Genomic DNA, 72,089 nt, shown 5'->3' with positions numbered 1-72,089 from the left:
AAACACTCTTAAGTTAGCTCATGAAACTATCTTCGAAGATCATCGAGAACTTTTAAGAGCTCATGAGAAATTACGCTTTGAAAAGCTCAATCTTGAGCAAGAGCATGAGTTCTTAAAAGCAATCAATGATGATCTCCGCAAGAAAAGTTCTTCTTACATTTCCAAGCGCTTACTCTTATCCACTTACATGCCTCAAGTCAAGTCTAGTAACAAGAACAAGAAAGATTCTTCCTCTAGCAGTAACAATGATCATGCTAAATCCAATATTGTTGCTTCTAGTAGTTCTCTTGATTCCACTAATGATTCTCTTAGCCAAGTTACACTTGAGCAAGAAAATAGCTTATTGAAGGGAATTGTAGAGAAGGGAGTGTACAAAAGCCTTGCCGGGAGTAAGCAATTCGAGGAAATTGTGCGCAAGCAAGGAATGCACCGGAAGAATCAAGGTGTTGGTTTTGAACGAAAGTTCAATGCCAATGGAGTTGAGTGGGAAGAAGATCAATACCCCAAGACAAAGTTTGTTCCTCAACAAGAGAAGTATGATACTTCTTTCAAGGGGACACAAGCTCAAGATGATCTTCCACCACAAGACTACAAGCAAAAAGGCAAGGACAAGCTTCAAGAGGAAATTGATGCATTTGAAGAAGCTCCTAAGACCTTAGTCAAGTGGATTCCCAAGACTACTTCAAGTTCCACTTCATCAAGTACGACTACAACTCCAAGGATTCCCATCAAGATGGTGTGGATCCAAAAGAAGAAGAACTAAAGAGTTCTTGAGGGTGACTCCGCCAACATACTTCACTCTTATCATTTTGGCAAGAACAAGTGCAATCAACTTCCACATCTTGCACTAGTTCAAGGAGTCACAAACCCTCTTGTTGGTAAGACAAGGGACAAGGTAACCTAAAAGTTTTCATGGACATCATCTTGTGTGTGCATCACTCTATGTCTATGGATATCCTTGTTTGTTCCTTGTGGGACTAACCCATGTAGGTATTGAAAGTGCAATTCACTCAAATGGATAGCTCCAAGTGATCTACATCAACATTGAGCATCCACATCTTCAACATCTACATGAAGTCATCATCGACAAAACCCGAGGTTAGTTCATCCCTCTAAGGGGGGATATCACATCTAGGGGGGGCTTTACTCTAAGACTTGAGCTAAAGCAACTCTAAAGATGTGAACACAACAATGCTTTAGGTAAAAGTGGTAACCCCACTTGAGCTTAAACGATGAGTATGACCTATGATCAAGTGTTCTCACTTGACTCCTAAGTCAATATACTCATATATAGATGACCTTGTCATCGCAAATTGCTTGATAGATGCTAGAATTGGTTGTGCATGCCTTGTCACATATTTCATTTGCCATCTTATTGTCTGAGCATGCTGGTTGCATATTTTACTCATTCGAGGACATCCACTTGTTGTTTTGATTGTTTGGTTTTATTTACTTTTGCCAAGTGGATGGACAAGAATGCCTAAGAACCTCCTCTAGCTATCTATGCTTTTCTCGTCTCAAACTCTATTCATGCTACATCACAAAATTTGATCAAGTCAGATTCGAACCACTCTGTGTGAGGAGCGCTCGGAGTCCCCGATTCGTCATAGACTTAAACTTCCAAAACCTCTTTATGATTCTCGGTCTGACCGATACCCCACTTTCGGTCCTACCGAGATCATTAAGTTGATCTAAGTTTTCGATCTCGGTGCAACCGATTTGAACCATTCGGTCACACCGAGTTGCAACAACTGTATATAGTTTTGCATCTCGGTGCCACCGAGTTGTTCCACTCGGTCACACCGACAGGGTCGGGCTATATATAGTCACGGGCAAAAATTTGGAAATTTCTCCGAACCCCTTCGCCCGCGCGATAGCCTGCTCTGCCAACTTGGTCTCCGGATCATCTCCTCGCCGCCAGCCGCCTCCAGTCGCTGGTCTCCGTCGCCGTCAATGGAAATTCAACCCCACCGTTGCCGTCGTAGCGAGTCTCCGCCGAACTAGGGTATGGACTCGATCTTTGTGCTGTTCCCCAATCCGATTCTTAGCACATTGTGATCATCATGATTCTTGCCATGTTTGTTAAACTTCTATCCAATCAATGAACTCGTAGATTAGGTTTAATTCGAAAATTTTAGGGTTAGGTTTCCGCCGAAACCATCTCAGACCCACCGAGTTGAAAAACTCGGTCCCACCGATTTGGCTTATGCCATAGCACAAGTGAGACTCGGTCTGACCGAGAATTACTTATCGGTGTGACCGATTTTGGAACTCTGTGAAACCCTAGCAGTCTCGGTGCCACCGAACTGTGACTCGGTCTGACCGAGTTCACTAGTTTAGGTGCCAAAACTGCTTCGGTATCACCGAGTTTAGAAATCGGTAGATCCGAGATGCTTTCAGTGGGAAACTAAAACTAAGTTTTTGAATTATTCTTTTGCAAAAATCTCTACATTTTGTGATGCTTATCCACTCTATCTCATCTATAACCTATTCACAGGGTCAGCAGTCAGAGTTTGCATCATGTCAGACCAAAGTGATAGCCAGAACTTGTCAGAGCAGCAAGTGCAGATGAGTGAGGGCACTAGTCCCTCAAGTTCCTCAGATGATGGCAGCAGGAGCACCCCTAGCAATCTGCCTAAAGCTGCCACAAGACAGAGAAAGAAGAGAACCTCAGACTCAGAAGATGAGGATTATGTGGCAGAAGAGGAAGCAACTTCCAAGAGAGTTGAGCCAGCACAGGGCATAAAACCAGGGATGAAGATTAAAAGGCCAGCAGGCAGGCAGCCTATGTCAAAGGCCAAAGCTTCAACTGAGAAGCCCACTCCCATTGAGCCAGTTGCTGCTGAAGGCAAGAAGAGGAAAGAAAGGGTGAAGAAAACTGTAGCCAGAGTGCTTGGCAAGGCTTCCATCATGGAAGATGAGGAGGAAGAAGAAGAGGTAGCTGCACCAGCACCTAAGGCACCCAAGCTGATGGGTGATGCCATAAGAACAGGGGCAGCTGCTTCCAAGGCCAAGCCAGCTCCAAAGCCAAAGCCAAAGAGGAACACAAGAAGCATCCCAGCTACTGAGAAGAACAAGGCCCCAGTGCCTGAAGCTGCAGAAGAAGAAGAAGAAGAAGAGAATGTTCTTAGAAAGCTCAAGCCCAAGATCCCAGACCACAACGATGCTCATCCTGTGGCTGAGGATATGAAACTCAGGAGAGATTCAGGGCTCCGGAAGTGGAGAGAAGCAGACCCATATGCTTCAAGGAGAAGAACTGCAGTTGACTACAGGTTTCACACCAAGGAGCAGCAAGACTTTTATGAGATAGTGCTGCTAGACAAGAAGCCAATTGTCTATGATATGAGATGGGTTGATTGGCAATACATCAAGGACAACGAAGAGTACTACCCTAGAGTGCAGGACAGCTTCAAGGCATGTGGAGTAGAGGACTTTGTTGGGCAGAAGCTCACAAAGTGGAACGAGGAACTCATCATGCAGTTCTACTCCACAGCCCATTTCTATCCAGATGGCAGGATTGTATGGATGTCAGAGGGTACGAGGTACCAGTCTACAGTTGCTGAATGGGCTCAGCTGATTAATTCCCCAGAAGAGCATGACGATGACTTGGACATTTATGCCAAGAATAAGATGGACCACAACTCAATGTCAAACATGTACAAGGAGATTCCAAATGAAGCACTTGATACGTTCAAGTTTGGCTCAGTACACTATCTTCTGTCAGGGCTGCCAACCATCAACTGGATTCTTAGGCACACCCTATTGCCCAAGTCTGGAGATCACAAGATGATCAGGGGCCACGCGATCAACTTGCTTCATATCTTTGACGTGCCACAGAAATTCAAAGTCATGAGCCTTATGATTTAAACAATCAAGAGGACAGCAGCAGACCAAAAGAGGAGTTGTGGATATGCCCCACAGATTCAGGAGCTCATCAACTCTAAGATGTGCACGGGCATATACTTATTGGACAAGGAACACCTGCCCATCCGTCCAGACTTTGAAGATAATCAAGTGGTCATGACTGAGAATGAGCCATCATCTGCCCAAGCACAAGCCAAGAAGGAGAAGGCGAGGAAGGAGAAAGCTGCCAAGATGCCTACTCAAGAGGAGGCATCTGAATATTTCCTGAAAACCAAACAAGAGCAGCTTGGTTACTTGATTGCATCCACCCTGCGGATTGAGCAAGGACTGGCCACCCTAACTCAGAACTAGGCAAGCTTAGAGAGGATCATGGAACAAAAGTTCTATGACTTGGATGTCAAAGTGATAGAGATTCAGACTGCAGTGGAGCAGCTCCAGGATGACATGCAGGAGAGGAGAGGCAAGACTACAACTGATGCCTTTGCCAGAGTGCCACGAGGTCCGAGGTCGTCTGCAGTGCCAGTTGCTGACCCCAGAGCCACCACGTCTGCACCAGCTACAGCCTCAGTTCCACCAGCTCCAGCGTCCACTTCAGCCTCGACTCCGACCACGTCTACAGAAGGCTTCGTCCTTGGAGTGCTCCGGACTCCACCACCACCTGAAGATCAAGCCTGAGTGTCGACTTAGCACTATGCATTTTCTAGGAACTTTTTGGTAACTTGTTGCCAAAGGGGGAGAAAACGTATAGATCATAGGCTTCAAGAGAGAGTGTTGCTTTTAGTGTTGCTTTTATTCTCTCTTGTTTTATTTGGTGGTTTTTTGAACTTTGTTTGCTTTTGTGTGAGATACTATGTCATTGCTCGTGAGACATTGATGATCATGTGTTTGATCATAAGCTACACTTAATGTTTGCTTAATATTATCATCTTATCTATCTTATGTGATCATTCACTATTCTTGGTGATGAGTGCATGTATTTCATTCTTATCATTTTAAGCGCTCCACCAAGATGTATGTGACATGGAAGAGTAACCCATGACTCTAACTCTTTGTGCATTTGCAGTCCAAAGCAAATTTTTAAATATGCACAAATTTAGGGGGAGCTCTTACTTGTCACATACTTCTCAAAGCGACGATATATTTCATGCTTATTATCATTTGTCGAAGCTTTGATCTATATGTTGTCATCAATTACCAAAAAGGGGGAGATTGAAAGTGCAACTATCCCTAGGTGGTTTTGGTAATTCATAACAACATATAGCTCATTGAGCTAATGCTATTCCAAGATGACTATTTCAGGAAAGCTCAATGATTGGCATGGCATGGATGTGAAAGTGGAACCCTCAAAATGCTAAGGACAAAGGATTGGCTCAAGCTCAAAAGCTCAAGACTCTTCATTTTACATTTTAGTGATCCAAGATCACATTGAGTCCATAGGAAAAGCCAATACTATCAAGGAGGGATGAGGTGTTGCTTAATGAGCCTCTTGCTTCATGTGCTTAGTGATATGCTCCAAAACCCTCAACTACTTTCCCATATCCACATATGACCTAAACCCTAAGCCAAACTCGGTCCTACCGATTCTTTCTATCCGGCGCCACCGAGTTTCACTTGTCATAAGCCACTGCCAAACCCTAGCAATTCGGTTCTACTGATAGGGATCTCGGTCTCACCGAGATGGGGTTGCAAACTCTCTGTTTCCCTTTCGTAACTTTTTGGTCTCATCGAAAGAGCGAATCGGTCCCACCGAGATGTAAACTCTTTGTTTCCCTTTTGTAACTTCTCGGTCTCACCAAAAGAGAAAATCGGTCCCACCGAGTTTGCCTGACCAACTCTCTGGTTAGCTTATTACCAAACTCGGTATCACCGAGTTTGTGTAATCGGTCTCACCGAGATTACGTTATGCCCAAACCCTAACCATATCGGTCCTACCGAGTTGCATGTCAGTCCCACCGAAAATCTCTAACGGTCACTAGGTTTACCTTTTCGGTTCGACCGAGTTTGTTGATTCGGTCCCACCGAGATTGGAAAACTGTGTGTAACGGTTGGATTTTGTGTGGAGGCTACATATACCCCTCCACCTCCTCTTCATTCGTGGAGAGAGCCATCAGAACACATACACAATTCCAACTCATATGTTCTGAGAGAGAACCACCTACTCATGTGTTGAGACCAAGATATTCCATTCCTACCATATGAATCTTGATCTCTAGCCTTCCCTAAGTTGCTTTCCACTCAAATCTTCTTTCCACAAAATCCAAATCCTATGAGAGAGAGTTGACTGTTGGGGAGACTATCATTTGAAGCACAAGAGCAAGGAGTTCATCATCAACACACCATTTGTTACTTCTTGGATAGTGGTGTCTCCTAGATTGGCTAGGTGTTACTTGGGAGCCTCCGACAAGATTGTGGAGTTGAACCAAGGAGTTTGTAAGGGCAAGGAGATCGCCTACTTCGTGAAGATCTACCGCTAGTGAGGCAAGTCCTTCGTGGGCGATGGCCATGGTGGGATAGACAAGGTTGCTTCTTCGTGGACCCTTCGTGGGTGGTTGCTTCTTCGTGGACCCTTCGTGGGTGGAGCCCTCCGTGGACTCGCGCAACCATTACCCTTCGTGGGTGGAGCCCTCCGTGGACTCGCGCAACCGTTACCCTTCGTGGGTTGAAGTCTCCATCAACGTGGATGTAGGATAGCACCACCTATCCGAACCACGGGAAAAACATCTGTGTCTCCAATTGCGTTTGAATTCTCCAAACCCTTCCCTTTACATTCTTGCAAGTTGCATGCTTTACTTTCCGCTGCCAATATACTCTTTGCATGCTTGCTTGAATTGTGTGATGATTGCTTGACTTGTCCTACAATAGCTAAAATCTGCCAAGAACTAAAATTGGGAAAAGGTTAAGTTTTTATTTGGTCAAGTAGTCTAATCACCCCCCCTCTAGACATACTTTCAATCCTACATATATACATGATCATACCTAGATATTCTCATAACTATGCTCAATTCTGTCAATTGCTCAACAGTAATTTGTTCACCCACCATAGAATACTTATGCTCTCGAGAGAAGCCACTAGTGAAACCTATGGCCCCGGGTCTATCTTTATCATATTAATCTCCTAGTACTTAGTTATTTACTTTGCTATTTACTTTGCCTTTATTTTACTTTGCATCTTTATCATAAAAATACCAAATATATTATCTTATCATATCTCACTCTCGTAAATGGCCCTATAGGGATTGACAACCCCTATTTGCGTTGGTTGCGAGGATTTATTTGTTTTGTGCAGGTGCGAGGGACTCGCGCGTAGCCTCCTACCGGATTGATACCTTGGTTCTCAAAAACAGAGGAAATACTTACGCTACTTTGCTGCATCATCCCTTCCTCTTCGGGGAAAACCAACGCAGTGCTAAAAGAGGTAGCAATTCTCCTACTTTAAACTCATGCTTTTGGATTCACTTATCATGCCATCTTTTGACTTTTTATTTAAACAACTTGGCATTTTCATAAGCTTGGGTTCTCAATTCATCTAATGAGCTAATATCAAACAACCTCTTTTCACCGTTAAGTTTGAAATCATAGTTGAGTCCTTTAATTTCCCAATATGCTTTATGTTCTAATTCAAGAGGCAAATGACAAGCTTTTCCATAAACCATTTTATAAGGAGACATACCCATGGGATTTTTGTTTGTTGTTTTATAAGCCCAAAGTGCATCATCTAATTTCTTAGACCAATTCTTTCGGGACCTATTGACAGTCTTTGCAAGATTAATTTTATTTCTCTATTGTTAAGTCCAACTTGACCACTAGACTGAGGATGATAAGGTGATGCAATTCTATGGTTAACATCATACTTGGCAAGCATTTTATGGAAAGCACCATGAATAAAGTGTGAACCACCATCAGTCATTAAGTATCTAGGGACTCAAAACCTTGGGAAAATAACTTCCTTAAGCATTTTAATAGAGGTGTTGTGATCAGCACTACTGGTTGGAATAGCTTCTACCCATTTAATAACATAATAAACAACCAAAATATGTGTATACCCATTAGAGGAAGGAAAAGTTCCCATGTAATCAAATCCCCAAACATCAAATGGTTCAACAGCAAGTGAATAATTCATAGGCATTTCTTGACGCTTACCGATATTACCTATTCTTTGGCATTCATCACAAGATAATACGAACTTACGGGCATCCTTGAAGAGAGTAGGCCAATAAAATCCAGATTGCAATACCTTGTGAGCAGTTCTATCTCTAGCATGATGCTCTCCATAAGCTTGGGAGTGACATTTCCGTAGGATTTGTCCCTGTTCATGCTCAGGTACACAATGTCTAATAACACCATCTACTCCTTGTTTATAAAGATGTGGGTCATCCCAAAAGTAGTGTCTTAAATCATAGAAGAATTTTTATTTTGTTGATATGTAAAACTATATGGTAAATATTTAGCAACAATGAATTAGCATAGTCAGCATACCAAGGAGCGTTGTGAGCAACATTTATTGCAGCTAACTGCTCATCAGGAAAACTATCATCAATCGGTAGTGGGTCATCGGGCACATTTTCAAGCCCAGACAAGTTATCAACTACGGGGTTCTGATACGTCTCCAACGTATCTATAATTTTTTATTGTTCCATGCTGTTTTATTATCAATCTTGGATGTTTTATAATCATTTTATAGTCATTTTATATCATTTTTGGTACTAACCTATTGACATAGTGCCCAGTGCCAGTTCTTGTTTTTTTTCATGTTTTTTACATTGCAGGAAATCAATATCAAACGAAGTCCAAATGTCACGTAACTTTACGATGTTTTTTTATGGGCCAGAAGAAAGGCAATGGGCCCTGTTTGCACCTGGGGGTGCCTCGAGGGGGCACAACCCACCAGGGCACGACAGGAGGCCCTGGCGTGCCCAGGTGGGTTGTGCCCACCTCGACTGCTCCCCGGACCACCTCTTTGCTCTATAAATACCCAAATATTCCCAAAACCCTAGGGGAGTCGACGAAATATTCATCCAGCCACCACAGAGTCCAGAAACACCAGATCCAATCTAAACACCATCACGGAGGGGTTCACCACTTCCATTGGTGTCTCTCCGATGATGCATGAGTAGTTCCTTGTAGACCTTCGGGTCCGTAGTTAGTAGCTAGATGGCTTCATCTCTCTCTCTTGATTCTCAATACAATGGTCTCTCGGAGATCCATATGATGTAACTCTTTTGCAGTGTGTTTGTTGGGATCGATGAACTTTGAGTTTATGATCAGATCTATGTTTTTATATCCATGAAAGTATTTGAGTTTCTTTGATCTCTTTTATGCATGATCTCTTATAGGCTCGTATTACTTCTCTGATATTCAGGTCTTGTCTGGCCAACTCGATCTATTTATCTTGTAATGGGAAGAGGTGCCCAGTAGTGGGTTCGATCTTACGGTGCTTGATCCCAGTGACAGAAAGGGAACGAACACGTATGTATCGTTGCCACTAAGGATAAAAAGTCGAGATCTATATCTACTGCCATATAGATAAACGGATCTTGTCTACATCATGTCATCGTTCTTATTGCATTACTCCGTTTTTCCATGAACTTAATACAGTAGATGCATGCTGGATAGCGGTCGATGTGTGGAGTAATAGTAGTAGATGCATGCAGGAGTCGGTCTACTAATATTGGATGTGATGCCTATGTAATGATCATTGCCTGGATATTGTCATAATTATTTTATGTTCTATCAATTGCCCAATAGTAATTTGTTTACCCACCATTTGCTATTTTTCTCGAGAGAAGCCACTAGTGAAACATACGGCCCCGGGTCTTATTTCTCATATATTTGCCTTTGCGATCTACTTTTTCCTTGCTTTTATTTTCAGATCTATTAAACCAAAATTCCAAAAATACCTTGCTGCAATTTATTTTATTTGGCGTTCGATCTATCAATATTTACAACTTTCTCCCATCACACACCAATTTCTGGCGCCGTTACCCAAAAGGGATTGACAACCCCTTTAACTGGTCAGGTTGCTAGGTGTTGTTCTTTGTGTGCAGGGGCCGTTTACATTGTGTTGCTAGGTTCTCCTACTGGTTCGATACCTTGGTTTCATAACTGAGGGAAATACTCTACTGTCGTTGTGCTACATCATCCCTCCCTCTCCGGGGAAATACCGACGTAGTTCCAGCTGCCATCAGGTTCTCGGCTCCTTTTCTATCAGTGATATGTAAATCAAATTCTTGTAGCAAGAGAAACCATCGAATAAGTCTAGGTTTAGCATCTTTCTTTTCCATAAGATATTTAATAGCAGCATGATCAGTGTGAACAATTACTTTTGAATCAACAATGTAAGGTCTAAATTTATCACAAGCAAATACCATTGCTAAGAATTCTTTTTCAGTAGTAGAATAATTTCGTTGAGCACTGTCTAGAGTTTTACTAGCATAATGAATAACATTAAGTTTCTTATCAACTCTGTGTCCTATAACAGCACCAACAACATAATCACTAGCATCACGCATAATTTAAAAAGGCAAGTTCCAATCAGGTGGTTGAACAATAGGTGCAGAAATTAAGGCTTTCTTGAGTATTTCAAAGGCTTCTAAACAATCATCATAAAAAACAACAGGAACATCCTTTTGCAAAAGGTTTGTAAGAGGCCTAGAAATTTTAGAAAAGTCTTTGATAAATCTCCTATAGAAACCAACATGACCTTGGAAACTACGAATACCTTTGATATCTTTAGGACATGGCATTTTCTCAATTGCATCAACCTTAGCTTTGTCCACTTCAATACCTCTTTCAGAAATTTTATGTCCCAAGACAATGCCTTCATTAACCATAAAGTGGCTCTTCTCCCAATTCAAGACAAGATTTGTTTGTTCACATCTTTGCAAAACTCGATCAAGATTGCTTAAACAATCATCAAAAGACTTCCCATAAAAAGAGAAATCATCCATGAAAACCACAACAATCTTTTCACAAAAGTTAGAGAATATAGCATTCATACATCTTTGAAAGGTAGCAGGTGCATTGCATAAGCCAAAAGGCATACGTCTATAAGCATAAGTTCCAAAGGGACAAGTAAAAGTGGTCTTTTCTTTACCAGGTTGAGAAACAGGTATTTGTGAAAAACCAGAATATCCATCAAGGAAGCAAAAATGTGTGTGCTTAGATAATCTTTCTAGCATTTGATTAATAAAAGGCAGAGGGTAATGATCTTTTCTAGTTGCTTTGTTTAATTTTCTAAAATCAATTACCATTCTATAATCTGTAACAATTCTTTGTCGAATAAGTTCATTATTATCATTAGGAACACTGTAATACCTCCTTTTTTAGGGACACAATGAACATGACTTACCCATCTACTACCAGCTATAGGATAAATTAATTATACTTGCTTCCAGAAGTTTTAAGATTTCCGTTCTTACCACTTTCTTCATTTTTGGATTTAACCGACGTAGGTTATCAACAACGGGTTTAGCATCAGGTTCCATATTAATCTTGTGCTGACATAGAGTGGGACTAGTGCCCTTTAAATCATCAAGAGTATATCCAATAGCAGCTCGGTGCTTCCTTAGAACTTTCAATAATCTTTCTTCTTCATGTTCTGAAAGGTTAGCACTAATAATAACAGGATATATCTTCTTTTCATCAAGATAAGCATATTTCAAAGTGTCCGGCAATTGTTTTAATTCAAACACAGGATCACCTTTAGGTGGAGGAGGACCTCCTAGAGTTTCAATAGGCAAATTGTGTTTAAGCAAAGGACATTGTTCAAAGAAAATCTTATCTATTTCATTTCTTTCATGCATATGTAAATCATTTTCATGGTCAAGCAAATATTGTTCTAGTGGGTCAGTAGGAGGTACAACAATAAAAGCAAGACCAATTAATTCATCTTACTAGGCAATTCTTTTTCATGAAGTTTTCTACTAAACTTGGAAAAATTAAACTCATGACTCATCACCAAAACTAACACCGACAGTTTGTTTCTCACAGTCTATTCTAGCATTAACGGTGTTCAAGAAAGGTCTGCCAAAGATAATGGGACAAAAGTCATCTTGTGGGGAACCAAGAACAAGAAAATCAGTAGGGTATTTTATTGTCCCACACAAGTCTTCAACATCTCTAACAATCCCAATTGGTGATATAGTGTCTCTATTAGCAAGTTTGATAGTAACATCTATGTCTTCTATCTTTGCGGGTGCTATGTCATTCATAATTTCTTGTTATAAGGAATAAGGAATAGCACTCACGCTAGCACCTATGTCACATAAACCATGATAACAATGATCTCCTATTTTAACTGAGACAACGGGCATGCCAACAACAGGTCTATGTTTATCCTTTTTATCATGTTTGGCAATTCTAGCAGCTTCTTCACAGAAGTAAATAACATGCCCATCTACATTTTCTTCCAAGAGATCCTTGACCATAGCAATACTAGGTTCTACTTTAATTTGTTCATCGGGTTTAGGTGTTCTAAAATAGCTTTTGTTGACCACAGTTGAGACTTTAGCATGTTCCTTTATCATAACAGGGAAAGGTTGTTTCTCAATATAAGTAGTAGGAACAACTGGATCAATATTATAAATTATAGTTTCTTCTTTAACTAGTACCGGTTCTTTAATTTCTTCTTTAATACGTGGGTGATATTTAAACCACTTCTGTTTAGGGAGATCAACATGAGTAGCAAAAAGATTCACAAAAGGAAGCTACTATCTGAGAGTCAAGTCCATATTTAGTGCTAAACTTTTGAAAAGCATCGGTATTCATAAAAGGTTTAACACAATCATACTTAAGTTTAATACCTGACTCTTTACCTTCATCGAGTTCCCAATCTTCAGAGTTGCGTTTAATTCTTTCCAAAAGATCCCACTGGAATTCAATAGTCTTCTTCATAAAACAACCAGCACAAGAAGTATCAAGCATGGTTTGATCAATATGAGAAAGCTGAGCATAAAAATTCAGGATAATAATTTCTCTTGAGAGCTCATGATAGGGTCATGAGTTTAACATTGACTTCAGCCTCCCCCAAGCTAGAGCGATACTTTCTCCTTCACGAGGCCAAAATATATATATATAATTCCGATCACGATGAACTAGATGCATAGGATAAATTTTTCGATGGAACTCCAATCGATTCCAATTCCAGGATCCAATATCATCGCATAGCCTATACTATGCCAATGCTTTCCCCTTCAAAGATAAAGGGAAAACCTTCTTCATAACTTCATCTCCGGGTAAACCTGCAAGCTTGAACAATTCACAAATTTGTTCTACATGTATCAAGTGCATATCAGGATGTTCGGTTATGTCTCCTGCATAAGGATTAGCTAGCAGTTGTTCTATCATACCCGAAGGAATTTCATACTCAATATTTTCAGTAGGTGCAGTAGGTTGAGGGGTAACTAATTGTGGTTCCGGTCGAGGTGAAGATACCCTGAACAAACCCCTCAAAGGAGTGTTTTCCATAGTAACAAGTGACAATAAATTTCAGCACACTATATAAATGTTTCCTTAGCAAATTCCACTTACCAAAGGAGCTTCACTCCCCGGCAACGGCGCCAGAAAATAGCCTTGATGTGAAGGAAATATGCCCTAGAGGCAATAATAAAGTTATTATTCATTTCCTTATATCATGGTAAATGTTTATTATTCATGCTAGAATTGTATTAACCGGAAACATAATACATGTGTGAATACATAGACAAACAGAGTGTCACTAGTATGCCTCTACTTGACTAGCTCATTGATCAAAGATGGTTATGTTTCCTAACCATAGACATGAGTTGTCATTTGATTAACGAGATCACATCATTAGGAGAATGATGTGATTGACTTGACCCATTCCGTTAGCTTAGCACTCGATTGTTTAGTATGTTGCTATTGCTTTCTTCATGACTTATACATGTTCCTATGACTATGAGATTATGCAACTCCCGTTTACCGGAGGAACACTTTGTGTGCTACCAAACGTCACAACGTAACTGGGTGATTATAAAGGTGCTCTATAGGTATCTCCGAAGGTACTTGTTGGGTTGGCGTATTTTGAGATTAGGATTTGTCACTCCGATTGTCGGAGAGGTATCTCTGGGCCCACTCAGTAATACACATCACTTAAACCTTGCAAGCATTGCAACTAATGAGTTAGTTGCGGGATGAGGTATTACGGAACGAGTAAAGAGACTTGCCGGTAACGAGATTGAACTAGGTATTGAGATACCGACGATCGAATCTCGGGAAAGTAACATACCGATGACAAAGGAAACAACGTATGTTGTTATGCGGTTTGACCGATAAAGATCTTCGTAGAATATGTGGGAGCCAATATGAGCATCCAGGTTCCGCTATTGGTTAGTGACCGGAGACGTGTCTCGGTCATGTCTACATAGTTCTCGAACCCGTAGGGTCCGCACGCTTAAAGTTCAATGACGGTTATATTATGAGTTTATGTGTTTTGATATACCGAAGGAGTTCGGAGTCTCGGATGAGATCGGGGACATGACGAGGAGTCTCGAAATGGTCGAGATGTAAAGATCGATATATTGGACGACTATATTCGGACTTCGGAAAGGTTCCGAGTGATTCGGGTATTTTTCGGAGTACCGGAGAGTTATGGGAATTCGCCGGGGAGTATATGGGCCTTATTGGGCCATATGGGAATAGAGGAGAGAGGCCAAAAGGAAGGAGGCATGCGCCCCCCTCTGGTCCGAATTGGACAAGGGGTGCAGCCCCCTTTTCCTTCTCCCTCTCCTCCTCTTTCCTTCTCTCCTACTCCAATAAGGAAAGGAGGAGTCCTACTCCCGGTAGGAGTAGGACTCCCCCCTTGGCGCGCCCTCCTCCTAGGCCGGCCGCCTCCCCCCTTGCTCCTTTATATACAGGGGCAGGGGGGCACCTCTAGACACACAAGTTGATCAAGTTGATTGTCTCTTAGCCGTGTGCGGTGCCCCCCTCCACCATAGTCCACCTCGATAATACTGTACCGGTGCTTAGACGAAGCCCTGCGTCGGTAGAAAATCAACATCGTCACCACGCCGTCGTGCTGATGAAACTCTCCCTCAACACTCGGCTGGATCGGAGTTCGAGGGACGTCATCGAGTTGAACGTGTGCAGAACTCAGAGGTGCCGTGTGTTCGGTACTTGATCGGTCGGATCGTGAAGACGTACGACTACATCAACCGCATTGTGCTAACGCTTCCGCTTTTGGTCTACGAGGGTACGTGGACAACACTCTCCCCTCTCGTTGCTATGCATCACCATGATCTTGCGTGTGCGTAGGAAAATTTTGAAATTACTACGTTCCCCAACAGTGGCATCCGAGCCTGGTTTTATGCGTAGATGTCATATGCACGAGTAGAACACAAGTGAGTTGTGGGCGATACAAGTCATACTGCTTACCAGCATGTCATACTTTGGTTCGGCGGTATTGTTGGATGAAGCGGCCTGGACCGACATTACGCGTACGCTTACGTGAGACTGGTTCTACCGACGTGCTTTGCACACAGGTGGCTGGCGGGTGTCAGTTTCTCCAACTTTAGTTGAACCGAGTGTGGCTACGCCCGGTCCTTGCGAAGGTTAAAACAGCACCAACTTGACAAACTATCGTTGTGGTTTTGATGCGTAGGTAAGAACGGTTCTTGCTAAGCCCGTAGCAGCCACGTAAAACTTGCAACAACAAAGTAGAGGATGTCTAACTTGTTTTTGCAGGGCATGTTGTGATGTGATATGGTCAAGACATGATGCTAAATTTTATTGTATGAGATGATCATGTTTTGTAACCGAGTTATCGGCAACTGGCAGGAGCCATATGGTTGTCGCTTTATTGTATGCAATGCAATCGCCCTGTAATGCTTTACTTTATCACTAAGCGGTAGCGATTGTCGTAGAAGCATAAGATTGGCGAAACGACAACGATGCTACGATGGAGATCAAGGTGTCGTGCCGGTGACGATGGTGATCATGGAGGTGCTTCGGAGATGGAGATCACAAGCACAAGATGATGATGGCCATATCATATCACTTATATTGATTTCATGTGATGTTTATCTTTTATGCATCTTATCTTGCTTTGATTGACGATAGTATTATAAGATGATCCCTCACTAAATTATCAAAGTATAAGTGTTCTCCTTGAGTATGCACCGTTGCGAAATTTCTTCGTGCTGAGACACCATGTGATGATCGGGTGTGATAGGCTCTACGTTCAAATACAACGGGTGCAAAACAGTTGCACACGCAGAATACTCAGGTTAAACTTGACGAGCCTAGCATATAATAGATATGGCCTCGGAACACGGAGACCAAAAGGTCGAGCGTGAATCATATAGTAGATATGATCAACATAGTGATGCTCACCATTGAAACTACTCCATCTCACGTGATGATCGGACATGGTTTGGTTGATTTGGATCACGTGATCACTTAGAGGATTAGAGGGATGTCTATGTAAGTGGGAGTTCTTAAGTAATATGATTAATTGAACTTTAATTTATCATGAACTTAGTCCTGGTAGTATTAGCATATCTATGTTGTAGATCAATTGCTCACGATATTGCTCCCCGTTTAATTTTTTATATATTCCTAGAGAAAACTATGTTGAAAAATGTTAGTAGCAATGATGCGGATTGGATCCGTGATCTGAGGATTAACCTCATTCCTACACAGAAGAATTATGTCCTTGATGCACCGCTAGGTGACAGACCTATTGCAGGAGCATATGCAGACGTTATGAACGTTTGGCTAGCTCAATATGATGACTACTTGATAGTTTAGTGCACCATGCTTAACGGCTTAGAATCGGGACTTCAAAGACGTTTTGAACGTCATGGACCATATGAGATGTTCTAGGAGTTGAAGTTAAATATTTCAAGAAAATACCCAAGTTGAGAGATATGAAGTCTCCAACAAGTTCTATAGCTAAAAGATGGAGGAGAATAGCTCAAGCAGTGAGCATATGCTCAGATTGTCTGGGTACTACAATCGCTTGAATCAAGTGGGAGTTAATCTTACAGATAAGATAGTGATTGACATAATTCTCTAGTCACCATCACCAAGTTAGTAGAACTTCGTGATGAACTATGATATGCAAGGGATAACGGAAACGATTCCCAAGCTCTTCGTAATGCTGAAATCAACGAAGGTAGAAATCAAGAAAAATATCAAGTGTTGATGGTAGACAAGACCACTAGTTTCAAGAAAAGGGCAAAGGGAAGAAGGGGAACTTCAAGAAGAACGGCAAGCAAGTTGCTTCTCAAGTGAAGAAGCCCAAGTCTGGTCCTAATCCTAAGACTAAGTGCTTCTACTGCAAAGGGACTGGTCACTGGAAGCAGAACTGCCCCAAGTATTTGGCGGATAAGAAGGATGGAAAAGTGAACAAAGGTATATTTGATATACAGATTATTGATGTGTATTTTACTAGTGTTCGTAGCAACCCCTCGGTATTTGATACTGGTTCAGTTGCTAAGAGTAGTAACTCGAAACGGGAGTTGCAGAATGAACATAGACTAGTTAAGGGTGAAGTGATGATGTGTGTTGGAAGTGGTTCCAAGATTGATATGATCATCATCGCACACTCCCTATACTTTCGGTATTAGTGTTGAACCTAAATAAGTGTTATTTGGTGTTTGCGTTGAGCATGAATATGATTTGATCATGTTTATTGCAATACGGTTATTCATTTAAGTAAGAGAATAAATTGTTGTTCTGTTTACATGAATAAAACCTTATATGGTTACACACCCAATGAAAATGGTTCATTGGATCTCGATCGTAGTGATACACATATTCATAATATTGAAACCAAAAGATGCAAAGTTAATAATGATAGTGCAACTTATTTGTGGCACTGCCATTTAGGTCATATTGGTGTAAAGCGCATGAAGAAAATCCATGCTGATGGGCTTTTGGAATCACTTGATTATGAATCAGTTGATGCTTGCGAACCATGCATCATGGGCAAGATGACTAAGACTCCGTTATCTGGAACAATGGAGCGAGCAACAGATTTGTTGGAAATCATACATACTGATGTATGTGGTCCGATGAATATTGAAGCTCACGACAGGTATCATTATTTTCTGATCTTCACAAATGATTTGAGCAGATATGAGTATATCTACTTGATGAAACAAAAGTCTGAAATATTTGAAAAGTTCATATAATTTCAGAGTGAAGTGGAAAATCATCGTAACAAGAAAAATAAAGTTTCTACGATCTGATCGTGGAGGAGAATATTTGAGTTACGAGTTTGGCCTTCAGTTAAAACAATGTGAAATAGTTTCACTACTCACGCCACCTGGAACACCACAGTGTAATGGTGTATCCGAACGTCGTAACCATACTTTATTAGATATGGTGCGATCTATGATGTATCTTACCGATTTACCACTATCATTTTGGGGTTATGCATTAGAGACAGCTGCATTCACGTTAAATAGGGCACCATCTAAATCCATTGAGACGACACAGTATGAACTATGGTTTGGCAAGAAACCAAAGTTGTCGTTTCTTAAAGTTTGGAGTTGCAATGCTTATGTGAAAAAGTTTCATCTTGATAAGCTCAAACCCAAGTCGGAGAAGTGCGTCTTCGTAGGATACCAAAAAGTAACTGTTGGGTACACCTTCTATCACAGATCCGAAGGCAAGACATTTGTTGCTGAGAATGGATCCTTTCTGGAGAAGGAGTTTCTCTCGAAAGAAGTGAGTGGGAGGAAAGTAGAAGTTGATGAGGTAACTGTACCTGCTCCCTTATTGGAAAGTAGTTCATCACAGAAATCTGTTCCTGTGACTCCTACACCAATTAGTGAGGAAGCTAATGATGATGATCATGTAACTTCAGATAAAGTTACTACCGAACCTCGTAGGTAAACCAGAGTGAGATCCACACCAGTGTGGTACGGTAATCTTGTTCTAGAGGTCATGTTACTTGACCATGACGAACCTACGAACTATGAGGAAGCGATGATGAGCCCAGATTCCGCGAAATGGCTTGAGGCCATGAAATCTGAGATGAGATCCATGTATGAGAACAAAGTATGGACTTTGATTGACTTGCCCATTGATCGGCGAGCCATTGAGATAAAATGGATCTTCAAGAGGAAGACGGACGCTGATAGTAGTGTTACTATCTACAAAGCTAGAATTGTCGCAAAAAGTTTTTCGACAAGTTCAAGGTGTTGACTACGATGAGAGTTTCTCACTCGTATCTATGCTTAAGTCTGTCCGAATCATGTTAGCAATTGCCGCATTTTATGAAATCTGGCAAATGGATAAACAAACCGCATTCCTTAATGGATTTATTAAAGAAGAGTTGTATATGATGCAACCAGAAGGTTTTGTCAATCCTAAAGCTGCTAACAAAATATGCAAGCTCCAGCGATCCATCTATGGACTGGTGCAAGCATCTCGGAGTTGGAATATACGCTTTGATAAGTTGATCAAAGCATATAGTTTTATACAGACTTGCGATGAAGCCTGTATTTACAAGAAAGTGAGTGAGAGCACTACATCATTTCTGATAAGTATATGTGAATGACATATTGTTGATCGGAAATAATGTTGAACTATTCTGCAAAGCATAAAGGAATGTTTGAAAGGAGTTTTTCAAAGAAAGACCTCGGTGAAGCTGCTTACATATTGAGCATCAAGATCTATAGAGATAGATCAAGATGCTTGATAATTTTTTCAATGAGTACATACCTTGAAAAGATTTTGAAGTAGTTCAAAATGGAACAGTCAAAGAAGGAGTTCTTGCCTGTGTTACAAGGTGTGAAGTTGAGTAAGGCTCAAAACCCGACCACGGCAGAAGATAGAGAGAGAATGAAAGTCATTCCCTATGCCTCAGCCATAGGTTCTATAAAGTATGCCATGCGGTGTACCAAACCTATTGTATACTCTACCCTGAGTTTGACAAGAGAGTACAATAGTGATCTAGGAGTAGATCACTAGACATTGGTCAAAATTATCCTTAGTGGAATAATGATATGTTTCTCGATTCTGGAGGTGACAAAAGATTCGTCGTAAAGGGTTACATCGATGCAAGTTTTGACACTAATCCAGATGACTCAAAGTCTCAATCTGGATAAATATTAAAAGTGGGAGCAATTAGCTAGAGTAGCTCCGTGCAGAGCATTGTTGACATAGAAATTTGCAAAATACTTACGGATCTGAATGTGGCAGACCCGTTGACTAAACTTCTCTCACAAGCAAAACATGATCACACCTTAGTACTCTTTGGGTATTAATCACATAGCAATGTGAACTAGATTATTGACTCTAGTAAACCCTTTGGGTATTGGTCACATGTCGATGTGAACTATGGGTGTTAATCACATGATGATGTGAACTATTGGTATTAAATCACATGGCGATGTGAACTAGATTATTGACTCTAGTGCAAGTGGGAGACTGAAGGAAATATGCCCTAGAGGCAATAATAAAGTTCTTATTTATTTCCTTATATCATGATAAATATTTATTATTCATGCTAGAATTGTATTAACCGGAAAAATAATACATGTGTGAATACATAGACAAACATAGTGTCACTAGTATGCCTCTACTTGACTAGCTCGTTGATCAAAGATGGTTATGTTTCCTAACCATAGACATGAGTTGTCATTTGATTAACGAGATCACATCATTAGGAGAATGATGTGATTGACTTGACCCATTCCATTAGCTTAGCACTCGATCGTTAATATGTTGCTATTGCTTTCTTCATGACTTATACATGTTCCTATGACTATGAGATTATGCAACTCCCGTTTACCGGAGGAACACTTTGTGTGCTACCAAACCTCACAACGTAACTGGGTGATTATAAAGGTGCTCTACAGGTGTCTCCGAAGGTACTTGTTGGGTTGACGTATTTCGAGATTAGGATTTGTCACTCCGATTGTCGGAGAGATATCTCTGGGCCCACTCGGTAATACACATCACTTAAGCCTTGCAAGCATTGCAACTAATGAGTTAGTTGCGGGATGAGGTATTACGGAACGAGTAAAGAGACTTGCCGGTAACGAGATTGAACTAGGTATTGAGATACCGACGATCGAATCTCGGGCAAGTAACATACCGATGGCAAAGGGAACAACGTATGTTGTTATGCGGTTTGACCGATAAAGATCTTCGTAGAATATGTGGGAGCCAATATGAGCATCCAGGTTCCGCTATTGGTTATTGACCGGAGACGTGTCTCGGTCATGTCTACATAGTTCTCGAACCCGTAGGGTCCGCACGCTTAAAGTTCGATGACGGTTATATTATGAGTTTATGTGTTTTGATGTACGAAGGAGTTCGGAGTCCCGGATGAGATCGGGGACATGACGAGGAGTCTCGAAATGGTCGAGACGTAAAGATCGATATATTGGACGACTATATTCGGACTTCGGAAAGGTTCCGAGTGATTCGGGTATTTTTCGGAGTACCGGAGAGTTACGGGAATTCGCCGGGGAGTATATGAGCCTTATTGGGCCATACGGGAATAGAGGAGAGAGGCCAAAAGGAAGGAGGCCTGCGCCCCCCCCCCCTCTGGTCCGAATTGGACAAGGGGTGCAGCCCCCTTTTCCTTCTCCCTCTCCTCTTTTCTTCTCTCCTACTCCAACAAGGAAAGGAGGAGTCCTACTCCCGGTAGGAGTAGGACTCCCCCCTTGGCGCGCCCTCCTCCTAGGCCGGCCGCCTCCCCCCTTGCTCCTTTATATACAGGGGCAGGGGGGCACCTCTAGACACACAAGTTGATCAAGTTGATTGTCTCTTAGCCGTGTGCGGTGCCCCCCTCCACCATAGTCCACCTCGATAATACTGTAGCGGTGCTTAGGCGAAGCCCTGCGTCGGTAGAACATCAACATCGTCACCACGCCGTCGTGCTAACGAAACTCTCCCTCAACACTCAGCTGGATCGGAGTTCGAGGGACGTCATCAAGTTGAACGTGTGCAAAACTCGGAGGTGCCGTGCATTCGGTACTTGATCGGTCGGATCGTGAAGACATACGACTACATCAACCCGTTGTGCTAACACTTCCGCTTTCGGTCTACGAGGGTACGTGGACAACACTCTTCCCTCTCGTTGCTATGCATCACCATGATCTTGCATGTGCGTAGGAGAATTTTGAAATTACTACGTTCCCCAACATGATGACCCACAAGTATAGGGGATCAATTGTAGCTCTTTTCGATAAGTAAGAGTGTCGAACCAACGAGGAGCAGAAGGAAATGACAAGTGGTTTTCAGCAAGGTAATGTTTGCAAGTGCTAAAATTGTAAGTAACAGAGTAGTTTGATAGCCAGATAATTTGTAACGAGCAGATAAGATAATAGTAGCAAAAGTGCAGTAAGGTAGCCCAATCCTTTTGAGGCAAAGGACAGGCCAAAACAGTTTCTTATGATAAGCAAAGCGTTCTTGGGGTACACAGGATTTTCATCTAGTCACTTTCACCATGTTGGTTTGATTCGTGTTTGCTACTTTGATAATTAGATATGTGGGTGGACCGGTGCTTAGGTATTGTTCTTACTTGAACAAACATCCTACTTATGATTAAACCTCCCGCAAGCATCCGCAACTACGAGAAAAGTATTAATAATAAATTCTAACCATAGCATTAAACTTTTGGATCCAATCGGTCCCTTACGAAATAGCGCATAAACTGGGGTTTAAGCTTCTGTCACTCTCGCAACCCATCATCTAATTGCTACTCCATAATGCATTCTCTTATGCCCAAGTATGGTGAAGTGTCATGTAGTCGACGTTCACATGACACCACTAAGGAAATCACAACATACATACTATCAAAATATCGAACACATATCAAATTCACATGATTACTTGCAACATGATTTCTCCCGTGACCTCAAGAACAAAAGTAACTACTCACAAATGATAATCATGCTCAAGATCACAGTGGTATTAAATAGCATATTGGATCTGAACATATAATCTTCCACCAAATAAACCATATAGTAATCAACTACAAGATGTAATAAACACTGCTAGTCACCCACAAGCACCAATCTATAGTTCCGGTAACAAGATTGAACACAAGAGATGAACTAGGTTCTGAGTTGAGATGGTGCTGTTGAAGATGTTGATGGAGATTGCCCTCCCCAAGATGGGAGAGTTGTTGATGATGATGATGACGATGATTCCCCCCTCCGAGAGGGAAGTTCCCCCGGCGGAATCGCTCCGCCGGAGGGAAAAAGTGCTCCTGCCCAAGTTCCGCCTCGAGACAGCGGCGCTCTGTACCGAAAGTTCTCTCCTTATTTTTTTTTCTAGGTCAAAATGACTTATATACTAGAAGATGGGCACCGGAGGTGGGCCTGGGTGAGCAATAGCCACCAGGGTGTGCCTGGGCTCCCTGGCGCGCCCAGGTGGGTTGTGCCCACCTGGTGGGCCTCCTCTGGTACTTATTTGCTCCAATATTCTTCATATATTCCATAAAAATTCTTCGTGAAGTTTCAGCTTGTTTGGAGTTGTGCAGAATAGGTAGCCTGACGTAGCTTTTCCAGGTCCAGATTTCCAGCTGCCGGAATTCTCCCTCTTTGTGTATACCTTGCATAGTATGGGATAAAAGGCATTAGAATTACTCCAGAAAGCATTATTATGGATTAAAACATCATAAATAATAGTAGGAAAACATGATGCAAAATGGACGTATCAGTGCGCCCCTCCCTGTGGAGATTCTGATGTAGCCCTGTTTACTGAAGTTGTTTAGATGGACGGCCTGAAGCATGTGGCGTGCGGTACGGCCATTACTACAAGCAGGCACACCCGTACCATGCGTCATCTCGCACTCTGGGTAGCTTGTTACGCCTCCTATTGACTTGTCTTCTTCACCTAACTTTGTATTTCCTTCTATGCGATGATAATCTTTCATGGTTGAGCCCATTTCCTATTGGAACCCATTAAATAGATGATTTCACAATTTCTTACATCCATTAGTCCTTAGTATCGATATCAGAGTTATTCTATCAGGAAATCTCGGATTATCCTATTTAAACAATGGTTGAATGAGCGCAGAAATATGGTCATCAATGGACATGCCCATGTGGACTAGGAGCTTGAGCTTCGTGGGGATATAAGCGAGAATGAGAAAACTGCAATGATGGAGAGAGCAACGAAGATGGAGGTCCTTTACGATGAACGGATTAATTAGGGTGAATTACAAACTACAAGATTGGGAGGGGCACTGGGGAGGGTAAGGAGAAACAACGAAGAGAAGACAGAGATGGATCGATAGAGAAATGGAGAGATACATTGAAAGAGGTGTAGAAGTGGAAGGGATTATGTTATATAGGAGAGGAGTTTTATACCTGGGTGCAAAATGTGGGCTTGTTTACACGGATGTTCTCCCACTGTCGGGTAGAATATTTGTACCTTCATCACTGTATTAATAGACAGAACACTTAGCTCTCGTTCGACAGTCATGATAACAATGCCACCGCGGACCAATATTTAATTTTTGCACGAGTGGTGATTATTTTCACTGAAACTAGATCATCTGTTGGCATCACCCTTATCAATAGTCAAATGTACCGTTGACAAACACACTAAGAGCAATTCCAATAGCTCCCATGAACCTAGAAATATTTTAAAGGACCCGTAAAACCACCCCCACCTTCCCTTAACCACAAAAAGATAGCCCTTTCCGTATAATTTGACGGGTAAAAACCCGCATGAAAGTTCAGGATGTGTGCCCTGCGCCGCCGTGTTGCCCCTTCGTCGCTCCTCTCCGCCGCGTCACCATGCCACCGCTAGGACGGCCGCCTCCGGTGCTCAGCTCCACCATGCCGGCCGCCGCCGCTAGCATGCCTGCCTCCACTTCCCCGCCTCATCGAGACGATCGTCGACGCGCCTCCCAAGTTGTACCACCTCACCGGTCCGCCTGCTCCAGCGCCTGTTGCCACACTTCCCAACGCTGCGTCACCGGCTTGCGTCCCAATGATGTTTAGTGGGAAAAAAGGAAAACAAGATTTTAGGCGAAGAAATTTTACGGGAACTGAGAAAAGTAGCTTTCTGCAATTCCGACAAATTATGTGATCATCCCATAAAAGCACTTTTACGAAAAGGTTTTTATAAGATCTGTTGGAGATGGTCTAAGGCCTATCAATGGTGACCAGCTAGAGAAGATATACCTATTGGCGGTGACCGGCCAGAGAAGGTATACTTATATTTTACTACTGTTCTTTGCTTATTTTCTTTCATTCGTTAGAAATACCATGCTTTGAACACAAGTTAACAAGGACAATATAAATTATTATTATTATTATGTGAAAAACACACTATTATATGTTATTAGTGAACAGAAACTCATTATTTACTTTTTCCAGAAAACAAGAAATAATCATTATTATAGATAAGAGTAATAAATAAAGCTACTAATATCTGTTCAGCAACGTGCAGATAGTAAATAGGAAAATGTCACTAGACAACATTATTTGAGAAAAAGACATGTCCATTGGGAAAGTCTTGGCTGTTGGGTAACCAAAAGAACAGCGCAATACTACTCATCTTAGAACACAAAAAATGGAACATCGAATCATCTTTAAAGAAAGTTATAAAATGGGAGAATCATGACAAAAAAAATATCGTATGCTCCAACCCAAAATGAAAAGGACACGAGGAACATTTGCATCAAGCCCCTTCTATCATCGCAAAATGTAAATACTAATTTACATGTACCACCCGTACGAAAACCAAAATCAGACCAAAGACACACTAGTGAGGAAGCAAAGCAGCGGTGCAACGTTTCACTTTAGTTCCCTAACTAGAAGAAATTACAAACCCGTACCCTGTCCGGCGCTATCTCCCTCCGCCGTTGGCAGCGGCGGCGCCGTCCTCAGCGAGCGAGGCCCGGCAGTTGGGGCAGGAGGTGTGCGTGGCGAGCCACATGTCGATGCAGCGGACGTGGAATCCGTGGTGGCACCGCGGGAGCACGCGTACCTTCTCGCCGTCGGCGAACTCGCCGAGGCAGATGGCGCACTCCGTGGCCGTGACTGGGAGGGCGCCGCCGGACGACTTGGCTCCGCCGTACACCTCCACGGGTATCTTCCTCAGCGCCTTCCTCTTGAGCCCCGCCTGCACGTGCACGGATGTCGTCGTCCTCGCCGTGGTGGCGCTGGCCGCGAGGCTCGACGACGGCGCGAGCCGGCGGCCGCAGTGGAGCACGCAGCGGATGACGGAGTTGAGCCCGAGCGCGAAAATGAGAACGCAGAGCAGCGCGGCCAGGATGATCACCATGTTGGCGTCGAAGTTGGCGTTGCTCCCCGCAGCGGCCGGCGATGCCAAGGTGCCGCCCGCCGCCGCGGCCGCCGCGGGGGTGACCAGCGGCGTGGCCTCCCCTGCGTCGCTGAGCCGCCGCATGGTGTGCCTGCGTACCAGCTGAGCTCGCGAGCTGCTGATGGACGTGTGTGTGGTGGTTTCGGGAAGAAATCAAGAGAGCGTTTTGGTTCGGGATATGATCGAGTAGTGCATACATGGGAATCGAGACATCTTCTTTTCTTTTCCTTGGCGCAGCTGCGAAAGTGAAAGTGAAAGTGAAAGCTGTGTGTATTCGTGTGTGCATCCTCGCGAGTCTCTTTTATACATATGCAGATATACTTTTCGTGTAAGAGATGCTAACCCTAGCTAGGCAGCTAGTCGGCAAATTTAGGAAATTGAGGGAATATTGTTGTTGGATTTTGCTTTTCTCTAGAAACATAGAGGACCCAACTCGACGAGAGTAATCACGTCTCGCTAGTGGCCGCCATATTTTTTTCCCCGCTATGTCTGCCGGCCGTGCGTGTTGTTGTGGTTTCGATTTCGACTAGATGCCACTCCTCTGTTCCTGCCCATACTCAGCTGCAACGTAGGTCTCATATCTCGGCTGAAACGAGAGAGTCCAACAGCTATTCGGACCTTGATGATGTCTACATTTCGACACAGAGAGCGAAAGCCCTCATTCATATAGGGGCTTGATGTGTGTGGTCCAATCACCCAGTGATTGATCATCGTGAAACAACTTGGTCTTTTTTCGTTTCTGCCTACGGTATCTTTCGTTCATTTTTTAACACAGTAAAATAGCATATGCTCACAAAATGCACATCTAACATCTTAGGATTAATGAAGTCACTACAAACGTCTTATAGTCAGCAATAATGTCATCTCTTACTAAATAAACATTACCAAAAAGTCTGAAATAAATTAAGAGACATACGAGCACAGTGTCAAGCCTAGGACGTGAACCCTAGGTCGATTCTGTCACAAGATCCTAACCATCCGAATCTTTTTGTCCTCGTCCGATTAATCCACTTTTTTAAAGATCTCGAAAACTTTGAATTTTAATTGAAGAATTTGATTATTCAATATTCGATTGGAGTGGATTCACAATAATGAAAAAAAATTATGATATGAGTTTTTTATTTCATAATCATTATCATTTCTAATTTCATTTTTAAAAAAGATAAAGAAGGTGAGGTCAATTGGTCTATTTTTTGTTCAATTGACTAGTGAAATTGAGCACTTATCGTTTTACCCACATAATTTAGCTGTACCGAGCATCATTTTGTGGCAATAACACGTACATGCGGTCAGCCTAGAAAAAAAACACGTACATGCGGTCCGTGTGAGAGTGGGTCGTTTCGATTCTTTGCCAAAACGTGCATCCAAGAACGGAAGCAGTTGGACCTACTTTTCGTTGTTCCATGTCCTCCTAATATTCCTCCACTGATTGCATCATTAGTTTAGCGTGTTTGCTATTGGCAAGTTACCCGAATTTGCAACTCGTGTCAGTCGATTTGAGTTGATCGAAAAAAGACAGTCGATTTGCGCAACCCCGAGGCGAAGATGGGGCTGTGAGGCACGGGGACGCCGGCGAGGCCGAGCCACGAGCGACCTGGAGCCTGGACAACGTTGCCGGTGGAGGTGAATCAGAGGTTGATGATGTGTTCAGATGCGGGTAGGCTACGGGGAGGTTGTTGGCGATGGAACCTTGTGGGAGTTTAGCGGAAGGTAAGGCGACAGCAATACGGCTTGGGTAAAAAAAAATTAGAAGATGAATCACCCTCGGCCTCTGCATCTAGAAGATGCATGCGGTGCGGCCATATTATTTATTATTCACAAAGACCTTACAAATAAATACAACAGTAAGCCCGAGGCCACCATCTAGACGACACCTGTCGCTACTCCTATCCTCTTGATGAAGGTGTGCCAAATATTCGGACCAAATATCAAACAGACATTACACAAAAGCCTAACATCTAACGCCGGATGCCCCATCCAAAACCACATAGGCGGGACTGGGTAACACTCCAGTCCGGCACACTCTCAGTGAGTACCACTTGCCGCAATGTACGGCTCGCGCAAAATGGGTCGGCGAGCGGAGTGTGGCAGCGTCACTGGCCGCAGGTAGAGACGATCAGGGGTATGAGGGTGGGGTCGCGAGGGGGAAAGAGTTGGTTGGGGAAGGAAGAATGTTACGTTCCCGATCTAGTTCTCTCTTGAATTCACTGGGTTACATGTAAACAAGGTTTGATACACGCTGTTCTAGGAAAGGAAATGTAAACAGAGAAAGGAGAAGGAGCTGGCGATGTCGAGTCGTTGCCTCATCCAATCGGATGCCTTTTCGTGTGTGATCCTTTTGCCTTAAGTAGCTCTAAGTCTTGAGGTCACTGGGGCCCTCTTCTCATTGAGCCAGTCAGGTCCAACATATCTCCTGTTTGGCTGGCTGATCCAAGGAGGCCTAGCCATGACGCAGTCTTCCTCCTGATAGGTCCCCGTGGCAGTGGATCTGCTGATCTGGCCATCAGGGATCTAACATCCCTCTCTTCTTGAGGGCATGTACAATGGTAGTATATGGATATATATGTCTCATGACAAAAAGTACTTTGAAGCATATGTGTTGATTTTTTTTCTCCCCAATGCAAGCTATTACTAGTGGACCTCATCAAAGAATAGAAAGTGACTCTCACTACACATGCATCCCCCCTCTCCATTTCAACTTTTCCAACTTTATGCACTGGACCACACTTTTTGTCTCTAAGCACCCGCCTCCTGGAGAGGATCCCGCTTCCCCATCCGAACCTACTTTTTTTATTATCCGATCCTACATGACATATGAGGCATCACCCTGGGGCTATGCATTGGCCATGCCCTGAGCGACGGCTTGCCCCCAAGTCGTGGAATCGGGAAATTGTTGCTTGATCTTCACAGCATCCTCCCAAGTGGCGTCCACAAAAGCAAGATCGAACTAGCTGACAAGCACTTGTTCACGTCACCCTTGGGGTGTGTGATGCCAGCGACGATTCAACACTTCCACAAGTGAAATGAGCTCGTCCGTGGATGGAGGAAGTTCAGTTGAAGCAATAGTACCTGGTAGTAGTGCCTTGCGCAAGAGTGACCCATGAAATACATGGTGTACTTTTGATTCCTCTGGTAATGCCAATTTGTATGTAACTGGGTTCACTGCTTGAACAATTAAGTTCCAAAGTATTTGAATATTAGCTTATGAATTACTCTCTTGTGCATAGAAGTTTGAACATAGGGCTGGAGTTTGACAAAAACTCTATCACCGATGGCAAATTTTATGTCTGTGTCTTTCTTGTCGGTTTGATGTTTCATCACTTTTCTGACACGATGTAGGTGTTGACTAAGGATTTGGTGCATCATTTTTCTCTCCTTAAGCCATCTTTTAGCCCCGGTATCTTGCAAGTAGAAGTTGCCTATATAGCGCAGTGTCTTGGCTCTCTGTCATAGTTTGCTACGAATGGGGAGGTCTTGATGGCAGAATGGTACCTGGAGTTATACCACAACTTTGCAAGGGGAAGGAAAAAGCTCCACTTCTTGGGGTGCACATGGACAAAGCAGCGCAGATAAATTTCTAAACTCTGATTGACCCGTTCTGTTTGGCCATCAGTCTCTGTATGGTAGGGTGTACTCATGTTCAGCTCAGTCCTGATGATCCTGAAGAGTTCCTTCCAAAGTGACTGGTGAAAACTGCATCGGGATTGTACAATTTCCAGGTAAGCTTGTGCCACCTTAGCTACTATAAAAGGATGATTCAAACCCACAAAGTGTGCATACTTGGTGGATTTATCAACAATGACCAACATGTAGTTATAGTTCTCTGATTAGGGTAAACCGTCAATGAAATCCATTCTGAAAACTTCTCATGCTTCCTCGGGAATAGGTAAGGGCTCCAAAAGACCTGGATACTTGATCCTTTCTGGTTTGACCTAATGACATATGGCACAAGTCTGTATATATTGGTGAATCTGAGACTTCATTTTGGCCAAGCAAACAACTATCTCATACGACTGTAAGTCACTGTGAAACAAGAGTGCCCCCTCCCCCCATGTATCGTCATGGAACGCCATGATAATGCACTGTTGGAGTTGAGGAGCACGACCCAGCCATATTCTTTTTAGGAATTGGAGAAGACCTTTATCCATATAGAATCTGTTTTCTTATCGGGGCCTATAGACAGTTTGGTCATAATTGTTTGGACTTGAGGGTTGGAGTTGTAGCTTGCCACAATGTCATCTAGTCATGCTGGTTGAAAGACCGACAAAGCAATAGCAGTGTTGTTCGTTTTACCTTGCCTATAAACAATTTTGCAGCGGAGCCCCGATAACTTGGTGAAAGCCTTTTGTTGTCAAGGTGTGGAAAGTCTCTGGTCATATAAGTGAACTAGGTTGCACTGATCTATTTGAATGAGGAATTCATCATTTTGCAAATAAGATCGCCATTGCTCTACTGCCATTAAGATTGCAAAACACTCTTTTTCATAGATAGAGAGACCTCTGTTCTTAGGGACCAATGGTTTACTCATGAATGCAATGGGTGACTATTCTGTTGTAGAACTGCACCAACTCCATACTCACATGCATCTGTGTCCACTGTAAAGGACTTGGAGAAATCAGGTAATTGCAACATTGGTGCAAAAACGAGCTTTTGCTTAAGTAACTCAAAAGCCTCCTGAGTCAATTCAGTCCCGACAAACGTGATATTTTTTCAGAAGATTGAATAACGCCTTGCGATAATACCAAAGTGTTGGACAAACTTGTGGTAGTATCATCCTTACCCCAGAAAGCTGCGAACCTCCTTGGCAATAGTTGGTGTTGGACATTATGCAGTTGTAGCTATTTTGCTAGGATATGTTGCAACCACTTGACTGATGATGACATGGCCCAAAGATGAAATAGCATTCTGATCGAAAAAACATTTGGACTGCTTGACTTGCCACTAATTTGCTTGTAATAACTGAAGAACTACCTTCAAGTGTTTGACGTGATCCGACAACACCTTACTATAGACTAGGATGTCATCAAAGAAAACAACGACACTTGCACAGGAGAGGATGCAATGTTGAATTCATAGCTCCCAAGAATGTTGGAGGGTTAGCTGCTAGATCGAAAGGCATGACCTAATACTCCCAATGCCCTAAATGCGTCTGAAACGCTGTCTTGAAATCTTGACCCTTAGCCAAATGAATCTGATGATACCCAACTCGAAGATCGAGCTTAGAAAACTAGCTGGCTCCTATTAACTCATCGAGGAGTTCATCAATCACTCGCATGGGGTACTTACTGATAATTGTCATTGAGTTCAGACAACGACAATCTGCACAAAGACGCTAGGTGCCATCTTTATTTTTAACTAGCGGGGATGGAGACAAAAAAGGACTAGCACTTCGCCGGATAATTCCGGCAACCAGTAATTCTTTGATCTGTCTCTCAATTTCACTTTTCAAGTCAGGCTTGTATCGATATGGTCTAAGGTTTACTTGTTGTGCCCTAGGCATAAGTGGTATTCGATGATCACATTCTCTGCATGGAGGCAATGCCTTGGGATCATCAAAAGCTAGTTTGAATTGTTCCAGCAACCGGAAAATCTCAGAGGGTATTGGTGTCTGTGCGACTGAATTGTCTGACAAAACTGAGAGGTGCACCACATGAGCAACTGCTCCCTGTTTGCATCTTTGCAACAGATCTCAGACTGATATCACAAAGCATTGGAATCGGTCAGATGCAGTAGCTTGCAGAGAAACAAGTCCTCGTGGTGTAGAAATCTACAAGTGTTGTTTAACCCAGTCCACATTCATAGGATTGTGCTTCCTCAACCAATCAATACCCAGAAAAGCATCATATGCTCCCAGGGATAAGATTCTGAAATTTGTCTCAAACTCATGCCCTTGTGACATCAAGTGGCAATCAGGTATAAACTGAGTACATGACAGGAGAGCTCCATCTGCTATCTTGACATTGCAGGGTTTGGAAAGATCTTGAATACCTGACAATTTCTTGGATAACTGAAAATCCACAAATAGGTGGAACTACCTGAATCAATAAGTAATAAAACCTCATGGCTTTGTATATACTCATGCAACTGAATGACTATTGAAGCTGGGGAGTTGTCCATGGCGTGGTGTGACAATGTGCAAAGATTTTCTTCATCAGATAACTGTGCATTGTCTTGAGTGGAACCCAATAAATCCTCCTGACTAAATAGCCCACAATTCATCCACAATATGCAATTGGACTGAAGCTGAACATGTATGATCTTTACCCCCAATGCTCTCCACATTTAAAACACAAACCACAAGCTCTTCTGAAGGCTCTGAGAACTGAAAGTTTGCTCGCTGCACTGTCCGAGGGTGCTCGAGCAGCCTTTGTACCTCTGCAGTCTTCAACATTCACGGGCATATGAATGTGCTTCTGCAGCTGAGTGGTTGTATGGAGTGGCATCATAGGAAGGCGTGTTGGTGCCATTGTCAGACGGTAATGAAACACGTCTACTGGTGATATATTTTCACCATCCGCTACCTCCTCCTGGGGCAAAGCCAATGATCACGCTGTGTCAAGATCCAGTGGTCGCTGAACTATCACCGCAACATGGATATCATGCCGCAAACCCTCCACATTTCTCATCAGGAAAAAATGAGGGTGGGATCTTCAGAGTATAAAATCAAATGATTCATTAGCACTTTGAATCTTTGTACAAAATCTGCTACACTAGATGTCTGATTGATAGCATAGAACTGATGGATAAGCATTTGATGCTTATCACGACCAAAACGAGTACAAATTAGGATGGAAAACGATTCCCATTTCATGCCTACAATTTTCTTTTGAAATGACTATAACCATATGCCTGTGCACCCGAGCAATACAAAATCGACATCAGAACCCAATATGATTCCTGCACAACAAACATGTGAAGTATTGTTCACAAAGAGTTCTCCATAGCTTCGGATTCTCGCCGGTAAATGGAGGAAATCCAAAATTAGGTGGTGTTTGTCCTACCAACGTGAAAGAGCAATGTTCATGCGAATAAAAAACTTGTGTAGCGGGAAGAGCAGTCGAACCCATGACCTGGGGAGTTACCAGCAAGGATGCCGACAAAGAACCCCGGGTGAGAAACCGCCGCCATGGCTGAATGGCATGTGAACCTCGCCCGCCGCCTTATATGGAGACGGCAGGATCGGATCAGCTGCCACTGGTTCACCAGCAGCGGCGACATGTGTGGAGCATGCCTGCCGCAGAGTGGACACCATCGACTCGGGGGCGGTGAGGTGGGACTTCAGATCTGGTTTCCACGCGACAAGATTGTCGATTCACGTAGATTGCACCGCCATGGCCTTAAGGATGGAGTCGGAGCGCACCGCCGCCTGCGCGTTCATGCGGTCGAGGTAGGCCTTGAGTTCAGGATCCATGTTGGAAACGAGCTGCTCGTGCACTTGCTTGCGTTGATGAGTATCTAGATTGATGGTGGCGGGGAAGGGTAGTAGGTGGCGACTGATACTAGATGTTACGTTCTCGATCTGGTTCTCTCTCAAATTCACTGGGTTACAGGTAAACAAGGTTTGATACACACTGATCTGGCAAAGGAAAGGTAAACAGAGAAAGGAGAAGGAGCCACCAATGTCAAGCCGTTGCCTGATCCAACCGCATGTGTTTCATGTGTGATCCTTGCCTTAAGTAGAGTCTTGTCATTGAGCCAGTCAGGTCCCAAATATCTCATGTTTGGCTAGCTAATCCGAGGAGGCCTGGCGTTGACGCGGTCTTCCTCCTAATTGGTGCCCATGGCAGTGGATCTGCTGATCTGGCCATCAGGGATCCTAACAAGGAAGCACTTCCATCCACTGAATTTCGATCCAACAACTGAAAAAATGGATCGACATAGATTTTTTAATGCAACTTACAAATAGCAACACTCTTAGTTTAGTGCATTGAGTAATAAGGTCTACTAGAGGTTACAAATAAGTTGGTCTGATCCATTATAAAGCATCCCTAACATGATAAAAATTACAGCATGGTCCCCTGGACCACCGAATGACCAATAACACTCGACATAGATTTTTTAATGCAACTTACAAATAGCAACACTCTTAGTTTAGTGCATTGAGTAATAAGGTCTACTAGAGGTTACAAATAAGTTGGTCTGATCCATTATAAAGCATCCCTAACATGATAAAAATTACAGCATGGTCCCCTGGACCACCGAATGACCAATAACACTAGCAGAATGAACCGCCGACGCGTTGTTGTTGCCATTCCCCTACTGTAGCCAGCTTGACCTTGTCGATGACAACCACGAAATCTTCGTGCACATAACCCTAAGGACCAAGGCCCTAGAGCCGTAGTCATCCTAATTTGATAAAAAAAAGGATGCAGCGATGTGGGGAGCTGCGCCATTAGAAAAAGGCCGGTTCTGGTGTTGAACCCTTGAGTCGATCCGAAGTGCCTGACACCATATGTCGTCGTTGCGACATAAGGAGAGAATCTAACATCGCCGCCCCGAGGAAACGACAAGGTTCTATGCCGGAGCTCCATCGAATTTGTTATGATGGATGGACTTGAGGAGGATCAAAGCCCAGATACCAACTCAAAGGTGAGATGCCGCCATCCATCTGAATGCCTCCCCTCTGAGAAAATAATCTAACATAAAAACCAGTTCAAAATTCATCTGTTACGCAGATCAAAGGTCTCTTGAGAACATAGATTCCTAACAGTCAAATTTTTGGTACGTTTGAGCTTATCACGACAAGTTTGCCGATCAAAATGATGGGACACACTCAGTACAGTCATTATCTCTAAGTGCGTCATTCAAATACAGAGAAGCAAAAAATATCATTAGCCAAGATCATTGAGGGCATGTAGAATGGTTGATAAAACAGTCTTATCTTAAGTTTTGCATGTAATTTAGAGATGACAAAAAAATATGTCTACAATGGGTTATATTTTAGCCTTATCTTCAATAACTAGCAATTCCTTAAAATATGGTGAGACAAATTATGCTAAGAGATCATCCCTTGTCTTATCTTAAATAAGAGAAGACAAGCCTTTTATTATGAGTTATCTCTCCTCCACCTCATCATTTATTCTACGTGACACTCCTAAGATAGCACCATTGTACATGCCCAAAGAGCTTAGTGGCTTGCCCACCGGGTGTAGCTACAGAGGACAGAAGAGGCCAACGACAGCCGGGCAGACCAAGCCCATGCCTCAACGTCCATCGACAATCCGAAGCGCATCACCACCTTGGACAAGACAAAGGACTCCTCTCCATATTAGGCTAGGAATCATCTGCATATGGCATTTATTAATCGGGTATGGTTTGCAACCAAAGGTAGTAAAGGGAAACTCCTTGGCCTACTTGGATTCATGTAACCCTGCCACCTCTACCTATATAAGGCTCAGTAGGGATCCCCCGAGTGGTGGACCTTACACATCCAAACATCTGAGATGACAAACCCTATACAATCTTTTGACCGACCCCTTGTAAATACAAACCCTAGTTCTCATACAGGGCTACATCATCGATACAAACAAGAAGGAAGTAGGGTATTACCTCCATCCAAGGGCCTGAACCTAGGTATATCTTCCTCGTGTGCACCATCCTAATCTTTGATGCATGCATTACCCTTAGATGGATATTATCGGAAAAAATACCATGATAAGCAGCAACTATTAAGTATATTTAGCTAAAAAATATCAACTTTGATTGTTTGTTACTAGTTCACTTACCTATAGGTTAAAACAGTATTGTTTCCTTTTGTTAAAATAATATTCTTTCCTTATGTTGGAGCAATACTTGTATACTAACAACTCATTTTATTGGACTTATACTAGTGTGAGAAATACTTGACACTAACGACATGGTTGTTCCAGGCCTGAGTTTTAAGAATGTCATTGGTAGTGGGGAAGCAATCTACTCATAGAGGATTAGCCAACCATTTTCCGCTTACTGATGTAGATGACTAGTGATGTGGAAATAGCAAGCAATTAATTTGCTAAAAATGATAGGACATGCATGTTGTTTGCTTTGCATCTGTTGCTAAATACATAATTTTAGACCAGCCATAAAATATTCAAGATAAGCATCCAATAAGCTTCCAAAAGTTTTGGTCAAGCATATTTATCTGTTTATTATAACAAAAATAAGCAGCAACATATCATTCCAAGATTATCCATACAGTCGACTCAAAACAAAGAATCGTCCCATGAAGATTATGAGCAACATAACAATATTTTGGATCATAACTTTGCCCTTCCCATAGGGTTCCACATCAATCAGGAACGCGACCCAATCGTCTAGAGAGAAGGAGCGGCGAGAGGAGTTGGAGAGGAGTAGGAAGAGGAGCTCACAGCAGAGGTGGTGTGATATCTACTATGCACTTCTGTAAATTCAATAAACCACTTACCTAAAATTAAGTTTGTGTTTGATATTTCGCGTCTACATGGTTGAAAGTACCAAACATTTGTTTCATAAGACCTAAATATATGTTAACTACCTTCAATATGATATTTCTTTCAGAATTTGGAACATTTTAAATTTATTTGCAATTCAAGTTTGAATTGTATCCAATTAAATACAAATTTATTTATAGAATTTCTAAAATATAGCAAATAATGAATTCTACAAAGTTCAAACTAGCAAATAATGAATTCTACAAAGTTCAAACTAATTTCCATACAATACCATAAAACATAAAACACTAAAACAAAAAATACATTAAACCACCAAAAAGAAAATTAGCTAAATATCCTCCCATGGGTGGGTGGGCTCGAGGACCCACCACTGGAAGGCTTGACTCATGGCTAATCTAGGAAAAATCTGGGTCCATATTATTGGTCGCGATCGAGAAATAGGGCCAGCCACTGGTACCACAAATACCAGTGGTGGGCAATCAGTATTTTAGTACATGTAGCGGGTATATGATTTTGCTCATGCCACTAGTATCTGGCGAGATTAGATTAGTAGTGGCGTTTGCTCATGCCTGCCTGCGAGTGATATCACTCCGCTTATACACAGTTTCCTAGTAGTGACAAGACCACAATTCGATGAGAAAGGAGGGGGAAGGAGAAAGACACTAGAGTAACCTCTAGGGAAAGGAGACTTCGCATGTGGTTTTGGATGCTTTCTGGGGCACTCGGCTCGAGCTCCGAGGTGAATACTCTAGTTTTGACTTTAAGTGGTTTTACTTAGCGATGGCGGTGTTCGGATTGTTTCCTAGTTGAAGGCAATGGTTGGAGTTTTTACCAGACTTGATCTTGAGGATGAAAACTCATGGCCTGGCTCTTAATTGTCGGATTTGATGACAGCGGCGCTAGCGTGTCGTTTTCTTCCTGGAAACAATGGTTTTGCAGAACCATTTTGATAGTCCTGGTGTTGTTAAGGGTGATTGTTGTGACGTTGGCATGGATCTTCGTTACTTTTTTATCATTTTATTTTATAATAATTTAGGTGTGTACACTCTCAATCCCTTTATAGGTTGTTGATATCATGTGGTTGCAGAGTCCGAGTATAATTGACATCTTCCTGATATTAATATATTCTACTTCATAAAAAGGATTTTTTTTAGATGTCCTAATGCGTACACTATATAATTACATGAGTAAGAAGATGAAGAAGTGAAGCAACATAAGAGGGATGCTATGATGGGGGAGCAGATGAAAATATAGGGAGAAAAGGGCGGAAACAAAGACCATCATGTTACAGGTTCGGCAATCATCATGCCACAAGTCGGCGACCATCATGCCACAGGTCGGCGATCAAAAGGAAGGAATCATAGACATGGAATGCATCAAACAGCAGGCTCCTTTGCTGTGGGACTGGTCGGGGTGGGCGTCGGCGTCAGTGTCGGCGTGGCTTCAATGCTCGGGCTCGGCGTCTGGGTGAGCATGGCTTCAGTGCTCGGGCTCGGTGTCGGCGTGGCTTCAGTGCTCGGGCTCGGCATCGGCGTGGCTTCAGTGCTCGGGCTCGGCGTCGGCGTCGGCGTCGGCATAGGGGCGGTGGTCGCCGCCGGTCCGGGCATCTGGTTCAAGATGAGGCCGCGCTCTGCCAGGTACCACACCCTCACCTGCTCGTCCATCGTCGACATGTCTGCCACCATCAAGAACGCCAAGTCAGTGTTCCTCTTCTTCGCAGCGACGTTCGTCATGAGAAGGTTGAGCTTGACATTCTGCTTCATCATCAACGCCGACCACCTCGCATGGGACTTCTCCTCCCTCTTGGCGGCGTTGTTCTTGGCATCGTCGATGCACTACTCGATCGATGATTGTAGCCGTTCGCCAGCTGGTGCCGCGTCCCTCGCCACCTTTGCTCTTTTGTAGCCATCAGGACGCCCTTCTTCCGCCGCCGGGGTAGGCGTGTCCGGCTTGTAGGTCTCCTTGGTCTTGGCGCAATTCGACAGTCCATCCACTTCTCGCACGACTCGATCCTGGAAAACACATGAAGGAATTTGAACTCTTTGTCGCGGTTGTCCTGGTGAAACATGTTGAACATCCGAACCATCTGCACAGCCGGAGAACAAGTATTGGTGAAGAACGCAGCAAAAGAAATGAGCCGGCGACTTAGCCATACCTCCCCCTCGACGTTGGCACCGCTTTCCGGGCGAGCCGCGACCTCCTCAAGGATCCCATGCCACTTGTTGTAGGCCGCCTGGATGGTTTCCCAATGGTTCACCATGGCCTTCTCGCCGCGATCCATGTGGATGGTGGATAAGTCGGGGTCGACCAACTTGCGCCCGTCGAACGTCGTCTTGATCCTTCTCCAGTACGTATCGGCGTTCTGATTCGAGCCGGTGATCGGGTCAATGCTGACGGTCTTCCATGCTTCAGCGAGGCACTCGTTTTCCTTGGATGTCCACTTGACGCGAGGTTCACCCTGCCTGATATTGGGCACTCGCTTCTTCTTTCTCCCTTTCGGCGCTGGTTCTGGATCCGCCTCCGCCTGTTCTTCCTCCTCCACCTCCTCCTCGACATCATCGAGCTCGTCGTCCATATCGACGACGGCGTCCGTTGCTCGTCTTGCGCACGGAACCCAGGGCACAAAGCGGTGGCGACAGAGGAGCTCGTGATGATCTCGTCCATGTCGGCGTCGGTGCTGCTGAACCAAGGAGCCGAGCCATGGGCGAAGGGTAGGGTGCCACGGCGCAGAGGTGGCGCAAGCGATCCTGAGTATGCCGGTGGTGAGTGGTTGTACTGGGTGTTAAGGCCGCCGATGAACGCGGGGGAGGGTATGCGCGGGTCGGGGTTGAAGCCCATGCACGTCGTCGTCGGAGTAGCCAGGCGAGGGCGCATACCCCCATAGTGGCGGCGAGAAGTTGGCCGGCGAAGTGACGCTCTGCTAGCTCCCCCACGTGGCTTGTGGGCAGTGGTCGGGCGGAAGGTTCATCATCCCCGCGCGAGACGCCTCTCCCTGCTCCGCCTACGCCGCGTCCCTGGCCTTCTTCATGATGGGCATGTTCCGCCGGTCGGTGGTGACCGCCTCCCGGCGATGAACGTCGGCCTTCCACTCGGCGTTCGACATGCGTGGGGGCCTTGCCATCGGCGCCCTCGGCTTTCTCTGTTTTCACTGGACGGCGCAATCGGTTGCTAGGCGAGGAGCCGCATATTTCTTTGGCGGCATGGCCGGCGCATCTGGGGAAGAATAGAGGGAGTGGTGGGGGAGAAGGGAGGGACAAGGGGAAAATGGAGGGGAAGGGGGAGAAAACAGCGGGAAATCGGCCGGTGTCGCCAACAACGCGGGCCCACGCGCCTTTTCGCTTCATCCGGCGCCCCCCTGTGCGCTGTGTTCGGCTTGGGTTCGCCGGCTATTATTTCGGCCCAAACCATCGATAAACAACGATCTTGGGGGCGTGACTAGACCGATTTTTTGCCGCCGACGCTAAAAAAGGCGCCCTGTTGGGGGGGCGAGTGGAGATGCTCTAATCTCATTTTTTCTTGAGGGAAACTTTGGAGTACTCAATCCATTTTCCATATCCTTTTCACAAAGACTGCCCTGCTGAGCTAGTTTATAACTAGCGCATGCCTTCCTGTCTTCCTTAATCTGCCCAAATGCTAGTTTTTTTAAGTGGAGCACAGAGAGTCCTCCTATGTGCCGCTTATTGCGGCAAACAGCCCGCATTTTGCACAGGGGGTGCCCCACCTGGGCCGGCCCACGTAGTAGCAACCGCGCACGAGCTGTGGAAAAAAACAAAAATGCAGTGCGCTTTGCTGGAATCGTACTCCAGCAGATGTAGCTAGCCAAACGAATTTGTAAGGGTATGCGTCTAATATGTCCTGAGAAAAGTTTAAGAATTAATAGCAGCGGCATTTCGGAATATTATTAGTTTTCTTAAAACATTTCTTGACAAATGCTATTTTGATTTTGCAAATGCAAACAATGTTTGAATTTGTGAATAACTTTGAAACATGTGAAACATTTTTTTTAATTGAGAACAAATTTTAAGAAAAAACAAGAATATAATTTAACTTTGTGAGAAAAATTTGCAAGCAGTAACATTTTTTGAAAATTCTGAACAATTTATGAAATTCCTGAACATTTTTTTAATTTGTGAAACTTTTGAACATAACTTAGAAACGTTTTTGCATTTGTGAACAAAGTTTGTAGTGGGAGCTTTTTTTCAAAATGAACAACTTTTTAAGTTTCCGACTATTCTTCTACAGAACACGAAAAAATTCCAGTTCAACTTTTTTTTGAATTTGTGAACAAAATTTGAAAAACAGGACATTTGAAGAGCTAACGGAGGTCATTGTTTCGAACAAAACGGATGATGCGAAGCTGTGGATGTTCTGGTTAGTTGACACACTTCCGCAGGCAGATCTTACTCGAGTAATCGTTACTATGTGGGCAATTTGGTGGGCACGACGACGTGCTATCCACGACGATCAATACCAGAGTCCGATGAGCACATCCTGCTTCATTAAGAAATTCCTGGAGGACCTGGAACAGATCCCACCTCGCTCACCAACAAATCCTAATGGCATGCATACCAGAGAACTGCATGTTACCTGCAGGGACACACATGCAAGAGCAGTTCCTCCGCGAGCGGCATGGCTCCCTCCGCTTGAGCATGATATGAAGATTAATGTTGATGGCGGCCTGTCGAGGAATGGAGCCAGGGGAGCGGCCACGGCTGTGTGCCGGGACAAGTCTGGGAATTACCTTGGTGCTTCTGTAATTGTTTACGATGGGCTGGTTGAGCCAGCATCGCTTGAAGCTCAGGCATGCAGCGAAGCAATGTCCCTTGCCTCGGATCTTCACCTCTCGTCCTTCTGTATTGCGACGGACTGCGCAGAAGTGGTTACGAACATTGCCAGTGCAGCTTCATGCCGTTACGCATTGATCATCCGGGAGATAAACTGTCGCCGTGGGGCTTTTCAGTCAGTCAATATTATACATGAGAAGCGGGAGCACAACGGAGAAGCTCATTCTCTGGCCAAAGCAGCCTCCTCGCTTCCGTCCGGGCGCCATGTGTGGCTTGCAATTTTGCCCGATATAATCTGTATTCCCATGAACCTTGCTACTTAATAAAGTTTACAGATTTCTCAAAAAAAAGAAAGTTAACGAGCGCTTCTTCGAGAACCTCGCAATGATCAATGTCACTTGACGCGCTTTCAGCCATTCGCCACGTGTCGCGCTTTGGGCGCTCCCTTCGGATTTTTTTTTATTTTTCCGCACGCGTTTTCGGTTTTTCAAACGGGTTTTTCGGGTTTTTTCGACGTTTTGGTTTTTCACCGGTCCTCCTTAGCTTTTCAATAAAAAAAATTGCGTGAAAAACGCGTTTTTTTCCTTCCACGAGAGTCATGGTTTTCCTTTCGTGAGAGGCACGGTTTTGCTTTCGCGAGAGTCACGGCCGTGCCTCTCGAAAACGAAAAAAAAACGCGTTTTTTGTCTTTTTTTCTTTCACGAGAGTCACGGTTTTGCTTCCGCGAGAGTCACGATTTTGCTTCCACGAGAGGCACGGGTGTGCTTTTGCGAGAGTCACGGCCGTGCCTCTCGGAACGGAAAAAAACGCGTTTTCTTTTTTTCTTTCGAGAGAGTCACGGTTTTGCTTCCGCGAGAGGTATGGTTGTGCTTTCGCGAGAGTCACGGCCGTGCCTCTCGGAAAGGAAAAAAATGAGTTTTCTGTTTTTTTTCTTTCGCGAGAGTCATGGTTTTGCTTCTGCAAAAGGCACGGTTGTGCTTTCACGAGAATCACGGCCGTGCCTCGTCAGAAACGGAAAAAACGTGTTTTTCCTTCCGTGAGAGTCACGGTTTTGCTTCCGCGAGAGGCACGGTTGTGATTTCGTGAGAGGCACGGGCGTGCCTCTTTTGGAAAGAGAAAAAACCCGTGCTCCCGGTTCGGTTTTCTCGTTGGTTTTTTTTCGTGAAAAAAAATCATCAAAACCTATCAACATGGGATCTACTTTTGAAGATCTCGACGCAAGGAATCCAACAGTGAAAGCGGTTCAAGATTTGAACGCACGGTTTAAGAAATAAAACGTTTTGAATAAACAGATCTACGAAAAAAAATGAAGTGATCTTTGCAACAAGTACTTCTCCATTTGTGATTTGGTGAACTAGGGTCTGGGACCTCTTATATGCCGCTCTCTGCGACAAACAACTTTTTTTTGAGGGGAAAGCCAATTTATTAATCAAAGTCCACACGAGGTGGGATACAAACTTGGTCATGGGGCTGGCCAAGCCACACATGACGTCCCTTCGAAAGGGAAAGAGCAAATCTTGCTAGTTTATAAGCTTCTACATTAACTACCCGACTTTTAAAAATGAAATTACAAGAAAAAGGAATGGCTCTAGTCTTGATATCCGCCACAATAGCCCCATATGGACCCTGGCTCCCTTTGGCAATGTCCTCGATGACTTGCCTGCAATCAGAGGAAACAATGGATCGATGTAGACCAAGGTCTTGGGCCAAGGCAATTGCTTCCCTACATGCGATGGCTTCTAGTGTTGCTGCGTCACAAACGCCAGCAATTATCAGAGCTGAGCTGCCTAGGTAGGCTCCTTGGGTGTTCCGGCATATAGCTGCTGCCGATCCGCCTCTATCGGTGGGAACCGCTGCGTCGACATGGATCTTTGCATAATTGGTAGGTGGGGCGCTTGGTCTTGGAGCTGCTTGATGTATCCTTGGTGCAGTATTTGATGTTGGTTTAGTCACCCGTACTTGGTCTAGATCAGCGATGAAGCGATTTATGAATGCATGTGTAGCATGGGGAGTTTGGAAGATCGCCTCATGTATCGCCTTTCTTCTGGACGACCAGATCGCCCATAATGTTACCGTCAGGAGACAAACTTTTCGTGAGAAAGAGTGTCGAGTAGATTGAATAAGCAGCTCTTAGCTCTCATCTCAGTAGACGCAACCAAAGAACAGGCAAGTTCCTCGTCTACCAGAGCCCACGTGCATCTGGACATAGTACACTCCAAGAGGGAGTGGCGCCACGAATCTGGAGCCCCGCAGAAGCCGCATGTGCTCGAAGTTGACATGTTGCGATGCGCCCTCACATCCTCAGTTGGTAGAGATTGCTTGGCCAGTCTCCACAGAAACATGCGGACTTTTGAAGGAACCTCAACTTTCCACAATGTTTTCCATGAACCCTCTTCCATGCGAGAAGATGAGGGCCCGGCTGATCCATATAGCCATGCTTCTCTCCTTTGCTTGATTGTTACTAGCATATTATATGCAGACTTTACTGAAAATTGGCCCCGTCTCTCATGAGCCCGGCTCCAGAAATCTGGGACATTCATAGTACATAAAGGGATACTAGAAATCACCTTTGCATCAAAACTCAGGAACGTGGCATTCAGCTTATTCATATCCCATGAGACCGAAGTGGCGTCCATTATTTCTGAGACCATCAAAGGGGGATTTGCATTGATGCAGCCATATGGTCTCATCATTTCCTCTCTGGGCAACCAATTTTCCTCCCATATATTCGTGCTTTCCCCATTGCCGATACGTTTGATCAGGCCAAGTTTGAGTGTGTCGCGCCCCTCAACTATAGCCCTCCATATCTGACTAGGGTGGCCCCCTAGAGTTGCATCGAGGATGGTTGACTGTGGATAATAGATGCTCTTCAGTAACCGTGCACATAGCGACTCCGGGTGTTGGAGTAGGCGCCAGGCCTGTCTTGCTAACATTGCCAAATTAAAAAGTTCAAAATCTTTGAACCCCAAACCTCCCATTATTTTTGGTTTCGTCATATCTTGCCATGAGACCCAATGGGGTTTACGCTGCCCATTCTTACTGCCCCACCAGAATTTCCTTATTAATTTGTTGAGGTGCTCGCAAAGGCCTCTTGGAAGCTTGAAGCAGGACATGGAGTATACCGGCACTGTTTGCGTGACCGATTTGACCAAGACTTCCTTTCCTACTGTAGACAAGGATTTTTCAATCCACCCTTGAATCTTACTCTATAGTCTATCTTTGAGGTATTTAAAGGCCCCGTTCTTCGAATTTCCAATGTCAGAGGGCATCCCAAGGTACTTCTCATTTAGGGTTTCATTAGGAACATTGAGGAGTCCCTTAATCTGGTTCCGCATGCTGTCAGGAACACCCTTGCTGAAAAAAATTGAGGATTTTGCATAGTTTATTCGCTGATCTGATGCTTGACAGTAGGCTTCCAACACCTGGTTCACCTTGGTAGCTCCCATACTATTTGCCTTGAAGAACAGCAGGCTGTCATCGGTGAATAAGAGATGGTTTATCGGAGGTGCCGTAGGCGCCACCTGTATCCCACTCAAATTGGATGACTCACTTTTTGATTTTAACAGGCACGAGAGGCCCTCTGCTGCTAACAAGAACAAGTACGGTGATATCGGGTCCCCTTGGTGGATTCCTCTCGAAGGCTGAAATTCCTCTAGTTTCCTCCCATTGAACATGACTAAAAATTTAACTGAAGTCACCAAGCTCATAACAATATCTACCCAATTCTCAGTGAAGCCCAGCTTAAGCATGATGGCCCGGAGATACGCCCACTCAACCCTATCATATGCCTTCATCATGTCGAGCTTAAGTGCACATGATTGATGCTTCTTTGCCCCGTTTCGCTTCATGAAATGCAGACACTCATAAGCAGTTATGATATTGTCAGTTATCATTCTATCAGGGACAAAAGCGGATTACTCATCGGAGATGATATCTGGTAATATTTGTTTCGGCCTATTGGCGATGACCTTCGATGCAATCTTGTATAAAACATTACACAAGCTGATTGGGCGGAACTGTGATAAGAGTGTAGGATTTTTTACCTTTGGGATCAACAGGAGGATTGTGTCATTAATGCATGCGGCTGACTCCGTTCCTGCCACAATTTTAAGGACCACGCTGGTAACCTCATCCCCACACAAATCCCAATGGCGCTGAAAGAAGTGTGCCGGGAATCCGTCTGGGCCTGGAGCCTTAATAGGAAACATCTGAAATAGGGCCTGCTTGACCTCTTGCTGAGTGTAAGGTGCATTGAGAACCTCATTCATCGCCGGTGTTACTTTTGTTGGCACTGTATCCAAAACCTGATCCATGTCTTGCATTCCCCCCGATGTGTACAGATCTCTGTAAAAGTCTATGGTTAGAGCCTCCATTTCTAAGTTGTTCTCCGTCATACTCCCGTCTGGCCTTTGCAGCGCCTTAATCTGATTTTTACGGCGCCTGCGACTAGCTCTTAGATGGAAAAAAGAAAGTGTTTTTATCACCATGGACTAGCCAATCCAAACGCGCCCTCTGGCGCCACAACATTTCCTCGTGATGGAAGTGTTCGACCAATCGCTCAGTTATCTTAATTTCCTAATGAGACGGGCCGGATCTACCTTGGGCAGCACGCAGGTGTTCTAGCTCGATTTTTAACTGGCGGATCTCACCTCGTACTGACCTGAACTGGGTGCGGTCCCAGGCCGACAAGTCCCCTGCCAGATCTTCTAGTTTTGCGCGAAAGGTTTCAGCTGATTCTGTTGCTTGCATGGTCCATCGTCCTTGCACAGTAGTAAACAATGATTCATCCCGCTCCCACATGGTCTCATACTTAAATGCCTTTGGTCCCATCTTGCATGCATGCATCTCACGTAGCGTGAGTAAGAGAGGGATGTGGTCTGAACTTGCTGCAGTTTTGTGTGTCAACCTTGTATTGGGTAGGGCTAAAGACCATTCAGGGTTAACCAAGCACCGGTCCAATCCGCCCCTTGTGAAGCTTCCTCCCGCGACCTTCTTTTCAAAGGTCCAGTCTGTCCCTGTGTATCCAATGTCAGTTAAACCGCATGTGTCCACAACGTCCCTAAACCCTTCAATCTGGGCTTGGCTCCGATTACCAATGCCATCGTGCTCATGCATGTGAAGAACTTCGTTAAAATCACCTAAAACAGCCCATGGTCGACCTTGAGTTTCGGAGATTCCTCTAAGGGTATCCCATGTTTTATATCTCTCTGGCACCTGCGCTTCCCCATAAACAAAAGTCACCCTGACCTGCATGTCGATCATATCATCTATCAAAACATCAATATGATACTTTGAGTAACCGATCACTTCAACTTTTATTTCATCTTTCCAGAAAATACCTAGGCCCCCACTTCGGCCAGAACTGTTTACAGCAAAACTCTTATTATAGCCCAAAGATTCTACCAAATTCTCAACTCTCTTACCCTCTATTTGTGTTTCAAGGATGCAAATTACAGAGGGGGCAAGCTGCCTCACGAAGTCGCGAAGCTCTTGAACTGTCGTGGCCTTGCCAATTCCGTGGCAGTTCCAGCAAAAGAGACTCATTGCGCCTGGCGGTGCCCCCCTTGGAGGCCCGCCACACGCGCATCAGTGTTTTTGTTCGGCACAGAGTTCTTCGCCAGATTGGGTTCGTGAGCTGATGAACTTGATTTATTTCTCTCCGGTTCTTGCTTAGCAGATGGACTGACAGGTATCTCCGGAGCAGGAAGCATCAAGGGTTTGTCTGCTTGATTCGATGTGCCTACTCCTTTCTGGCCTTTTGCCGAAACTGTCGCTGCCCTTTTCCGGTTCCCATCAGCTTCCACCATCGTTACATCCTTCCCAGTATGACCCGTGCCATCATAGTCCTCATCGTGAGGGGGGCCGTACTGAGTTCTTCCGCGCCCTCCACCTCTTCCAGCACAACCCCTCCCTCGTCCACCTCTGGATCCATTGCCATCTCCTGGACCATTGCCGGGCCCCCTAGACCAGGATGCCTTGAGATCTTTAAAGACTAGGGCTTTGGGAGGGTGAACTCCGTCGCCACATTCCTTGAACAGATGGCCAAGGTACCCGCAGACAACGTACCAGTCGGGGAGTCTTTCATACTTAACTCTAAATATAACTCGTTCCATTGTTTCCTTCCTCTTGACCACCAGAGAGACGGCGTTCTTCAGAGGCTTGGTAACATCAATTTTCACCCGGACATGAGCAAAGTTTCCCTCAAAATTGTGTGATTTGGGTTCTGCGAATATAAATTCACCAACAGTAGCTGACAGGGCTTTGATCTTGGGGTAGAAACCGTCCGGGAGATCGTGGATCTGAACCCAAATATCCATCTTGTTGAGCTCGATGGTTGAGGGCTTGGTGAATCCATCATAGGGCGTCATGACAACAGCTTTTCCTTTAAAGTTCCACGGACCTTCATCCATTACTCTTTCCCAGTCGCCAAGACATGAGAATTGCATAGAGTATAGATTATCCTCAAGAGGCCGGATTTTCACCTCTTGTGCTAGATCCCATGCCACCCTCATATTCCGATAGAACCAATATTGGCTGTAGGGTTTGTCAGTATGAACCCTAGCCAACGCCATCCAACGAGTTGCGTCAGGAGTCAGCTCGCAGTCATCCACCACCACGTCCTAGAGATCGTCCTCCTTCAACCCTAGTTCCTCCATCAGCGCTTCGAGATCGTATGTTGCCGAACCCGAACTCGACGCTGCAGTAGCCATGATTCTCTTGCCCGAGGTTTTGTGATCCGTGAGCGGTATGGTCCCGATCGGATCCCTACAGCTGCACCGCCAGCCGGGACCCTAGGGCCCCAGCGGTGCGACAAACAACTGCAGTTTTGCATAGGCAGGTCTCTGCCTGGGCCGAACCATGAAGGAAACAAATCAGTAGCGAGCACGTACTGTAGTAGCTAAAAAGTAAGACGCCCTACGACACGATCGAACATAGGATCTCACGCAAGAGATCACGCGCTCCTTCCGGTTAAGCTACTGAAGATTATTGGACATCAAGCAGCAAATATTTAAGAACCAACATCCAGCACATATCCAACATATACTTAGAATTTTGAACGCAATTTTTTTCTGAAAAAAACCTGAGTTCATTATTGTACACAAAGAGATTTCAACTTTGTAAACAATTTTTATTAGCTGAAATATTATGAAAAACACGAACATTTTCTGAATATGATTAAATTTGGAAAAGATGAACATTTTCTGAAATTCCTGAACATAAATTAATTTCTCAACAAATTTGGAAACCTGGACATTTGTTGAATTTGTGAACATATTTAGAAAACAGGAACAATTTATAGAATTCCCAATTTTTTCAATTTGTGAACAAAATTTCATAACGTGAAACTTTTCTGAATTTGTGAACAAATTATGAAAAGGGGAACATTTTTCGAATTTTGTGAACAATATCTAAAATGGAAACAATATTTTAATTATTGAGCAATTTCTAATTCGTGAACAAAAATTGAAAAAACGGGCATTTTTCAATTTGTGGAAAAAATTTAAAATATTAAAATTTTCAACATTTTGAACAAATTTTGGAAATAGGAATATATTTTTGAAACCAAACATTTCTTAGTTTGTGGACAAAATTTCAAAAGGAAACACTTTATGAAATTTAGAACATATTTCAAAATTAATCGAACAAAATTGAAATTGTAAACTTTTATGAAATTTCTGAACAAAAAATTTTAGGATGGCAAACATTTCTGAAAGATTGGACAAAATTTTGAAATTACATTTTTTTAAAGATTGAACAATTTTTTAATTTGTGCACAAATTTTGACAAACAGAACAATTTTTAAGGATGTGAACAAATTTTCAAACATGCGAACAAATTTTGAATTTGAATAATCATAAATTTACAAAAAAAAACTGAAAACAGACATAGTTTTTGAAATTTTGAAGGATTTTTTGAAGAATGCAAACTTTTTTGAAATTTCTGAACAGTTTGGAGAAGAAAATAAACTTGAAAAAGAGAAAGGAAAGAACAAGACAATAGAAGAAACAGAAAAAAAACGGTAAAATGAAAAAGAAGGAAAACGAAAAACGCAAAATAAAATACAATAGAAAGCCAACAAACCGAGAAGGAAACAACTCAGAAAAAAAAAACCCTGTTTAGGGACCTTCTAGAAGGTTTCCAAAACCGGTTGGCCGCACCTGTGTAAATCTCAAAGTGGGCTGGCCATGATTGTCGCTCGCGTCGCTGCTCTGTGCTATACCCCGACAGTTTGCCGCAGCGAGCGGCGAATAGGTATTTCCCTAGGGTCTCTAGGGAGAACTCGCACCGCGATAACCACTCCATCCAATTTTCTTTCATGGTAAGAAAAAGGTGCGCATTCTACTTGAGGGTATTAAACCTATTTTGTTCGGGATTTTGTCCTTTTTTGTTTCTTTTTTTTTCTTCTCTGTTTTTCTTTCACTCTTTTTCATTTATCTTTGCAATTTGTTTCTTTGTTTTATTTCCTTTTTCCTTTTGTTTATTTGTTTTCTATTTTTGGTTTTCTTTGTTTTTTTAATTATTATTCTACATTCTTGGTATATATCAACAACATTTTTCTAATACAAGTCTAACACTTTTTCAATACAAATCATACAATTTTTTAATTAATGGTCAACATTTTTTGTATACATAGTTTAAACATTTTTCAAATACAATATTAACACCTTTTCAACTACTTGTTCACCATTTTCTCGAATATTTGTTTAACATTTGTTAAATGCTTGTTAAAAAAAAATTCAACTACTTGTTCAACATTTTTGTATACATGATCACATTTTCTCAAAAATATTGATTCAGGATTTGAAAAAATATTGAACAACTATTTAACAAATGTTAATCAAGCATTTGAAAAATGTTAAATGTGTATAGAAAAATGTTGACCATGTACTAAGAAAGGATGGAAAATTTTGAAGATGTATAAAACAATTTATCAAACACCCAGTCAAAAATAAATGTGATCAAACACTTCAAAAAATGTTGAATAAATATTGGAAAAAAGATAAATGTGTATAGAAAAATGTTGACCATCTATGAAAAAAAATGTTAAGATGGTATTCAAGAAATATTAATCAAGCATTTCAAAATGTAAAAAATGTATACAAAAAATGTTGACCATGTAGTAAAAACTGCTGATCTTGTATTTGAAAAATGTTAATCAAATTTTTTGAAAAAATGTTTAAAATTGTGTATTGGAAAAAGGTTTGACCCCGGATTCCGAAACAATCTTAAGATTGTATTTGAAAAATAAAATGTATTACAAATGTACTTGTTGTATACAAAAATGAGAATGAAAAAAGTAAAGAAAGAAAAATGTCTATGAAATCTGAAGAAAAATGTTCCTTTTCCCTTCTTTTTGAGGCAAATGTATTCTGTGTGGTTTTTCTTTCTGGTTTTTTTGTTCTATTTATCCAATTTTTCTACGACTTGTTTCTTTCTGTCCTTATCGTTTTTTCAAATAGCACGATCTTTTTTCAAATCTGTTTGACTTTTTTTGGTTTTTTAACATTTTTAAAAATTGATAAAAAACCTATTCTTCCGAAGTTTGTGATTTTTTTTTCAAAATCTGATGAACTCTTTTCACAATTGATGAACTTTTTTTAATTGAATGACTTTTTTTCAAAATTAATAATTTTTTTAAATCCAACTAACCTTTTTTTCCAATCGTGATTGTTTTTGATTGTCCATGAACATTTTTGAATTTACGAACTTTTTTTATTTTTCATTTTTTTCAATTGTAAATGGGCTACCGATCAACCAAAACCGGTCAAATGCGATCGTAGTGACCAAGCTTCGAACAAACGAAACCGCTCGATCGAGCACTCGCCTTCCTCTTCGGACCGGCGCACAAGCGGGGGCGCGTGAGCGCTAGTGAACTAATCAGGCGCTTATGGCGCTGAACAGGAGTTTCCATATATTCCTGGAGGCTGATGAGTGCGGCTGTGTGCCTCTCACAGCAAGCCCTACCATGTATTGTGCCGGCAAAGTGGCCACGGCTCATTTACTGATGTCATCTTACTTTTTTCGTTTTGCTTTTTTGTTCGTTTTTTATTCACATTTTTTTTTCGTTTTTTGCTTCAATTTTCACTTTTTTTATATTCAGAAAATATATGACTATATATACTACAAAAAACAATTTACATCAAAGTTTAAGAAATGTTAGTTTCACATTTAAAAATAGTAAAAGTGTATAATTGTTTATACATACACGTAAAATGTACAATGTGAATAGAAAATAGGAAAATATTAATCATGTGTACCGAAAATGATTTTCCATTCAAAAAATGTTTATTTAATTCAAAATTTTATGTTACATTAAAATAAATGTTCAAATGTTTCAAAAAATGTGTTCGAAACATTAAAAAAATCATTTCCACAATGTAAAAAGAAATTTGCTTAGTTCAGAAAAAAACATCATTGAATTTTTTCAATTGTATTCAAAAGATGTTGGGCATGTATTTTGAAAAATTGTAAAAATGTAATTAATAATTGTGGAACATATGTCTATATTTATACGAAAAATGTAAAACGTGTATGAAAAAAGTAGACATCAAAACATGTATTAAAAAATATCTGAGAAATGCTAAATGTGAATAAAAAATGTTTCTAATGTATTCAAAAAATGTACATTACGTATGAAAAATGTATCCATGTGCTGAAAATAGCAAAAAGAAAAAGAAAAACCAACAAAAAAGAAACAAAAGAAAAACAGAAAAAATAAAAAAATGGAGAGAAAACCAGAAGAAAACATAGAAAGGAAGAAAGAAAGAAAGAAAAAGGGGTGAAATATGAAGCACTTGAAATGTGTGTGTGTGTGTGTGTGTGTGTGTGTGTGTGTGTGTGTGTGTGTGTGTTCACGCGCGAGCGTGTGTGTATTAGTTTCAAAATACACTCTATATAGAACATTTCAAGTATGTTAATCTAGAATTTGAAAAGTGTTAAATGTTAATCAAGCATTTGATATTTTTGGTCCTGTATCAAAAAAATTAATCATATATATTTAGAAAAATTTCAACATGGGTAAAAATGTTCCAGATATATAAAGCCGATCACAATATGTATAAAAAAGTAGTCACTAAAAAAACTGAAAAAATATCAATCATCTATTTAAAAAAGTTAAATGTGTACAAAAAAGTGTTTCTGATGTATAATTTTTTTAGAACGTGTATTAAATATTTTGACCATAAAAACATAAAATTTTAAAATGTTGATTGTGTAGAAATATTTTTATCATATACTTCAAAAATATTAAACATGTATTAAAAATATACCTGATATACACTAAGAATGTATAATGTGTATGAAAATAGTAGTCATCAAATATAAATCTTTCTACAACATTAATCATGTATTTAAAAAATAAAAGTAGAAAACATATTCTTGATGTACACATAAAATGTAAAAATATGTATGGTAAAGGTAGACATGTGTTGAAGAAAAAAGGGAAAAAACAGTGACAACCAAAAAAAAGGGAAAAAATAAACAAAAGAAACACTCAGCGATGACGAAAAATGAAGAACCCAAACAAAACCATGAAATGCATGAGAAAACGAAGAAAAAAACAAAACAAAACCGATGAAAAATAAGAAAAGAAATAAACAAAGAGAAATGAAGAAAATAGGAAAGAAATTAAAAAAACAAGAAAACAAAAAATCTGTGAAAACTGAGAAAGAAAAAAGGGTGAAAAACTGAAGTCACAATGAAAAACCCGAAGAAAACCGTTGGAAAAACAAAAAGAACCGAAGATAAACAGAAGAAAATAAAATGTGGGTGTACCCACAACGAGCAAACCTGTAGCGAGTGGCAGCAGCGCCTATATACACGCACCTTCAGCGAGATGAGCTCCCACGCTCGACCTGAGAGCAACTATTTTTTTTCGAAACGGAGGCAAAAGATTTGCCTCATCGATTAATTAAGAAGAAGAGAATTGCCTAGTTAATTAACAGAAAACCGGGCGAAAACCGATACATATAGACCACATGCGGACTACTCGCTAAGAAAGAAACTCCATGACACCACGGTCAACCCAACAAACATACATAACATGCAACAACCACAAACCCTCGCAAAATGACATCGCAACGAAACCCTCAACGAAACCACCGAACGCCACCAAATCCACAAAGGCGAGTCAATCGAAGATGGATGACAAAAAGACTGAGCATCCTCCATTAAGCAGCCGCGCACGCCTTTCTAATAACGTCAGTCTTCTTGCCTATGCTCCTGATAGCCTTCTTCACCTTCTTAATTTTGCCCGTAGAAACCTCCTCCGCTAGGAGGCAAGCAATCGTCTTGGCAGACCCAGGACAAGCTGCATCCAAGCCGGTGAGCAAGCGGCCAAGTTTTTTCGCGAAGACCACCTTGTCAATACGTGCCAACATAGCGTCGCGGTCAAAGATGAGAGACTGGACGAGCTTCGGCGCCTTAGAAACAGGTGTCAAAGCACCTACCTCATCAAACTCAGCACCAACAGACGCCACCGGGCCAACAACCTCAGGTGAGAGAGCAGCAGCAGCCGCCAAACCTCCAAGGTTCACAAAGGCAAGCGGCTGACTCGGCTCCAATGAAAACGATGAGGTCGCAGTTGGCATCACCAAGTCCCCTCCAAGAGACCATATCTCCTCGGGAAGCACCATCGAAATAGGCAAAGTGGGCTCCCCACAAAGCTTCTGAAGCTCAGGCATAATCGGCAGCACCGGAGTCACGACCTCAACAATGACTTCGCTCCCGGAAGGAATCGGCATGACAGGCAGCGGCAACTGACAGGCTGTAGCACGAGGGGAGAGATCTCCATACATGCCACCTTCCCCATCGACAGAGTCAACCTAGATCTCGGGCAATAGGGACACATCAGGCACAACCCCAATCTGAAGCTCAGGCAGCGAAGACACATCTGGCACCACCTCTAGTTTGGCAAGAGCGGCCTCCGCCCTCCCCAAAACACTACTGGCACGCGCAAGGCAGTCATGAAGCTCAGTGCGAAGCATCTTGGTCTCCTCCACCAACCTGACATGCTCAGCCGAGATAGACCGGAACTACACATCTATCATGGAGACATCACCGGTGAAAGCAGGCGATGGAGCATGACATTGGAGCGGCGAAGCTTGATGGACAGGCTTCTTAGCACGACAGAAGCGAGCGATGTGTCCAGATCAAAGGCAGTCAGTGCATCGGATTGGACCGCTACAGGAGTGTGCGCGATGACCTCGACAGAGACACCGGAAACACCTGTCTCTCAGCCACGCCGGAGGGGAACGCCGCACATTGATGGAAGGGCGATGAAAAGCTACAGGAGGCGGCGAGCGGCGCCCCTTCGAGACAGTCTTCCACCCCCCTTGCTCACACTCGAGAACATCAGTCGCCTCATCACGATGGAAGCATCCACGCCAATCCCCCCAACCAGGAGCAGCGAGTGCAGGAGGTTGGCCATCGGGCAGGCAAGGGCGTCCAGCAGGCGGCGAAGCAAAGGTATCCAGGCCCTCCTGGGAACGAGGCTTCTGCCCTTCGATGGCCGGGTCCGATCTGCGGCAAGCAAGTGCAGCCGCGGCTAGTGCGGCGGCGGCGAATGACGGTGCGGGAGGGACCACGGGCGCTGGCTCGGAGGGGAGCGAGCTCGATGGTGATGGACGCGAGCTCCCGGGCGCGGCCGGCAGGAGGAGGGACGGGGCCGCCACGAGGACCAGGATGTCGACAGCAGTAGCCGTCGTCGACGGAGCGGGGCAGCCACCAGCTGCCGCGGGCTTCGGTGACGTGGGCGCTTCGAGCTCGCACGGAGGCATCACCAGCACCGCCATGGGCACGACACGAAGCTGGGTGTGCAGGTCCATCGTCGTCGTCGTCGGCGGCGGAAGCAGGAGGTCCCGATCCAGATCTGACCAGAAAGACGATAGAGATGGCGGCGGGACGGCAACCGGTTTGAAACCCACAGGCAATGAGGGTGGAGGCGGCGGCAGCATGGCGGCTGGGCTGCGAGCCAGCGGTGGGGTGGCCGACGGGGCCGGAGTGGCCGCCGCCAGTGCGCGCTAGGAGGAGAGCTCGGGGTCGGGTCTGCTCTAGAGAAATCGTCCAGCATCGTGAGAGCAACTATGGTCTCACTGTAAGCGAGACATAGCTCTCACGCCGGTTCTAAAGCAAACGCTGGAAGCAGCGTGTTTTGATCGATCTCCTAAATGTGATTACCAAGAGCATAAAAAGTAATGTTGTAAGCTGCTCCCTCTGTAAACATATATAAAATGTTCTAGGTCACTACTTAATGACCATTGCTTTAAATAGTGATCTAAAACATCTTACTTTATTTATGGAGGGAGTATTTTCTAAATCTCATGTTTGATTATGAATCGTCCTAGTCTCCTAGATCCTGTAATGCGATTGTCCGTACGCTTGCAGCGTCTGGGTGCCAGTTGAATAATAAAGCAAGTAGGTTTTGTGCCGGCCAAGCGATGGAGGCGAGAGCATCTACACATGCCTCAAACGTCCGGGCAAATGATCACTGGTCGGTCAAAAAATTACGACCCAGACAAACACCTTAAATCGGCCTCAAGCATTTGGGCTGATCGACACCTCTTATATCTAACCCAAATCCGAGGCGGATATGAGGAGACCCTGGTGCGACGAGGCGTGTTCGGCACGTCGGACTGACATGCGGGTCCTTTAGAAAAACATTCCAAAACCCTTCAGCATGAAGCACGTCTTTCACGACAGACCGATGGCGCCGTGTATCGGCGCTCCAACGCACCATGCAAGGCCCCTAGCCCGGCCATTTAAGGCGGACACCGACACTGAAACTCTACCCATCACATTTCCTCCCCTCCGCCGCCACCACCTTCCGAACGTCGTTCACCTCCGCATTTCACTTGCCGGACGCTTGCCGTCCGCCACCACATTCAAGTAGCCACGCGACCACGTTGACCGGTTAGGAGCTACCCTTATCTAACGCCGAAGCGTCGGCTGCAGCTCCTTGAGCAGATCCGAGAAAGACACGAAGCCCAGATCGCCGCAGGGGTACCTCTAGACGCGTTGGTTACGGAGGAAGAGTCGGAGGAGGACGAGGAGCAGGAGGAGCAAGAGGAGGATGAGGAGGACGCGGTGGACACGGATCTGCAGGCGGAGCAGCAGACAATTCTCGATTCCCTCCAGTCGGAGGCGGAGGCCAACCGCCGTATCCTCCAGCTGGAGTAGGAAGGGGACGTCGACGAGATGCTTGCCTATACATATGGAGGAAGAGGAAGAGGAGCCCTCCTATGGGCCCATCTACCCGGCACACGTCATGAAGATCAATGGACCTCTTCGACGACGAAGCGTAGTTTAGCTAGTGTGATTTGTGTAGTACGTACGTAAGGACGACTTTCTTTTTTGCATGCTTTGTATAGATCTAAAGAATGAAGTATAAGGTATTCGGATGCATAGGAAAAAGTATAAGGTATAACCGGTTATTGCCGGCGGACGCGCCGTTTGACGCGTTGAATTTGGTGTGCCCTAGCTGAGTAGATGCTCTAATGTGCTTGTCCTTAGGGCATCTTCAATAGTTTATATGTTAGCTTGTTGGTAAAATATGTCATGTCATCAACCAACATCTTAACATACAACAACTTCAATGGGTTGTATCTAGTTTGCCCAATAGGATGTGAGATAATAAATGAGGTGCTCTCTCATTCTACATTGGAGCTTGTGCAATGGGTGTTGGTTCATGTACATACAACCTTCCTCTCTTTCCTCATTTATTATATGACACATCATCAAAAATTCTATATGGCCAAGTCTACCAACAACTATCTTACAACCATTGAAGATGCCCTTAGCGGAGAACGATTCAGCCTGTGCCAGTACCTATGCAAGAGTTTGCACTCCACAAGAGATAAAAGTTAACAACTCTGACGCATATATCCACCGACACTGTTACTCTTGCACAAACGGAAATAAACATCGATTCAGTCGTGGCCGTCGAGAGCTGGCTCGACGTACATGCAAGCACACCACGCGCAGGGCCTGACCACACACGTTCGTACAACCCATCATGCATGGAGACCCAAGCTTTTATTCGATCTAGACACGTATATTTATAGAGGTGTAACCTTAACTCATCAGCGTCGACCGATCGAGCTAAACGCCGGCCACGGGTGATCTGCATTCTCCAGATCAGCTGACCCTGGAGCAGTCGACAGAGGCGCCGACGGCGTAGGGGACGCTGACGCCGCACTTGGACGGGATGCTGGCGATGTTGCCGGCCTTGAACCCGCTCATGCGGCCGACGGCCATCTTGAGGCAATTGCACGCGGCGCGCCTGTCAACAGTGGTCTGGGTGGCAGCGGCGAGTCTCTTGACGCCGCTGCAGCATACTGCGGACGGGCCAGCGCCGCCACGCGCGTAGGTGAGGCAGGGTCCCAAGGCAGAGTTCACCTGGCCGCAGCTGATGGCGGCGTCGGCGGTGTGCGCCGCCGCGAGGAGCATCGCCGCAACCACAGCGACCACCATGATGTGCGCAGCTGCTGCGCGAGCCATATTTGTTCTCTTACGAGCTTACAGTAGTGTAACGGAAGCAGCGGTGGTAGCGATCAAATGGCTTAAATAGGCCAGGTTTCCCAGGAAGAAGAGATAGGGAAACACACTGAAGCATACCTGGTGTCAAGTAAATCGCCGGTGGCAGGATGATTAATTCGACGAGGCTGCAGAGGTTGTTGGACGTTGGGGGCAGATGGATCTACGTACCATTCTATTCGTGATGGAGTGATTACTGAACGGCACCCTAGCTAACACGAGGACCCTAGTTGAGTGGATTAATGATTCTTTGAATTAGGCAAGTGCTAACTTTTGGTGGGGATGAGCACACCATTACACCACCTGCTATAAAGCTTGATTCCTTTGATTTGTACGAAGAACACAGAAATAACAAAAATTACACCCATATTAGTAGACTATCTAACGACGGCTACAAGCACTAACGCGAATCAAAGGCGCGCCACCATCATCAACCCTCTCTCTTCAGAGTCGGGCCAAACTTATTGTAGTAGACAGTTCGGAAGTCATCGTGCTAAGACTTTACAGGAGCAGCATACCAGAACAAGAACCGTCGCAGATGAAGAGAAGTATAGATCAAAATGATCCAGTATGTATGCATGCGAACAAAGACTGGATCCAAACAGATCTATCAAAGACCAGCACCAACTGAATACCATGATATCCGCCGGAGACACACCTCCACACGCCCTCCGATGATGTTAGACACATCACCAAAATAGGGGACAGGCGAGGAGGGCCTTATTTCATCTTCGGGGATCTGCCACTATTTTGTCTTCCTAGTCATGACACAAACCCTAAACGAACTCACAAAAACACTATTGTGGATCACTTGTTAAGGATGGAAGGGATACCCCATTATTCCAAGAATTTTATTTGCAGATTGTTGATAGAAAAGGTGAAGACAGCCTTGTTGCGGATCATTTGTCAAGGATGGAAGGGATTCCCCATTACTCTGTTTCGATAAATGATTCCCTTTTTGTGATAGTTAAAAAGATGGTACCTTGGTTTGCAGATTATGCTAACTTTCTAGTAGGAAAGTATTTTTCTCTAGATATGAATTATAATCAAAGTAAGAAATTCTTTAGTGACCTAAAGTATTGTTTTTGAGACGATCCATTCCTATACAGACATGGTCCAGACAGAATGACATGGCGATGTGTCGTTGAACACTGAGACTGGTGCAATCATGTAGGCTTGTCATAGTAGTCCATATGCAGGGCACCACGCTGGTGATCGCACAACAATGATGGCACTTCTCGGTCTAGCTTTTATTAGCCAACATTATTCGAAGATGCGCACATGTATGTTAAAAAGTTGTGATGCTTTCCAGCGTACATGTAACATAGGTAGAAGGCAAGAAATGTCTATGCATTATAGCTTGGTTTGTGAACCTTTTGGTGTATGGGGTTGGACTAACTTTGTCCATTTCCTGCTTCTGATGGGTATACACATATTCTTGTAGTTGTAGGCTATACTATCAAGTGGGTGGAAGCAATCCCAACTCAACATGTTGAGACAACTACATCTATTAAGATGATCAAAGATATCATCTTCCCTAGGTTTGGAGTTCCCAAATTTTGAGATGATCAATGATATCTATTAAGATGTTGGAAGAGATGATTGCTTTGAGGTTAGCGGTGAAGAGGCAATCCTTCTAGGAGATGATGGAGCTACACCAAGCTATGGTGTATGAGTAAATGATGGCGCAACAAAATGAATTTACTTCCACGTCAACAAGACCTTGACTTAACTTTGAGACTTACTATATATATGCATCACATTTACTTCGAAAACTTGCTTCTATGTGTGCCCGCTAGAACTTCATTAGAGAAGAGAAAAGAAAAAGAAAGCGGGTTGTAGATTAACAGCCATCTATATAGCATAGGTTCCAAGAAACATTGTGAAAATGTAAGATGACCCATATATTAATAAAGTAGTATTTCATAATAACTAGTTATTATGCATGTTGTCTATTAGATTGACTGTATGTGATGTGACAACTACTTGTAACAGATTGACTATATGTGACGTGACAACTACATGTAACAATACTACTAAGAGGGTGCTTGAATTCAAGGGACTTATTTTAGTACTAATCATGCTCTTAGAGCCAAAGTGCTCATTTTCACTGCCATGGCGGCATTTATGAGCCACATGACTCATTTTTTTGATTCCATGGCTGCATTTATGAGCCCAATGGTTCATTTCTGTGACATGAGCCAAATGGCCCATTTTTGTGTATTAATCCGTTTTGGAAACTTACTCCGCATTATGAATTTCATTTAATATGTTTGCATTGCGGATGTCTTTGATCGATGTACACATTGCCGTCAACACTTGTAATGCATTTGATAGGTTTTTTCGTTCCTTTTGGACCTGTCTTCTCTCTACACTTATCATGTGCTAGTTCTCATTGAAGGTTTGTGCAAACTTGTCTATATATGCACTAGTGTGAGCTTGTGTCTGAACTTTTCTATATATGCACTTGTGTTTGATGTAAATTGTCTTAAATATTGATTCCAAATGTAAATTGTCTTAAATATTTAGATTTTAGATTGGAAACTTAATAGTATGCAAGGTATCGTCTCAACGGAAATACTTTTAAAATATGTTAATGACCAAAATAATATAATAAGGATTTCGTTAATGTCTCAAGCGTTACCCTTTCTCGAACGAAGTAGGAGAACAACTTGGCTGCGTGCAAACCGCGATTCAGACATACTGACATTATTAAAGGACCCTGTATTTCGCTTGTTCATCATCTATATATAGATGTAAGCATGCATTACAGAATTCCAACAAAGGACACGAGGTCCCCTCAGGAGTACAAGATCACAGCTCTCGTGGCAACAACATCGGCCACAACGTATGATCGAAGCAGCAGCAGTAAAACTAATTTATTAGGGAAACAGTAGAACTAGTAAAGCAGTAAATCAAACGGGGTGGAGCCATGCAGCAAGGACGGCTGGCTTCCACGATTTATTTCGCTCTCACCATGCATCTGAAATGGTTCCGGTCTCACGCTTAACGCACCCTGCATACATCAAAAGAAAGTTAAAACAAAACAATCATTTGTTAATTCGTTAACTCATGTGTCCATCAGTCCATGCATGTAATCATATAGATCTATCAAAAGTCCTAAAGCTGTAGCATTAGGGCAACTGGGTAAGTAATTACTTGGAGCAATCGGTTCCTTGGCTGATGGCGTAGGGGATGTTGACGCCGCACTTGCCGGGGATGCCGGCGACGAGGTTGGGCTTGATGCCGCCCATGCCGCTCGCCTGCTGCTTGAGGCAGGTGCAGGTGGTCTTGCGGTCGGCGGGGGTGGCAGCGGCCGCGTTAAGGCCACGCACGCCGCTGCAGCAGCCGCCGCCAGGCACACTCACCCTGCCCATGGCGTAACTGATGCACGGGGCCAGGTAGCTCACCACCTGGCCGCAGTTCGCAACCGCACCCTCGGCCGGCGCCGGTGCCGCAGACAGCACGAGCGCCGCCACCAGCAGGGCCAAGGCCGCCGCGGCGTGGGCACGGCGAGCTGCCATGGCAGAAACTAGCTAGTGTGCTTGCTCTGTGGGCTTAGTTGGTGTGTGAGTGAAGGCCGAGGGACTGTGAGTGAGTGGGTGAGGATTTGGGGACTGACTAGGAGGGTTTTTATAGTGGTTTTGGGCCGGGTGGTCGACTGGTAAGAAAACAGTTATTACTACGCGGAGTACGGCGGTGAGGTAGCTGGTGGTAGTTGGGACATATCTCTTCACTTACTAGGGATGGATTCATTCATGGCGCCTGCAGATGGCAGAAGAGCCGTGTCGACGTCTAACATACGTATCTCTTCACTTATCTCTGCAGTTCAGGAGGGCAAGGATGGAAGCCCGCACTCCACTGTCTGCATACGCGACGAAGCCTGCACTTCACCATGCACATAGGTCACGAGCTTTTGCCCGATTTTTGTTTCAAAAAGATCAAGAACAATTATAAAGGTTCACTGGAAATGTAACCTATTAGGACTTCTCGAGCAGTTGTAAGATATGTGTTGATAAAATTTATTTTTTTCGCAAATACGCAAAGCTTGCGAATCCTACAGCTCCTCCTGGTAGCATGGATCAGCTAGGCGCTGGATGTAGTGCCTCCATCAAACACGCACGAATTGCGATGCTTTCAAATTGACCAGGGAACGAGAAGAATGAGCGAGGAAACGCCTTTCTTGTAGGCTGCCAGGACTGAATCGTACGTAGTGTGCCACCGATCCAGAAAGATATTTTGTGGCGAGGGAACCCGAGCATGGTGAAGACACCAAGCGAAAGTGTCGTGCTAGATTTGTCTCGAGAACGGGCAGCCCACCAGCAAGTGCTCCATGGATTCTGGTGCCTGGTCACGGAGCAGGCTGGACAGGACGTGTGATGAGGAAGGTTGTGTCTAGCCAGGTGAGGGGCCGTCCAACACCGGTTTTGCAGCGCGAGCCAAGCAAAAAATTTGATCCACAAAGGCGCCCATGATTTCCAGGTGAGCTACCAGTGGGGAGCGTTGATGAAGCTGAAGAGGGCCAAATAGCAGGACTTCACCGAATAGATGCCGATGTCGGTCCATCACCGGCGCAAGGAGTCAGGCACGCTGATGATATGACATGAAATAAATAAGAAGATAGGGTAAAATTGCATATAGATTAGTACTAGTAATCAACAACCTTTGCACTAGCTCCAAGACAAAATATACTAGAACAATCACATTTATTCTCACTTCCTACTGAACAATTTAGATAGTACAAAATATTGAAGTAATTGTACGATTATTCATCGATTGATTGATGACATAAACATTTAACAAAGCTATATTTAACTTGTTGAAAATGCCTTCAAAATAGCGAATGCTTGTTCGGTGGAGTGGGTGGCTGTTATTTATGTACAACTACTAGAGAGTAGTCATTCCTAGCTACACAGGCTCCATCGTGCGTCCATGCATGCATGCATGCTTCACTGTCAGGCACTAGTACAGTAGATGTGGCGAAGTATACTGTTGCAGGCTTAATTGCTGGCAGGCTAGCCAGCTACTACTGCCATGCATAAGTCCACGTCCATGCGGCACCCGTACAAGAACTAGCTAGGCGCGCATGTGTGCATGTCTATGGAAAACAACCAACCCATTTACATGGAGCGACAAACTAGGGGGAAGGTCTTGGAGATTATGTACTATATCTGCTCCAAATACATGGACCCGTGTGTGTAGACTTGATTCTCAGAGCGAATGCGAATGTGATGTGCAGGGATATCATGCCTCCAGTGAAAAGAATTACGGAGGTGATTTGTGTACGCACATATACTTCCTTCGGTCATTTTTACTTTGCATATTAGATTTATCCGAAATCAATCTCATCCAACTTTAACCAATTTATATAAAAAATTTATAGACATTCACATAACAACACCAATATCATTAGATTCATCTTGAAATATGTTTTCATATTATATTTATTAGATATTATAGATGGTAATAATTTTTAATATAAATTTGGTCAAACTTAGCAAAGTTTGACTTTCGACAAATCCAATATACAGAGTAAAAAGGACCGGAGGGAGTACTAGCTAGGAGTCCGAAGAATGGAGGGAGTGGGAAAATATCATGTGCTACCAACACTTAAGTGATACCATGATACGGGCTTCTGGGTTGTTGGATCTCAGATTCGACGGCTCCCGGAAGTCTATTGCACCTACGTGAAATTTTGAGACTTCTGGATAACTTTTTTTACAAAATGCTCAAGAACTTCGGGAGCCGTCGGATCTGAGATCCAACGGCTCCCAAAAGCCCGTATCATGATATCACCTAACACATGGTATCACTTGATAACTCCTGGAGGGAGTGGCACGTACTAGTACTTGGTAAGTTTCTATGGGTTTAGCTTAGGAAACCAATAGGAAACACATGCACTCCAGCGACTCCGGCCACCCCGTAGTTAATATGCGTTGAAAGGCGCTGTACTGCCTGCCGCACACAAGTCAACACCAACCCTCTTCAATGCGATCTATACGTACACAATGGAGGAGAGTATGTTCAGGGTTAGGACTACCGAAATCACCTTGTTTAATTACTGAGTGCCCAGTACACTCAGTGAAGGAGAAGGACAAAATATACTCGGCAAAATGTTTTTCAAGTGTCAACACCGGGCGAAGAGCACTCGTCGAACATGCAGCCAGCAAAAATCTCTTTACCGAGTGTTTTACATGAAGAGAAGCTCATATTACAATTTTAAACTACCATCAATGTAATTAAGAGAAAAGAAATGGGTGTGGTAACCTCAGAAAGAACCAATGCCAAGCGCGAGAACCTAGGAAAAACACTTAAATGAAAGAAGCCCACCAATACATGAATAACTTTAGTTGCTAAGGATGCAGCTACAACAAGTTAAGCACCTTTGCATTGGGGACTTTAGTTGCTTAACTCTTTAGGCCCTGTTTGGTTCCAAATAAGTCACTTGACTTATAAGTCAAGTGAATTAAAACCAGTGACTTATAAGTCACGCATGTTTGGTTGTCACCTGACTTATAAGAGCATCTCCAACCGTTGGCCCTCTAGGAGGCGCCTAAAATCGCCGCCTGGGGGTGAGCCAGCGCAAAAATTAAGTCTGGGGGCGAGTTGGTCCCCAGCCGCCGGCCCCAGGGCCGCCCCAGGCGCATTTAAAAATAAAATTTGTATAGCAAATTTCGGCATAGTTCGGCGAAGTTCAGCTAAACACGATAAATTTCGGCAAACTTGGGCATATATTAGACATGTTCGTGGATTTTCATTACATAGCAAAGTATATAACTAATCTAAAAAAGAAACTGGCTGAATGCCGAGTAGTCGCCGTCGTCGCCGCCATCGTCACCGCCGTCGTCGGACTTCTCCTCCTTGACGCGGCCGTCCCTGGTGGACCCCTAACCGGCATCGCCAACGCGGGCTGGTGGCGGCGGTGCATCGTCGTCGTCGCTGTCGCAGATGACGACGACTCCGCCTTCGTCGCGGCCGCGTCGGCGCTCTGCGAAGCGGCGCAGGGCGGCGCACTAGCGCTCCTTCGCCTTCTTCAGGCGCTCCTTCTCCATCGCTATGGAGTCCCTGCGCGCCCATTCCAGGGCCGCGTCGTCGTCGAGCTCCGTCTTCACCGGCGCGAGCCCCGGCTCCGTCTTCACCGGCGCGAGCCCCGGCTCCGTCTTTGGCTTGACGAAGCGCGAAGGAGGAGCCGACAAGGAGGCGCGCCGACCGCCCTCGTTGATGACGATGCCGGCGTTGCGAGTGCGCCGGCCGAGCGGCGTCTCCGCCGCGGGCTCGGCCTTGACGCCGAGCAGGGCCGGAGTACCGGAGGAGTGCAAGGAAGATCGCGAGGAGGAAGAAGAGGAGGAGGACCCGAACCTCCTTGGCGCCCATGGCCCGGCGCGTCGGTGGTGCGCCGGGGCGGCCACCCTCGCCGGGTACACCAACGGCGGGTCGTTGCTGCCCTCGAGGTACGTCAGCACGCCCTCGAGTGTGCGGCCGGGGACGCCCCACCACAGGTGGCGCCCCTCGCTGTTCTTCTGGCCGCCGACCACCGACGCGTCGTTGGTGGACGCTAACCGCTGCTGCTGGCGGCACTCGAAGTACGCCGCCTGTAGCGCCCCGAGACCGATGTGCCAGGTGTCTTCCACTTATTTGTTGTTGTTGCGTTGTCATTGCTTGCGTGTCATGCATTGCATATCATGTCATCATGTGCATTTCATTTGCATACATGTTCGTCTCATGCATCCGAGCATTTTCCCCGTTGTCCATTTTGCATCCGGTGCTCCTATGTCATCCGGTGTCCCGTTCTACCTCTTTTTCCTGTGTGGGTGTTAATCGTTTTCGGATTGGAACGAGACTTGTCATGCGGCCTTGGTTTACTACCGGTAGACCGCCTGTCAAGTTTCGTGTCATTTGAACTTCGTTTGATACTCCAACGGTTAACCGAGGGACCGAAAAGGCCTCGTGAGTGTTGCAGCCCAACACCCTTCCAATTTGGCCCAAAACCCACCTAAACCCTCTCCATCATCTAGAGCGTTCGATCACGATCACGATCGCGTGGCCGCAAACCGCACCTCCTTTGGACTCTCCTAGCTCCCTCTATCTATAAATATGTGTCTCCCTTTGAAATTCTCGCGCAGATAAACCCTAACCTTCGTCCACCTCGCGTCGCCGGACAATTTCCCCGCCGACGGACATGTCCAGCCGCCACGTCGCTCCATCCAATGGGAGCATGACACTTCATCCTCTCCGCCTCCCGCGCCCAACCGCAGGGCGCCACGTCACCGCCGCCAGCACCCCACATCGCCGCCGCCGCCCGGGGCCCAGATCCGGGCCGCCCCGGGGCCGAACCGGGCCTCGCCGGGCCCGCTCGCCGCCGCCACTCTGCCCTAGCGCCTCCTCCGCCTCGCTGTTCATCACCGGTCACCGCTGCCCTAGCGTCGCCGTCGCCTGCTCCGTTGCTCGCCACCGGTCGCGCCTGACCGCGCGTGCATGCCGCCATGCCTCTTGCGCCGCCGCTCGGGACCTGCGTCGCCTCGTACGTCGTCCCCGCCGCCGGAAGCTATCGCCGCCGCCGCCTCGTTCTTCGCCGACGGCAAGCGCCGCCGACCGCTGCTCCTTCGAGCTCCGTCGCCGCCGCGGGAGCTCATGCCGTCGCCGCCTCATGACCTCGCCGGCCGGCCTCACCGCGGCCACAGGGCTCGCCGGTCGCCCTCACCCGCCATCTCCCGGCCACCTCCGTCCTTCCACGCCGCCTCCCCATCGTCGCCGGAGCTCGCGAAGCTCACCGGAGCTCCACTCCGTCCCGGATCCGTTCGCCCGGATCAGATCCACCACCTCCTCCAACCAAACAGCGCCCTCCGTCCCAGATCTCGTCATCCCGCACCGCTTCGTCCCGTTGACTTTCTCGGAGAGGTTGAAATTCCACTAAGTCCCCTAGATTCCAGTATTTTTGGGCATTTTCATCGCATCATAACTCATCATCCGTGGCTTTGTTTTGAGCGTGTAGCATATCAAAATGTTCGTATCAACGAGTACATCATTTCATCTCGTTGCATCATTTTCATTTGAGCTCATCTTGATGCCCGAAATGCTGTTGGAAGAGGGCTATGTGATATATTTGCCAGATCTGTTTCATCAAATAGATATTTGTCATTTTTTCCATGGTTAATGTGTGCATGCTATGATCCTGAGCTCTACATGTGTTTTGTTATATGCCATGCCATATTTACAAAGGTGCTTACCATGTATTTTTGTCATATGTGTGGTGACTAGCACAAGCTTGCAAAGTAGCGTACTCGGTAATGCTGATTTCAGGGACTTAGAATTTCTCTAAGTCCTTGTCCTGATTTTGTCATTATGCCATATGTTCATGTTGTTTCCTAGTGATCCGTGCCTCTTTTGAAGATGATCAGTAAGGATGATTTGTTAACATTGTGGTGCTCTATCCATCCATGTATTTTTTTGCATTTATGGAGCACCCTAGCTTGAGTCAATCGAGCTCTACTTTTGCTATTTCGTGAATCCTGGCAGATTGTTGACTTGTTAGCGATTTTGCCGAGGTTGTTGCTATTGATCCGTGCATGCTATGTTGTTGTTCTTGCCATGTCTAGCTTCTAGGGCATGTATTCTTAATGGTTGTATTCTTAGTTTGTCATGCCATGCTCTGTAGTGAATGCATCGAGCTCGTGAACATGCCTACTCGTTAACTGGTTTGCATGCTCCAGTTTTTCACTAAGTCTGTAATCTGATCATGTTTTTGCCATGTTCACGTGCTTGCAATTGTATTTTCTGACCCCTTTTGGCTCAAGGTCACTAAGGGACTTTTGTTACGTGCTTTGAGTAGCTTCATGCCATGCCTTGCTTTGCCATGTTAAGTTCCTGTAGCATGTAGTTTTCATGCTCTAAAGTGTGCTACCTGATGTTAAATTCCAGACTTGTGTTAATTTCACTAAGTCTGAAACCTGTTATCATTTGCACTTTTGCCATGCTTGTTTGAATCTGTTAATGGATGAATTGGCCGTAGCTCAGTGTTCATCTTTTGTCAAGCATCATGAGTGGTTCCCTGCCATGTATTTTTTTGTCATGTATGAGTGCTGTAGCATATTTATCTTGATACTTTTCGATGGCTACTTGCTGATTATCGCAGACCGGTGCCATATTTGTTTTGCTTGCCATTTCCAAACCGTGCATCCGATTCCGGTGATCTTTATATCGATTTCAACCGAAATCATCTCACCTTTCCAGTGGCACTCTTGGATTCCCAAGTTGAGGCTAGGTTCATCCATTTCCTTGCAAATCATGCATATGCATCGCATACCGCATCCCGCATATCATACCGTGTTCATGTGTTGGTTGTTTACTATGTTGTGTGCTTCTTTCCGGAGTTTGCTTCTCCGGGTTGGTTCCGGTAACGTCGTGTGTGTGAGGATCCGTTCGACTACGTCCGTTTATCTTCTTCATGGACTCATTCTTCTTCCTTGCGGGATTTCAGGCAAGATGACCATACCCTCGAAATCACTTCTACCTTTGCTTGCTAGTTGCTCTCTCTTTTGCTATGCCTATGCTGCGATACCTACCACTTGCTTATCATGCCTCCCATATTGTTGAACCAAGCCTCTAACCCACCTTGTCCTAGCAAACCGTTGTTTGGCTATGTTACCGCTTTGCTCAGCCCCTCTTATAGCGTTGTTAGTTGCAGGTGAAGATTGAAGTTTGTTCCTTGTTGGAACATGGAGATGTTGTTCCTTGTTGGAACATGTTTACTTGTTGGGATATCACAATACCTCTTATTTAATTAATGCATCTATATACTTGGTAAAGGGTGGAAGGCTCGGCCTTATGTCTGGTGTTTTGTTCCACTCTTGCCGCCCTAGTTTCCGTCATATCGGTGTTATGTTCCCGGATTTTGCGTTCCTTATGCGGTTGGGTTATAATGGGAACCCCTTGACAGTTCGCCTTGAATAAAACTCCTCCAGGAATGCCCAACATTGGTTTTACCATTCGCCACCTAGCCTTTTATTTTCCCTTGGGAGTCGCGCTCCTGAGGGTCATCATTATTTTAACCCCCCCGGGCCAGTGCTTCTCTAAGTGTTGGTCCGAACCGGGCAGCCTGCGGTGCCACCTCGGGGAAACTCAAGGGCTGGTTTTACTCGTAGCTTGACCTATCTGAGTGTGCCCTGAGAATGAGATATGTGCAGCTCCTATCGGGATTTGTCGGCACATTCGGGCGGTGTTGCTGGACTTGTTTTACCATTGTCGAGGATGTCTTGTAACCAGGATTCCGAGTCTGATCGGGTCTTCCCGCTAGAAGGAATATCCTTCGTTGACCATGAGAGCTTGTGATGGGCTAAGTTGGGACACCCCTGCAGGGATTTGAACTTTCGAAAGCCGTGCCTGCGGTTATGGGCAGATGGGAATTTGTTAATGTCCGGTTGTAGAAAACCTGAAGTTAACCTTAATTAAAATACATCAACCGCGTGTGTAACCGTGATGGTCTCTTTCCGGCGGAGTCCGAGAAGTGAACACGGTGTTGGAGTTATGCTTGACGTAGGTTGTTCTAGGATCACTTCTTGATCATAGATGTTCGACCGTGCTTTTGCCTTCTCTTCTCGCTCTCATTTGCGTATGTTAGCCACCATATATGCTAGTCGCTTGCTGCAGCTCCACCTCATACCTTTACCTTACCCATAAGCTTAAATAGTCTTGATCGCGAGGGTGTGAGATTGCGGAGTCCCCGTGACTCACAGATACTGCCAAAGCCAGTTTGCAGGTGTTGTTGAACCGTGCAGATGACGCAACCAAGCTCAAGGAGGAGCTCCATGAAGATCTTGTCATTTATGTTGTTTCGTTTCCAGTTGATCAGTAGTGGAGCCCAGTTGGGGTCGATCGGGGATATGTGTAGCATTTGGGGTAGTCTTCTTTTATTTCGGGTTCCGTAGTCGGACCTTGTGTGTATCTAGTTGATGTAATGTTATATTCATGTAATTGTGTGAAGTGGCGATTGTAAGCCAACTATGTATCTTTTCCCTTATGTATTACATGGGTTGTGTGAAGATTACCTCACTTGCGACATTGCTTTTAATGCGGTTATGCCTCTAAGTCGTGCTTCGACACGTGGGAGATATAGCCGCATCGAGGGCGTTACAAGTTGGTAATCAGAGCCTTCCCCGACCTTAGGAGCCCCCTGCTTGATCGAACCGCTGGCGTTAGTGAGTCTAGAAATGTTTTGAGTCATTTAGGATTATATGTATCGGAGAGTTAGGATTTCTTTTTACTCCTCAGTCCCTTCGTCGCTCTGGTGAGGCATCCTGACGTAGAGTTTTGACTCTTCTCTTCTCAAATTTCACTAAAAAAAATTTAGGATCACGCGGGTATCTTGGAATCGTTCACTACAAGAAATATGTCAACTTGTGACCTTCTGTTAGTGACTCTGGAAGAATTGGTCATAGATCTATGACCATTTCAGACCAATTGGTCAAAAGTTGTTCGGGGGGCTCCAAAACCTAAACTATAACGACCATTTTGGTCAGAAAGGTCGTAATTTCCTTACACGAAATGGTCATAAAGCAGATAGCACTGGTCTGCTGCCTTATTTCTAGCTGATCATGACCAATATAGATGGTCATAACCTTGTAAATTGTGGTGGGTTGCTATGACTAGGCGCCACCTTATCAGTTTTGCCTATGTGTCATGTCCATGTGGCAGTTTTTGCCCTAGGTTGTGAAGCAACCTATATTTCTGTCATTCCAAAAATTCCCAAAAAAATCTCATAAATTCTTTGGGTCATATCTTCATCAAATATGTAAAAATCCTTCCTTTCCTAGTTCAAAACTAATTCAACAATATTCATTTTCCTATTCTGTTCATGACAACACTTTATGAAGGAAGTGCTATTTATATATTCTTGATTGCCCTCAGAATTTTTGGGCACTCTTTCCTATCCAAATCATTACTGCATGACAAAATTCAGCTCCACTTTCCTAGCAAATCTTCCTCGGCAAATTTCCAAAGTTTTTGTCCACCTAGAAGCATTGTGAAGGAAGTACCTTTTTTATATATCCAAATGACATGAAATTTATACGGTTTCTTCATATGCCCAAATTATCACCCTCCTACAAATTGCAGCTCAGGAAAATTATCTATGTGAGCCCAGGTTCAATTTATATTTTATGGCCAAATTGGCACGTTGCAAAGCAAGTGTTATCTAGACCCCTCCTATTAACCTCAAACTCTTTGGGCACTCTTCCATACCCAAATAATTGCCACATAATAATATTCAGCTCCATTTTCCTAGTCAATCTTTCTCAGGAAATTTTCAAAGTTGCTACCTCGAGAGAAGCTTTGTGAAGTAAGTACTAGCTAGGCTTACCCAAATGATCTGAAAATCTACCAAGGCATAACCATACCTATGTAACTTACCTACACCAAATTTGAGCTCATTTCATTCATCCAATTTCTCTCACTAGTTTTCCCAAGTTTCTGTCCATAGAAGAGCATTGTGAAGGAAGTACCACTTTGGCATGTCCAAATGGTATCAATTTTCTACGGTGCTTTCCAATGCCCAATTAACCATCCTCCACCAAATTTCAGCTCAATCCATTCATTATTTTGAGCCTAGTTTCAACATTCATATTTCTGTCCAGTGTGGTACTTTGCAAAGCAAGTACCACCTAGGATCCTCCTTTTGATCTGAAAATTTGCGAAGACATTCTTCTTAGTAGATGATCATCCTCAGCAAACACTCACGCCCATTGGCCATGTGCATTTCCCGTACCGCTAATCAAACACTTGGCTGCTAATTCATGTTTGAGCATCGATCGGTCTCCTCGTGAGAATCTTATGTTGTAATTTTCTTCCTAGAACCTACCTGGGGAGTGCCCAACCACTAGACATGCCTAGGCTGCCCAGAACACATGGCAACACCACGGTCACGCGGTGACCACGCGTCGGGCATGCGAGTTTACGCGCTCTAGAGTTGGGGGCCTTGGCCACCGCCCAAACCTCGACGTATCGCCATCAAACCATGTATTTATGATTAAATAGGTACTTATGTAACTATAAATGATATTTGGAAAAAATAAATAGTAAACTATGAGGCAGCTGCAGTTCAAATTTGACCCGCTTCCTACTGAATCAATGGGAATTTGTCTTTTTCACCAGAGGTGGATCAAAACTTTTGACGCCCAACAATTTTGTCAATTGTGCATTAAATATGGCCTAGTATTTTATAAAAATGATTTGGTCCAATTTT

General features: G+C 44.2%; 3 protein-coding genes across 6 annotated transcripts; all 3 read right to left on the bottom strand.

Moving 5' to 3' along the window:
• Positions 1–22,755: 22,755 nt before the first annotated feature.
• Positions 22,756–26,412, bottom strand: LOC125551128 (RING-H2 finger protein ATL74). 4 transcript variants are annotated; one of them, XM_048714287.2, is made up of 2 exons: positions 25,640–26,412; positions 22,756–23,400 (listed from the first exon to the last, which is right to left on the bottom strand). In XM_048714287.2, the coding sequence occupies exon 1, from the start codon at positions 26,209–26,211 to the stop codon at positions 25,651–25,653; it is 561 nt and encodes a 186-aa protein (XP_048570244.1). In that variant the 5' UTR covers positions 26,212–26,412; the 3' UTR covers positions 22,756–23,400; positions 25,640–25,650. The 4 variants fall into 4 exon arrangements, with proteins under 4 accessions (XP_048570244.1, XP_087374112.1, XP_048570242.1 ...); XM_087517986.1 differs by lacking the exon at positions 22,756–23,400 and adding an exon at positions 24,218–24,233; XM_048714285.2 differs by lacking the exon at positions 22,756–23,400 and adding an exon at positions 24,276–24,778.
• Positions 26,413–57,174: 30,762 nt separating this feature from the next.
• On the bottom strand, positions 57,175–57,881 carry LOC125553700 (non-specific lipid-transfer protein 1-like). The gene has a single exon (XM_048717441.2). The coding sequence runs from the start codon at positions 57,815–57,817 to the stop codon at positions 57,455–57,457; it is 363 nt and encodes a 120-aa protein (XP_048573398.1). The 5' UTR covers positions 57,818–57,881; the 3' UTR covers positions 57,175–57,454.
• A 2,681-nt stretch (positions 57,882–60,562) lies between these two features.
• On the bottom strand, positions 60,563–61,473 carry LOC125553699 (non-specific lipid-transfer protein 4). The gene is made up of 2 exons (XM_048717440.2): positions 61,013–61,473; positions 60,563–60,869 (listed from the first exon to the last, which is right to left on the bottom strand). The coding sequence occupies exons 1-2, from the start codon at positions 61,375–61,377 to the stop codon at positions 60,860–60,862; spliced, it is 375 nt and encodes a 124-aa protein (XP_048573397.1). The 5' UTR covers positions 61,378–61,473; the 3' UTR covers positions 60,563–60,859.
• Between the last annotated feature and the right edge of the window lie 10,616 nt (positions 61,474–72,089).

Source organism: Triticum urartu, chromosome 4A, assembly GCF_056163025.1.
Source record: "Triticum urartu cultivar PI428250 chromosome 4A, HENAU_Tu73, whole genome shotgun sequence".
NCBI classification, from domain to species: domain Eukaryota; kingdom Viridiplantae; phylum Streptophyta; class Magnoliopsida; order Poales; family Poaceae; genus Triticum; species Triticum urartu.
Note: the sequence above shows the minus strand (reverse complement) of the source record. Positions and strands in the feature narration are given on the sequence as shown.

Coding starts and splice junctions, on each gene's coding strand:
- LOC125551128 (XM_048714287.2), bottom strand. CDS start 26,211: ATGCGGCGGCTCAGCGACGCAGGGGAGGCCACGCCGCTGGTCACCCCC.
- LOC125553700 (XM_048717441.2), bottom strand. CDS start 57,817: ATGGCTCGCGCAGCAGCTGCGCACATCATGGTGGTCGCTGTGGTTGCG.
- LOC125553699 (XM_048717440.2), bottom strand. CDS start 61,377: ATGGCAGCTCGCCGTGCCCACGCCGCGGCGGCCTTGGCCCTGCTGGTG.